We start from the raw sequence: 55,545 nt of genomic DNA, 5'->3' as shown, positions 1-55,545 counted from the left end.
AAATTACTGGACTGTTGCCCCCTAATTTGGTGGGGCAATCATTTATGAGCTCAATGGCATGTCTTTTCATTTAAAAGTTGCAAGACAAGAGAATGATGATTCCTCCCTTCAACTGAATGCACTGAAAATGAATGCTGAATAAAAAATGCTAAATGCATCATAATTTTCATCTCAAGAGGTGTGCCTTCAGTTTGCCTCCTTCCTCCTTTCCTAGACATGCATTTGTTTTGGCCCCATTGAAATGTTGTTTAAAGTGGTGCAAAGAAAAAAAAGGATCAGAGCTGAGCTTCTTGCTATATCCATAGGAAGAGGCCATGAAGACTCTTGCAAATGACAGATGTGTCCCTAACATGTAGCTCTATCTCCAAGTGGTTCTGAAAACCAGCAGAGCAAGGATATTTCCCTAGGCACAGCAGACAAAGCAAGTGGGGTCAGATCAGTTTCCTTTTATATAGTAGTTTGTCCTTGACCTTGAATCTCAGGCTAGGTAACACCCAAACACATATAAGCAACCCTGGAATCAGGCTTGGAGGGCATATGGTAATTGAAGGGCTCTAGAGACTCTATTATGGCAAACATGACTCATGAGACTACAATATTAAAATTTTTCATGAACAAATTCAGAATAAATCAGCAAGAACTTTAGATCACACATTTGAAAAACTTGAAAGTTTCCTCTAACACTAAAAAGTAAGGGAAAATGGAGAACCAAATTAAACCAGGACAGCCCTATGTGAATAACTATTATAAGGAATCCATAGCCAAGTTGTGGTTCACAACTTTAATCTCAGTTTAAAGGGAGGCACACACTTTAATGGCAACACTTAGTAGACAGAGGCAGGCACATAAGAATTACAGTGATTTAAATTTATAAGCCACTTGCAAAAGGCAGGCCGAAATTCAAAGTGAATGTCCTTCATGTCTAAAAATAGATATACTTAAACATTGAATTACATATAAAAAAAAGGGGAATATGTGTACATTTATCCATACATACTGACAAATATTTAGTTTCAAACTTTCAAAATAACTTTAATTGAAAGATAATTCTTTTTGTTTTTTGTTTTGTTTGTTTGTTTGTTTGTTTGTTTTTCGAGACAGGGTTTCTCTGTTTAGCTTTGTGCCTTTCCTGGAACTCACTCTGTAGCCCAGGCTGGCCACAAACTCACGGAGATCTGCCTGGCTCTGCCTCCCAAGTCCTGGGATCAAAGGCATGTGCCACCACCACGCGGCGAAAGGTAATTCTTGCCAAAACCATTTTGTCCCAGGAAATTTATAACCTGCCAAAAAAGGAACACTCAACCCCCTAGAATTAGGATGGGACATTTGCTTTCATCTTTCCGGGATAATAAAAGCTCAACTAAGGGGTCCAGAGACCACTTCACAAGTAAACATCTGAAAAGAAAAGAAAGGTGTGGGGGGGGGGAAATTATCAAGAGACATGTCCCAAGAAAAAGAGTATTGGCCAAATGGTACCTCCCCCTCCAATGGACCCCCCAGAAATCTTGTCATATGAGACTGACCAAAATTTGAAGTGAAAAACTTAATCATAAGACTGCCAAGTACAACCAAGCAGGACTTTGTGGAAAACTTGGATGAAATAGCTTCATTGTTGTAAATAGTTTTACTGTGTTAGAGTTGAAATATATATATAAAATAAATATATTATAATATATGTTTTAGGATATTTGATCACACTGTGAAGATTGAGTTATTTACTGGAAAAAGGTGTTTGTAGTTGTGGTGTGGCTCAGCCCTAGCACACACCTTTAATCCAAGAGCTTTCTATTTATTATAAACAGGATTAAATAAAAGCAAATTTCCACAGGTCAAGAGGTGGAGCAAGCAACTAGGAGACAGGAAATAACCAGAGAGAGTAAGAGGGAGTCAGGAAGATGGATAGAGATATGCACAGGAAGTAGCAGAGAGGGACATTCAGTTTGGAGTCTTTTTGGTTTGAGATGGCATAGAAGAAATGTGCTCTTTCTGGATATCCACAGCTGGATGCTGTGGGATGTTCTGTATGGCAAATGTGTTAATAAATAAAACACTGATTGGCCAATAGCCAAACAGGAAGTATAGGCGGGACTAACAGAGAGGAGAATTGAGGAACAGGAAGGGAAAGAGAAGACTGCCTGCAGCTGCCACCAGGACAAGGAAAATGTAAGGTACCAGTAAGCCATGAGCCATGTGGCAAAGTATAGATTAATAGAAATGGGCTGAATATAAGAGTAAGAGATAGACAATGATAGGCCAGAACTAATGGCCAAGCAGTTTAAATAATATAAGCATCTGTTTGTTTATTTTATAAGTGGGCTAAGGGACTGCCAGGGCTTGGCGGGACACAGAGAGAAAACTCTCCAGCTACAGATGGGTGCTTTCTCTGCCTCTCTAAGCTAACAGGTTTTTATCCCAGCATCTGATTCCTAAGTTTTATTGATAGAATAATAGAGACTTAGTTTAAAAACAATACACAAGATTGAATGTTTTATGCAGCTTTGGTTCCCTTCCCCTGTATATTGATTGGATATTTTGAAGTACAAGACACTGACAGCTATAATGAGAGGGGAAAAGGAAGGCAGGGAGCTTCAAGAGAGACACATGGTCAGATTTCATTCATGGCAGTACATGGCAGTTTGCACCAGTATCTGGCTGGACTTTGACCAGCCCACACGGCTCTTTCTTATTTGGCCTTCTTTCAGTTCTAGGGTCATCTCAAAACTCTGATTACCACAAGTCAAAGAGGACTATCACCCTCGTAGTGCTGATGCCTACCTCTTTATGGTGTCCAGGTACTGGAATTACATCCTTTCCTTCATCTGGTGTGTCCAATATTTTGGGAACCTTGTTACCTTGATAAGATTGTAATATGTCCATATGCCCTTACAGTCTCAGATCACTCTCAGAAATGTATAGCCTGGCATTCTTTCTAAAACCAGGTTGTTATTCATTATTCTGTGCTTTTTCCATCATACTGGAGAAATGGTACCATAATGTGTCCACCCAGGTACACAATCATCCTCAAAACTGAGCCAAAATCTGCTTGTGAAAAGCAATCTCTCAAGTCAAAGTACTGTTTTACATGGTGTGGAGTAACTTAGAGAGGCTCAGCTTGACCTGAACACATGAAACACAGTTTTGTTTTGTTTTTTAACAAAACCCAAAAATACCAATATCTCACTCTGAGTACTGAAGGCCTGAGGTCTCGGGGCCAAATACAATGTTACTATAAAGACCTAGAAACTTTGAGTGGTTAACTGTGACACCTATGATAGGATGAAATATCCTTTGCTTATATAAGCAAGAGTAGTGTAGCTGGCTCTGGAGGAAGATCAATCCCCGTTTTTTCTGAGGAACCACTGTACTAATGTCCATAGTGAATGTACACATTTGCACTCCTCCCAGCAATAGTGAAGTATTTTTCTTGTTCTACAACCTTGCCAGAATGAGCTGCATTTTATTGAGCTTAGCTATTCTGACAGATATAAGAAGAAATCTCAAATAGTTTCTGATTTTCATTTCCCTGATGGCTAACAATGCTGACCATTTCTTTAGGTCTTTCTCAGCCATTTGAATTTCCTCTTTTGAGACTTCTCTGTTTAGATATGTACTCCATTTTTTAAATTGGGTTATTTGGTTTTTTGATATCAAGCTTCTTGAGTTATTTATGTATTTTGGATAGTAGCCCTCTTTCAGATGGGAGTTGGTAAAAATCTCTTCCCTTTCTGTAGGATGCAACTGGTAGTTTCTTATTTGGTAAAGTTATATTGCTTTTCTAACACTCATGTATATCATGTGGAAGCCAAATAGTAGGAATCATTTCCTTTCTTGGTAAGGGTGGATGCATCTGGACTTTGAAACCAAGAATCATGATACTATATTCAAATTTATTATTACTTGTCAATAAGATATTATTGATATATCAGATATCAGTTGTGAATATGAGAAGTTGCAGAGCCTTCTAATTTCAGAATATATTCTAGTCTTGTTGAAATTCGGCAAAGAGATTACAAACACACAAATAAATTGGCATTACTGCTCTAAACTTTAGAACGATGCCCAAACAAGATTTTAAAAAAACACATTACAGCTTTAAACACTTTTCCTCACCTTCATAACTGCACAGCACAGTTCATGGGAAGGGATCATTTCAAAAAATTTCCCAGTGGTGCTTTTCTCTGTTATGTCACAGGTGCAGCAGCCTCACAAATCTGGTCACCCACAACCACACACACAATCTCTCTCCTCTGAAAAGGTTACCAGCACTGGGGAAAGCTGTTTACAAACCAGGAGTCTGCTGGGATGTAAATCACAATTCCCAGAGCCACACAAAGGCTTCAGAGAAAACAAATTTCTGAAAAACAACCACTCTTGGCAGCCCTTTTAAACCACACTGGGGGAGTGCTGGGAACAAATGCCTGGCACCTAGGGGTGGGGGAGAAGTACCTGCAGGTAGGAAGGACTTGGGAAAAAGGGCAAAGCAGAGAGCACCAGCATAAAGGTTAGGAGGGAGGTGCCTGGAAGAGATTGGGTAAAAGTGCAGAGAAGCAGAGGCGCTCTGTGGAAGCCTCCAGCATTACCCAGTACTGATAAGCAGATGTAGTGCGCCTAGGCAGAACAGAGAGATGGGGCGGGGCCAGTGGAGATGGTGTGAACAATGAACAGGGCCGGGGCTATAGTAGGACCGAGAGAGGGGGCGTGGTCTGCAAGGAACAGGGTGGAACTTAGCAGAGGAAGTCCGTACTAGGAAGGGACCCAGGGAACCAGACCCAGCTCAAACCTTTACCATGCTTGTCACAGATGGCTCCCTGGTGGCTGCCATCTGGGCAGCACTCCATCCTAGGACTCTGCTGCTGACTGCTGTCACCTTCCTGTTCCTGACCAACTACCTAAAAAACAGGCGCCCCAAAACCACCCTCCAGGGCCCTGGCGCCTGCCCTTTGTGGGCAATTTGTTCCAGTTGGATTTGGAGCAGACGCATCTGGTGATACAGCAGGTAAGAAAGGGCTAGGGTGCCTGGCTGTGCCCTGACCCAATCCTGAGCTGCAGGAACAGGATCCTGGCACTGGGGCTGGAGGACACAGTGGTAGGCTGATGCTGGCCCTAGGCTAACTCAGCCAGTAGAGTGGTTTCTAATCTGTGCCTTCATTTATGACACACGATGTTTTGATGCCAAAAGTTGATTTTCTTATCTGTATATGAAAGATCTCCGTTGTTAACCCATTGTGATTTGACAACATACTACCTATGATTTCATTTCTTCTAAGTATGTTAAGTAGATGGATGATAGAATAGTCACCTTGTTAAATAAATGCTGCTGCTTTAAGAATGTATAAGTACCCCCTTCACTTAATTTGTAAGCTCTCATCCAGGAATAAAAAAAAAAAATAAAAAAAAAAACTGCTCTCTTGATCAGAATTTTCTGTAACATCAGTTCTCTCTTATTGACACTAGTTTGGTCTTTGTGCATCCTTGCTGACTGTTCACCTAATGACTTTATCAACTACACAAGTGCAGAAAAAGATGCAATCAAGTCTCCAGCTCCACTGGGAGTCTGGTTGGCCTCCTGCTCTCTTCCTCTCCTTCTCTCTCAGCTGCAATTTGTGTGTGTGTGTGTGTGTGTGTGTGTGTGTGGTGTGTCCTACACATTTAAGATCAGTAGATGTTTTGCTGCACTGACCATCCTCCTTTGCAATGTCCCTTTTTATCTGTAGCAATGTCCTTGCCTAGACAGGGTATGATTCAGGTTTTTAAAGTAATTATTCCTATGTTTTGGTTCCTTATTTATATGTCTACCTCTTACCATTAGCTGGGGAGACTAGATCATTTTGTGTATTTATTGTATATAAGGATATTTACTCCTTATTTTTATTGCTTTCTGTTTGGATTTCTGTTACTTTACTCTTCCATTTTCCCTTCCCTCTGTGTTTCTTGGGCACGTTCCCAGTAGATGCCTTTATCTTCTCTCTCTTTACACCTATTTTACCGTCCTCTCAGCCAGTGTTCTGTGTTATTCAACACTCACATGCCACTCATGGACTTTGCTAACACTACTTCCATGTGTAGTGAAGCTGATACAAGGCTACAAACATAGAGGAGCCTTCTCCCTCTCGGACACACTGCTCAGGTGTTGTCCCCACACTGAGACCCACATCCACACTGACCTGCTCGTCAGTGTCCAGTGCTGCTGGAACTCAAAGGCAGAGGAGTCTGTTGTCTTTGCCCCTTACTCCTCCTCCATTACTGTCTTTTTTCTGACCTTTCAAGTTCAGTTACCTTTCTGATCTCAAGCACTTTCTTTCTCCATTCCTTCAGAGGGCTGTAACAGAAGGAAACTTCTTCACTGTGCCCTCCTCAGAATACCTTTCCCCTCCATTCCCATACTGTCTTTCCGATGGTAGGATACTAGTTTGAAGATCTACTCCACTTAACATTTTTAGATGTTTTCCCACTACATTCTTTTCTTTGTGGCTCCCCCATAAGTGGTAAGTTATTTTTTCTCTGCTTTCAAGATATTTTCTGTTAGTTTCTATATTGATTGTGGTGATTTTGCTTAATTAAGCTTGGTTTCTTCATGGCAGGCTTGTATTTTGTCAGACTAGGTAGTTTCAACCGTTCTTCAAGATTTTTCTCATCTACACTTTCTCTTTCCTGATTTTCGGGAAGAGATGGACATTGAGGCACAGCTATAACATATCTGGTGCTTGTCTGGTGCTGGATCTTGCTGTTTACTATCTGCTTTCTCTGCACGGCCCAAGCTGGTTCTCACATTTGTTTCTTTGCCAAGATCTTCTATCAGATCTCCACTTACACCATTGCAGCGTTCTATCCTTGTTTATTTTATTTCTTTGTTGAGACATGTCGATATTTGAAAAAAATTATGGCAGTTGATTTTTAAAATCTTTCATAATTCTGAATTCCAAAGTGTGTCATCTCAGTAGACTTGAGATGTTCCAGTTTTAAGGTAATTTACTTGCAGAGGTATCCTGTTGGGGATCTGAATACTGCCCTTTTTGAGTGGTGATTGAAAAGTAATTTTGGTTATAAGGGTCTCTTGCATGAATCTGGTGACCTCAGTCTGTGATCCCCACACTCACAGAAATTCACCCCAAAGCCTCATCAGCATAGTCCAGTGAGAATAAGGACAGCTGCAGACCTCAGGGATCCATCAGAGTAAGGTGGTCACGCCTCACCACAGGGCATAAAAGTCAGAGATATCTTCTTCATCTTTTCTATGAGGAAGAGACATCTGTGTTACCATAAGAGAAGGGGAGAAGATCAGATTTCACTACAGGCTCTGCTGCAGACTCTTTGTAACAGTGCAGCTGTGGATCTCACGATTCTGCTCAGAGACTCAGCCCAGATGTGATGCAAAGGTAGTGTGAGTAGCAAGGCTCCACTATGAACTGCACTACTGAGTCCATGGTAGGTTAGAGACGTTAATGTGGTTTTTATGGTGTTAAACTCACAACACACAGAGGCAAAAAGGCAGAGATCTTGTCAGGCTGGTCTGCATTTTTCATGGCTTTGGAAAAAAAAATACTGAATTTCAATTTAAAGTTTACTCTCTGTCAACTGCTGTTTAATTAGTATGATCAAGAAATTATTTTACTTGATCCTGAGTTAATTAAAAATATTGAGATATACCTTCCTTTTGCTGCTAATTAGATGTGACTACAGGCTTAGGTGAAATGCTAGTGTCACACAATGTTCCTGATGACCCCCTGGGGCTCTTCTTCCCATTTGAGTCATTTTTTTATCCATTTACTTTGTCCTTTATGTGAGTTTACATTTTGATATTTCATGTATAAACAAGTGGACTAAAATGGTACAATTTACTTGTAATTATTTGGATTCTTGCATTGGGAAACAATCATCACAGTTGAAGGCCTTCCTTCTGGTTCGAATGCTCCTTTTCCTTTAGGTTCCGTCACAGGCACTCTTGTGAGCTGCCTTCTGGTAGTATTTCCACACTCCACTGAGCAAACTGGTGAGAAGAACAGGATCTAACTTTCCATGTTGGTCCCTGAGGTAATGGCAATGAAAGCCTAAACCCAACATCATTTGACTCTACACTTATTCTCTGGACTTTTTACTCTTTTAACCTCTCAAGATGGAGTTAAATCTAGAGGCTAGATATATAAGAACAAAAACTGATTTGTACCAGAGGCTCACTGAGATGTCCAGTTGCTTTTGGATTACTGCTTTGATTTTCCAGTAGTTTCATTTATATGTATGTATTCTGGTTCATAAAGACGAGGAATTGAAAACAAGACTTTAAGACCTATGATCCAGAAGGCACAAATATAACACCACACTCCTCCATCTTGCCTCCCACCTTACTTTTAATGAGAGCTAATTTTTCCAGGAGCCTGACCTGCTCCTGTTCTTCATGTACTTACCAACATTCCCTTGTTCGGTAATTATAGGCACCATGATGATAAAAGTGATGTTATCTACATTGCATTGTGATAAAACTTGGCATTGATCTTTGAAGGGGAGATATTACAATCAGGTAGAAAGATCTGAGTTCCGTCCCAGAACTACATTTAAAAAGCCCAGTGTAGTAGCCTGGATTTGTAATCTCAAGACTAGGGAGGATCAGACAAGTAAATCTCCCAAGGTCATGGACTAGCCAGCATAGCTTTCTTGGGCAATGATAGACCTTGACTCAAAAGACCAAAAACAAAACAAAAAACATCTCTCCCCTTAGAGAGATGCTAGGATTGAACTCTGGTCTCCATATCATCACATACATATGGACACAAATGAACAAACACAAAAATGCAAGAAACATGTTTAACTTTGAGGAGGCAGAGTTTATGGGTTTCTTGTCCCATTAGGAACACATACAACACACCCACACCACACACACACACACCACACACACACACACACACTCAATGCCAGTGCTTTAAGAATGCAGGTTAAAAACTTCTTACCTACTCTTAAGGAAAATTAATTGTAGAATTTTTTTTTTCAATTTTCTTTCTGGATGACTCTGTTTTGTTTTTCTTAAGTTTAAGAATTTTGAATTAGTGAGTTTTCTCAAGTTGTTCCTTCAATATCCAATGTCTTGTCTCACTAATCTTGTAATGAAATTTCTCTTTTTTTAAACATTCCCTTGCTGATCCTTGTTTCTTACACTACAATGGGAGATTTCATCCCTTATTAATGTTCTGTCCTATTGCTTTCCTTAAATATTTTATTTCATATTTTAATCCATTGTTCTTCATTTTTCTGTTATTAGTTCTATATTTAATCTTGTTTTAGCCTTCTGGACTAGCTTCTATTTTTAAATTATTGTATTTTTTTATGTATTTTGAACTTTGTCTGTGCATTTCATGCCTGCCTAGTGCCACAGATGCCAGCAGAGGGTGTTAGATACCTGGAATGGGAGTTACAACAGCTGTGAGCAGTCATGTGAGAGCTGGAATAGACCCAGATTATCTTGAAGAGCAACCTTCCAACTAAACATCTCTTCAGCTATGGCCTACCTCCCTTTTATCCTCTTTTAAAATTATTGGCTTAACATTAAAAAACCATGTCCTGTCTTCTGACATATCCTGAGACATCATCTGGGTCATTTAATTCACATGAAATAATTGGAGACTGAATTAACACATTTGGAATCATAAGGTAGAAATACGAGTCAATTGACTTCCTGATCTTTACTTAGTTGGTAACAACATAAATTTATTGATTAATCTGTGAAGTATTATATATATATATATATATATATATATATATATATATATATATGCAAAGAGTTGAAGTCATTCACTCAGAACTTAGCTCTGGATACTTCTTAAGTTCAAGTACAAAATCTAAGTGGTACATGTTGTCAGTGAGGAGTCATTTAGATTAACCAAATTTGAAGAGTTTCCAGCACCTCTTCATTGAGTTTTCACCAAAATGAATTAGAAATTTATTGAATAATCATACAACTATTACTGATAGCTCTTAAACTCAAATACATTCACTTATTGGTTCTGCATTTATGACAAGACAGGGCAGACTGACTGTGGTTAAATAAGATTATTAAGGTTATGGATAAGTAACAAAGAGAAAACTGAGTCTAGGCTGTCTTCAATGTCGGTGCAAGATTCTCAGATGAGACCAAATCATGACATATGATTTGACACTGTTCCCACAGATTCAGGTCTAAAGTGGTAGGGCAACAATGCATGGAGATGGGTAGAGACAAGATACTGAAGGGACTGAATCCTTCTCTTTGACACTACTGTTGCATTAGACAGACACAGGTAGACAAAAAGCAGAGCTTGGGTCTACATAGTTCTGACTCTTGAGCACACAGGTGAGTAATATATTTCAAACAACAATGTTATACATTATGCATTTCTTGGGCACTCTCTTCTCTCCAAACTACTTCTTGGTCTCATGGCTGCTCTGCAGTCTATCTCCCATGGAACTCTAAGGCTCTATGGATTCTCAACATTAATGTATTTGTCTTCAATCTTTATAATGCCTGACAACTTCTTCCTCCAGGCAAAAGCTAGGTTTAGCTAGATAACTCTGCTTACAACTTATTTGCTTTCCAGGAATGGTGACCTAACTACAGTGATGATTATAAATAATTGGCTAAAGCACAAAATATGCTGAATACTCACACAGTTTGTATGGCTGTCTGGACTGGTAGGCTCTTGTGTTGGCTCTCACCATGGTTTGTATTTCCAAGCTTTGAACACAGAGCTATTCATTTGTCAAGGTACATGGGCGGCTGGGTGCCTGGAATAAACAGAGTGCTTCTCACAGTGCTATTCTCATTACAACCCACAGAACAATTTGAGGGAGATTTTTTTTTTTTCTCTTTCATAACTCGGGGTCTAATACTTGGAAGAGAGCAGCTGTCCCAGGATCCACAGTCAGTTGACCATACAGCCTACATGTTTTCATCATCCAGATATTCAGAGATGTCTCCACTTCTAGAAATCAAGCCTTTATTACATTTTCCATATCTACTAATGAATAAACAGAGATATTCTCTTCCCTACACAGATACTGTAATTTTCACTCAGGCTTCCATGATTTCTACAACAGATTGTAGGTAGACAGTTCGACTCTGAGGACTAATGCTTTTCATTTTCTACATTCACTAGATTCCAGGTTAGAGAGCTTGCTTTCTTAGACACTTCTAGGGAAACTTGATGCTCATTCAGTTTTTACCGGTGAATGCATGAATGAAAGTATAAGAAGAAATTTAAAATTCTAAAGAGATTGGAAGTTGGTGAGGTGGAGATGAAGAAACTGTACTGAAATATTCCTGTTACATCAAGGTACTTTTTCCACCCAGATGGGCATGGACTCCTCTTAGTTTTAGTCTTATTGTTTACATCTCATGTCTAACAGATGCTGTTGTAGACAGCATCATCCTACAGATAAGCAGACATTTGATTTTCTAAGAAGTCCTTGCAAGCTATACAAAATATGCGCAGAACTTCCTCAGCATTTGTAAGGTCACATGAGTCTTTTTCTCTGCCTTTATTGGACTTTAGAATGGTTGAATGGAGACCTTGTTTATTTGTTGACACTTATATACTTATACCTTCTTTTAGGAGTACATGACAGATGCCCACCCAATTCATACTGTCCTGCACCAATGATTTTTATAAGATACATTCCATTTGAATTTGAATTTGAACTTAGTTCAGAGACAAGAAAACCTTATTAGAAACACTTCCATAGACCAAGGTGCACCCCTCCATTCATATTAACATAGAGATCTCTCAACACATGTCCCATTAGACCCACACATGCCTGCCATCCCTTGATACACTGACACATCAGACTTAACTATGGCTATTGAAATGTTTTTCAGTTTGTGAAGAAGTATGGAAACCTAATTAGCCTGGATTTTGGTAACATCCCCTCAGTGGTCATAACTGGACTGCCCTTAATCAAAGAAGCTTTCACTCAAATGGAACAAAACTTTTTGAAACGTCCCATTACACCACTCAGAGAACGTGTCTTTAAAAACAATGGTAAGTTTACTGCAGCATTGTTGGCTTTAGTGGGTTATTTTTTAAAAAACCCTGAATGTTGATGGAAAATGGAACACATTAGGAGAGGTTCGAGGGAGAGTGTAGGGTGGGAGTGGAAAAAGGGTATGATCAACAAGTACTACATATATGAAACTGTTAAAAATAAAAAATGCATATATTGTTTCTAGTACAGCATGAGGTGTGGATATGATTTGTTAAAAGCACCTCTATGTCTGTAATTTTACAACATTCTTGTAAATAAAATCCTTCATGAAATGTTATCTTCAAAGTCAGCTAGATGCAACATTACCTAAATAAAAGCAACTATCAAAGGATTACAGTGTATCTCTGCAAGAGAGACTTGGAGAAGAGACATGTCCTGCAGAAGAACTCTAGATGTATGGATAGGAAGTAACAGCATTTACCACAGCCAGACATGCTGACTTCACTTCCCTTTCCTACTCCAACACTCTGTCCAAAAAAAAATGGATATGAACAGCTTCTTCCTGGGGCTGCTCATCTTGATTATGGCTCCTTTAACTACATCATTAAAGGCATGCCACACAGGGATCTCTAGCGTTCCAAACAGTGTGAGAATAGACTAGCATGATACATAAGCTAATCATTAAATCAACTTATCTGTCTGAAAGTTGAAAACAGATTCCAACTCTATTAACCTCTAAAAACTTCATTTTTAGCCATTTCTAATTGTTCCTTGAAACAATCAGCCATTAATTGTACATCTTTGACTACATTATCTATTGGGAGAAGCAGAATCATTGGCGTAATTGATTAAGACTGACCAGAATAGATAAAAATTCTTCTCATTGTGTGATACATAATTCATCTAACAAAAAGTCTGAATCAATTAGCTATTTTGATTAAAAACTGTCATTCTACAATAGTAAAGCACTTATCAAAGACATCCAAGGTGCTTAGGATTCAGGAAAAGTTTTTGAAATAATGGTATTCATTTAGTAGTTTGAAAAAAATATACTATACAGATCGAATATCCTTGATGAGACAAGAAAGCAGAGATCTTGAAGAATTGAAAGGTTTTCAGTGTGGCAAGTATAGTATCTGAAGGACATATTCAAGTGGACATAAAACTGTTAAGGTTGGCAAGAAAGAGCCCAGCTCTTGGGTTTCTATCAAAACATCAAGAGAAACTCTTAAGTAGTTTGGGTGGGAGAAAAAAAATCAAATATTACACATTTTCAGGCACACTTAGGATGCCAGGCAGAGAACATAAGAACGATAGCAAAGATATTACCATTGTAAGTTATGAAAGAAGGAGTCTGAACACTCAAGATGACAAAAATGACAGTAGGTTAGACTGGGATGGTGCGTACAGGCTCATGGACTGAAGTCATTCAAGAGAGAAGCCATTATGACATTTGACTTCGATGCCAGGAAAATGGGGTTCTCAGGACACTGCAGGAGCTGTGAGTAATGCAAAGATGACAATGACAGAAGACAGGTCAATGATTAGTGATGTTGACTTCCATTTGAGAGTTTCAGGAATCTAATAATGACATCTGTCATACATGTGGTGAGTGTAAGTTCTGCAACTGGCAATGTTTATAATCAGGAGTGTGATTCAGGAGTGTGTGCCTTCTGGGACAAAGTACAGTTTGACTATCAGAAGGGGTTATTTAAATGATAGGAGTTCACTAGATTTCCTGAAATAAAGTTTAGTATAGAAGAGAGGTTTTAGACCTAGTCTTAAAAAACTCCAATATTTCAAGATTTGATAGTTAAAATAAGACAATAAAAATTATAGGAAATTTCTGGCAAAGAATAAGTAATGTAACTGAAAGTTCCAGAATGAAAAGGAGAGTTTCAGGAAATAAATGACTGAGTTGATGAAAGTATACATGAGATGGAAACCAGGACCTTTCTTTAAAGAATTGAACATTGTGCTGAAAGGTAATATCTGGACAGGAGTTTGGCATTATATGTGCACTGAGACATGCTGGATGCTAATCACACCAGCATGTCCCTCCTCTGCTGCACCTCTGCATTTGTGTATGTATGTGTGTGTGATGAACATTCATCCTTCTTAACTTCTTGAGTCATTTTGTCATCTTTTTAAGTTTGTCTTTGCTAGAACCTCTTCTATAATGTCTTTGTTGCTTTGTTAGCAGTGTGTGCCTTGTCCTATCCATGAGGGCATTCCTGGTACTCATTCTGACATAAATGGACATATTTCTACTAATCAACTTGGGGCTTTAGAACCAAGGAAACTTGAACACCTGACTGCTCACATACTTGTTGTCTTTCAAAGATTACTTTAAATTTATTATCATACTCAGTGTTTTACCAACTGAAATGGACATTTTGCTAATTGGTAATAAACCTGTAGAGGTTCTGTCAGTACAAAATTATATAATACATAAGAAGTACTTACTAAACTAGGTACTGTTGCAAGTCACCAGAATATGTTAGTCACTTACATTGTGATTGTCTGTGGACAGCTATCAATTCACTTATTGGCCTTTCTTCTTCACTGTGCACATGTCTTAGTACTTTTCTAGTACTTTTAACCAGAATCACAGTGCTATAATGCTGAATCTTTTCTTTCCAGGATTGATCATGTCCAATGGCCAGACATGGAAGGAGCAAAGAAGGTTTGCACTAATGACACTCAAGAACTTTGGATTGGGGAAGAAGAACTTAGAGCAGCTTATACAGGAGGAGGCCCTCCATCTTGCAGATGCCATAGGAGAGGAGGAAGGTGAGCCCTTTACAGGGCAGTGCAGGAGGCTGTAGCCCTTTCATTCATTGAACAGATTCTTATTAATTGCCTAAATTCTAGTCTTTGGTCTATACTATGCTAAGCACTGAGGACTGAACAGTGAACATCTAGCCATGCCCTTGTCCCATGAGTTATACAGCTAAGCAAAAAAATGGGTCATTAAGCAAATTGTTGAACTTAAAGCTTGGTTCTCTGTGTGACTTCACAGATGTTGACAAAGGCCTTGAATCATGCCAGATCCCCTGTAGAGGGCTGTAGCTAAACCTTTTCACTTGATGTTCATATTTTATGTCACAGAGTGTAGAATCTTATTAAAAAAAAAAAGAGGGGGGGAAGAAAGGAGGGAAAGAAGGAAGGAACGTAGGAAGGAAGGTAGGAAGGAAATAGGAAAGAAAGAAGGAAGAAAGAAAGAGAAAGGAAGGAAGGAAGGAAGGAAGGAAGGAAGGAAGGAAGGAAGGTAGGAAGGAAGACCAAAGGAAGGAAATAAACCAATATCTTTGAAAGATACATGACCTCTCCCCACCTCAGGACAGCCTTTTGACCCTCACTTCATGATCAACAATGCAGTGTCCAATATCATTTGCTCCATCACCTTCGGGAGCGTTTTGGGTATGAGGACAGTCAGTTTCAGGAGCTGCTGAGATTATTAGATGAAGCCACATGTTTGGAAGCATCAAGGATGTGCCTGGTAAGCTCTTTGTCTTGCATATTTTGGAAAGAATATTGGATTGGGACTGATCAATAAGCAGATACATTCTTCTTTTCATTTGCGAAACTTTTTGAAGCTAATATATAACATCTTAAAAGTTGAGTTTGATACAAACCTATTGGTAATATAAGAACTTAGCATATACACAGCATTTCTAACAATTATATGAACTATTTCAATAATTACATTGGAACATATACATGTACATGGGAATTTCCTTTTTGTAAACAAATAACAATGTTATCATTGACTATGATTATCTCCTTCTATGTCTCTCTTTTGCTACCTCAGTATCACTTTCTGAGTATACTTTCTAGCTCATCAACTTGTTTTAAGATTCTTCTTTATATGCAGTACAGTGTCTGAATGTGTTGTCATTTTCTCTGTGGTTATGTATCTGAGTTGTCCCTAGTTTTAGTATAATATTCATGAATATTCTGGTGCCAATGTTCAAGACAACACATCCACTCATCTGGGTCTTCATTTAGTGAAATTTTTTAAAAGTTATTTGTTATATTTTTAATATTATAATACAATATTACCATCTCTTCCTTCTCTTTCTTTCCTCCAAATACTTTCAAGTAGCCCTCCTTTCTCTCTTCAAATCTGCAGCCTCAATTTTTCATTAACTATTGATTCTTATGTACATTTTCAAATATATATATATATGCGTGTGTGTATGTGTATAAGATATATATATATGAGATATATATATATATGAGATATATATATATATATGATATATATATATATATATATATATCCCTAAATAGTCTGTGTAATGTGACTTTCATATATGTTTTCAAGGATGATGAATTGGTATTGGATAACCAATTGATGGACTCTTCCTGGGGAAGACATTTTCTATCATTCTCAGCATTCCTTAGTTGCCTGTAGTTCTTTGTGTGGGTTTGGGTCTCATAGGTATGCTTGTTGCTATTGTCCTTTGTTCAGCTCAAAAATACTTTTTATTTCTTTTGTATCTGGTAAGAGCTCATGTGTGGTGTAGAATATGTTCCATTTTAGATAAGGTTCTATGTGTATGTTTCTGTTGGAAGGAATTCCTCTAGCTGTCTCTTAAGACAGTTTTATCTACAGTGTATTTGATCCTTTCTCCCTTTGATTTTCAATGTGAAGGAGCTATCTAGAGATCAGAGCAGCTTACTGAAATCACCCTGTATTACCTCAGCATTCCTCTGGCATTTTATCTTCACTATTGTTGATTCTGTGAATTTGGTAGCCCTGAATTTGATTTGAGTCTTGTTTAGTTGTAATTGTCCTGATTGTTCTCTTTATGAATTTATAGTGCCTTTTTAAAAGTCACTTTCAACTAGTTTGGACTTGAAATCTACTTTCTCAGATACCAGAATAGTTAGAACTGTATGTTCTTTAATTTTCTTTTGCTTGATTATAGCTTATTTTCTCTCTAATAACTCTCAGGCTGTGGGTGCACTTGCCTGTAAGATGTGTTTCTTAGAAACAATATGTTATTCTATGTTTCTTCATCTATGTCCCCCATGCCCAGTGTGTGTGTGTGTGTGTGTGTGTGTGTGTGTGTGTGTGTGTGTGTTAGAGCCATTGATATTAAAGGTTGTTGTTGAGAAATCCCCACTTACTACGATAATTTTGACTGTTGTTTTTCTAGTTGCTTGAATTAGTGTTCATTGTTTGTTTTCTACTCTACTGCTCTTAGATTGGCTTGTTAGTTGTGCTAATTATAACAAATTTCTTAATATCTCTCATTAGTTGGCCATTTTGTGTAATTTATTGTTTCCTGTGCTCATGAGTGACATTGCTTTTGTTCCTCTTCTGTGTGAAATACTGCTTTCATCACCTACCCCTTGCTGGCATAGTGTGATTGGGTACACAAGGCTTCCAGAGAAAATGGATCTGAAGTACAGTTACTGGTCCCCCACAAGTTCCCTTTCCCTCTAAGACCTCCTGTTTCTATGCATCCACTTCTCCATGATGCACCGAAAAGTAGATTTATTCTACCTTATCCTATGCCCACAAGCATTTTCTCCTCAAGTTCAGGGATGCCCTCACTAAAAACTGATAAGCTGGTTAGTATGTGTTATAGGTAAGAAAAGAATTTGATCTGTTGCTCTTATTGTCTACAATATATCATGTTCCTTGTTTTAATGGTGGTAGTTCCAAGCCCAGCAGCTCCTTTGCTTTCCTCCTAGTCAGCAGAGCCTAGGAAGTCAATAAAGTTCAGTGAGTGCCAAGCCAACTTCTAGCTCATGTACTGGGGGAAAATGACAGAAGGAACAAAAAGGCAGTAAAGAGTGATAATAAATATTCTTGATATAACAAATTATATGAGGCACTTTGATAGACACTGCAAAAGTACATGTCCATTAATTGTCACAGTGGCCCTCTACATATAAAATAATGCCATATGATGTGTGAAACCTGGTTCTGCTGGGGATATCTTTCTGAATGCTGTGAAATATGTTGCTCTGATTGATAAATAGAATGCTGATTGGCCAGTAGCCAGGCAGGAAGTATAGTGTAGGTGGAATAATCAGAGTGGAGAATTCTGGGAAGTGGAAGGCTGAGTCAGGAGACAATGCCAGCCGTCACCATGAGAAGCAGCATATAAAGATACTGGTAAGCCACAAGCCATGTGGCAATGTACAAATTTATAAAAATGGGTTAATTTAAGATGTAAGAACTAGACAGCAAGAAGCTTGAGCCATTAGGCCAAACAGTTTAAATAATATAAGCGCTGTGTGTTTATTTGGGTACTAGCGGCCGACCAAAGGAGCTGAATGGAAAACTTTAGCTACAAGGTACAAAGGTATGCAAGCAAATATAGACAGTAATCCATCAGACCTCTGTGAAATGCTTTGTGTGTCATACACACAGACAGAGTGACACTCCACTGGTAAAGAGTATAATGCTAACATTACTTAATGTTAATAATATTAAATACTGATATAATTTAATGTTATTAATAATATCAAATATGTGAATACTTTTATATTTTTAATAATATTGCTAATAGCAATAGGTATTGACATACTTTGGTATATTATTATTATAGTTATCAAATCCTGAGGTAGCAGAAGGAACAACCACACATTTGCCTCATTTTAAGTATTGTTAATTTTTCACTGTGCTATGCAATCTGTTTCCCACTAAATATTATTGAAACTTAATTCACCATCAATTTTACTGAAGTAAAGATTTCCATCTCAACCTATGAAAATTGAATTGTGTTGGGAACACCAACATACACAGCTACCCACACAATACATATTAGTGGTAATTTCTGTGAGGGAAAATAAATCCTGACAAAGAATTAGAAAGAAGCCTATCTCTGTAATCAAGTAGGAGAGCTCTGAAGACGTGACTTTTGAGCATTACTGTCATGAAATGAAGGACAGGGATCATACTAGTTTCAGAGATACTTTCTAGTCACAATGAATACCAACTGCTTAGACCCGAAAAAGAAATTCACTCAATATGATCATAGATGCAACCCTGGCTGGACAGTGTAGAGAAACAAGGATAATGAAGAAGATTTGGAGGGTTGCTTCTCTGTAGGGCTTACAGTACAAGACGCTATTCTGATTTTGAGTGTGGTGGATTGTTTTCAAGGACTGTCATTCAAGGAGTGAAGTCATGTAATAAAATTGGTAAATGTTTGTAACACAAATCTTAATGGGTCTTATTAATAAAAACAAACCTGGTGCCAGTTATTGGGGTGAATGCTGGAAGATCAGAGAAACAGAACCAGCCACAGCTAACCTCACCTTGCAAATTCCTCAGCTGATCTTCTTTCCTCAAACTAGAAGCCTCTGTATCCTCATCTGAATGAATCTCAGCTGAACTACTGCTCAAAAGCCTAAAAGCTTAACCAGCTCTAGTTCCTGGTTTTCATGGCTTATATGCCTTTCTGCTTCCTGCCATCATTTCCTGGAATTAAAGGCTCTTGTTACCACGCCTAGCTGTTTCCAGTATGGCTTTGAACTCACAGAAGTCCAGACAGATCTCTGCCTCTGGAATGCTAGGATTAAAGGCATGTGTGCCATCATTTTCTGGCTTCTATAGCTAGTGGCTGTTTCTGTTCTCTGACCCCAGATAAGTTTATTAGGGTGCACAATATTTTGGGGAACACAATATCACCACAAATGTTCCTTCTATTTGAAAAAATGATCTGAGAAGGTATGAATAGTGGAATCACAAAAATAACTGAATAGAATGCCAGAATTCAGATAGGCAAGGTGATGGTATAGGACCAGGGCGCAAGGGCAGGGCTGGTGGAAAGTGGACTGGTGCTTCATATGTTTTGCAGGACATAGCTGAAACACCTGTGTATGCAGCGGTGACAGGAAAACCAGAAACCAAGATGGCCAGAAATTGAACTAAAAGTAACCAAGATGGCCAAAAATTGAACTAAAAGTAACAGAGGGAAGGACAAGATTGTTTAGAAATGTAGAAAATATTCCACTGTGTCTCCAAGACTTTCTTATTTTTCTTTATAAGCTCTACAATGTCTTTCCATCCATAATGAAATATCTTCCTGGATCACATCAAACAGTTTTCAGAAACTGGGAAAAGCTGAAATTATTTGTTTCCCGTATGATGGACAGTCACCGGAAAGATTGGAATCCTGTTGAGCCAAGAGACTTCATTGACTCTTTCCTTACAGAAATGGCAAAGGTGAGGAAGATGCTGCCTGGGTCTTTTTAGAAAAAAAAATGATGGTTTAGTAGTTTCCAATTGATGTTGCATCATGTTGCCATATATTTAATGGTATGACTTTGCACTAATTCAGTGCTGGATGAATCTCTATGTTTGTTGGCCAGCTGAGCTTCTTCTGAAGATTATAGAGATCCTATCACCACAATGCTCCAACTTCTCAGAGGGCACTGATATTCCTTGCCATGGCTCTTTCTTCCATCTTCAATATTAAGCTTGTAGAATCTTTCCTATCCCATCATCTGTTTCCATCTTTATATCCCCTCTTTCTAGTTCTTATGCCCAAGTCCCCTCTAATAAGAATTATTCAGGCTAATATTCTTCTCTCAAATTAATCACATCTGCAAAATCTATTTTAGCTTAGCAAGTACTATGCACAGGTTATAAAATGAAGATCTGGACATCTTGGTAGGTTAATGATTAACATGCTATGAGAATATAAATTATGAATAGTATTTTAGAAACACATAGTAGCATTATTCCTGAAATGTTATTAGAAGTGAAGGTTTCAGAGGCCAGAGTGCTAACCATTATACCATGGAACTAGCACAGTTTTAAAAATTCTACTACAGAACTCCTACAGATGATAAACAGCTATAGTGAAGTGGATGGACACAAAATTAACTGAAAAAAAAATCAGTAACCCTCAGACATATAGATGATCAGGGAAAGAATACCTTTCACAACAGCTACAAATAATATAAAATATCTTGGGATAACTATAGCCAAGTGAAAAAACTCTATGAAAAGAACTTCTGTCTTTGAAGAAGGAAATTGAGGAAGATATCAGAAGATGGAAAGATCTCCCATGCTCATAGACCAGTAGGGTTAACATAGGAAAAATGACCATCCTACCAAAAGCAGTCTACAGATTCAATGCAATCCCCATCAAACTTCCAACACAATTCTTTACAGACATTGAGAGAACAATACTCAACCTCATATGGAAAAACAGAAAACCCAGGGTAGCTAAAACAATCCTCTACAATAAAAGAACTTCTGGAGATATCACTATCCCTGATTTCAAGCTCTACTATAGAGTTATAGTAAGAGAAACCACATGATTATTGACATAAAAAGAAAGGTTGATCAATGAAGTCAAGTCAAAGACCCAGACACAAATCTGCACACCTGTGGACACCTGATTTTTTTTTACAAATAAGCCAGAATAATACAACGGAAAAAAAGAAAAAGAAAGCATTTTCCATAAATGGTACATGTCCAACTGGATGTCAGCATGTAGAAGAATGCAAATAGATCAATATCTGTCACCCTGCACAAAACTCAAGTCCATTTGAATCAAAGACTTCAACATAAAACTATATACACTGGACTTAATAGAAGAGAAAGTAGGGAATAACCTTGAACACATTGGCACAGGAGACAACGTCCTGAACAGAATATGAATACTGCAGACACTAAGATCAACAATTAATAAATGGGAGCTCATGAAACTGAAAAGTTTGTGTAAGGCAAAGGATACCATCAATAGGACAAAATGCAACCTACAGAATGGGGAAAGATTTTACCAATTTCACATCCGACAAAGGGCTAATTTCAAAAATATATAGAATTCAAAAAGTTAGATGTCAACAAACCAAGTAATACAATTTTTGAAGTAGAGTACAGATCTCAACAGAGGAATCACAAATTGGCAAGAAACACTTAGAGAAATGTTCCGCATCCTTAGTCATCAAGGATATGCTAATCAAAATGATTCCAGGATTCCATTTTGCAGCTGTCAAAATGGCTAAGATCAAAAACAAAAGTGACAGCTCATGTTGGGGAGGATGGGGAGCAAGAGGAACATTCCTCTATTGCTGGTGGGAGTGAAAACTTGCACATCCATTTTGGAAATCAATATGGCAGTTTCTCAGAAATTTGCCAATCAGTCAACCTTAAGATCTGATCATGATTTGCTAGGTTCCTGACTACGAGTATAGCAGGATATCATTAAGAATCATTTCATGACTCTCAGGTATATACCCAAAGGAAGACCAATCTTACCACAAGGACACTTGTTCAAATATGTTCATACTAGCTTTATTTGTGATAGCCAGAAAGTGCAAACAACAAGATGTCCCTCAACCAAAGAAGGGAGAAAGAACATGTAGTACATTTACACAATGAAGTATTAATCAGCTGTTAAAAAAATAACATCGTGAAATTTGCAGGCAAATGGAACAGGGAAAAAAAATCATTCTGAGTGAGGTAACCCAGACCCAGAAGACAAAGATGCTCTGTACTCACTCATAAGTGAATATAAGTAAAGGATAATCATGCTGCAGTCCACGAGCCTAGAGAGACTAAAAAGCAAGGAGGACTCAAGGGAAGCATGACTCCCTGGTAAGGGAAAATAGAATATATGTCATGGGTAGACAGGGCAGGTGGGGATGAGAACAAGAGAGATAAGGTAGGGGGAGGATGGGGGAAGAGAGTGTGGGAGAGACAAATGGAACTGGGAGCCATCTTAGGGATGAGCTAAAAACCTAGTTCAATGGAAACTCAACAGAACCTATGAGGGTGACCCTAGCTAAAATGCCTAGCAATGGAGAATAAGTATCCTGAATGGGCCATCTCCTGTAACCAGGCAAGATTTACAGTGGATGAGACACCAACCCTTGACACAAAAACCCCAACCTATGAATTGTCCTGCCTGTAAGATATTCTGGAGTAAAGGTGGTACAGAAATTGTAGATGTGGCTAACCAGTGACAGGTCCCACTTGAGACCCATGCCAGGAGAGGGAGCCCATCTGTTACACTGCCTAGAGGGCCAGGAACCAGAGGCTGGATAACCCAGAGACCTAGGATAGAATCAAACACAACCAGAAAAAAAAAATCAATGAAATGATTCCTAATGATATTCTGCTATACTTGCAGACAGGAGCCTAGCAAAGTCATCATCAGAGAGGCTTCATCCAGCAATTGATGGAAGCAGATGCAGGACCCACAGCCAAGCATTAGGCAGAGTTCAAGAATCCTGCAGAAGAGGGAGAAGAAGATTCCAGAGGACTCAAGAAAACCCACAGAATCAACTAACCTGGGCTTGTAGAACCTCAAAGACACTTAAAAACAGGGAGCCTTCATGGATCTGACCTAGGCCCTCTACATGCATGTTATGGTTAGTGTAGCTTGGTCTTCTTATGGGATTCCTAACAGTGGGAGTGAGTACTATATCTGACTCTCTTGCCTCCATTTTGGATCCCTTTCCTTCTACTGGCTTGACTTGTGCAGCTTTAATATGAGGGGAGGTGCCTAGTTTTATTACAACTTGATATGCCATTTGCAGCCATTTGCATGTATGAGTTGCCTCTGAATCATTGTGACTTTACTCACAGAAGCAACTTAAGAGATTAAAAATGTATTTTGTTTCACAATTTCAGAGGCTATTGATTCATTATGACAGAGAAGAAATGGCAGAGCAGCTTAGCTCATGGTAGCAGAGGGGTGTGCTGAAGCCTGCACATCATTGTGTACCAGGAAGAAGAAACAAAGACAGAGTCCAGGACCTTGGTATAACATGGAATCTGTCACCTCCTAATTCTCCTGAACCTCTGTATTAGTCACAGTAACTAGGAACCAGCATTCAAAACGTGAACCTGAAGGGGATTATTTACATTCAGTTTATAACACTAATTGTATTGTTATAACCTCAGTAGGCCTCTGGGGAATCCACATCACAGCATCTTCATAGAATCTTTGACTCACTGGATTCCTGGTTTCTCCTCTAACAAAATGTAAAATGATACATGCCTTTCTACCCTCTCTCTTATTTCATCTTCCTGGCATAATATCAATAGAAGTAAAATTATATCCCTAGAGAAGGAAGCAAATTATTTACCATCTGGAGTTTAGGTGTGAGACCATCAACATTAAGAGCAACATTAACAAATTGATGATTCCAGAGAAAGTTAGTAAAGATAATATTACCTTCTAAAGGACAACAGGTAGGACCTGAGAGGGTTTGATAATAAAAGACTAATACAGGAAACCAGCGAGCATGATGATTTCATTTTATTCTTTCTGTAGTGAACAAAAGTTGTGAAAATTCACTGTATTCCTATTTCATGTCACAGAATTTATCATGCTTAAGAAGTGTGTTGTATTATTCAAGATTTTTTAGAGGAACAAAACTGATAGAATATATAATAATATATGTGTGTATATATATTCTTTCTCTTGTTGACAGGCATTGTTAAATTAGCTGTATCACAGCCTATAAGACATTCTAATATGTATGTATGTGTGTGTGTGATTATACACACACACACACACACACACACACACACACACACACACACATATATATACATATATTGGACTTATTAGAGTAACAAAGTATGTGGTCCAGCTAGTCCAACAGTGGCTTTCTACCAGCAGAAACTATGAGAATCCAGTAGTTCAGTTCACAAGGCTGGATGTCTCAGGTAGTCTTCATTGTATTCAAGAATCCTAAAGAAGTAGGCTCTAAGGCCAGTGAAAGCATTGACTTGCCAGTGAGTGTAAGGACAAGTAGGTGAAGAGTAAACACTATCTTCTTCCATGTCCCCTATATGCCACCAGAAGGTGTAGCTGATTTAAGGTGGACCTTCCCACCCATATCAAAATACCTAGTTAAATAGAGGTCTCCCCACTTTAAACGATTTAACTAAGAAAAATCCCTCACAGGTATACCTAACCACTTGGGTTTCAGTTAATTCCAGATATAGTCAAGGTGACACCAAGAACAACCATCACAAGTGTTATTCTCTTGTTATAAAACTGAAGTGGAGAAATGTAAAGTGAACACTCCAGGCCATGCCGTGACTTAGTAATGTAAATGATACATGAAACCAAGTGCTCCTTTGTATCCAATTATTTACCATTTTACTATAAGCTTCTTCAAAATTATAATCATAAGAAAACAATTGTCTTTGCTTTTACCCACTCATGTGCTTTTGATCAACCTCTCACTTGAAGGAGAACAATACTACCCAAAGAGGTCAAAGGGAATGTCCTTCTGAAAGATTCCTTCTGTATTTGTTTCCCAGTTTCAAGATTCTGTTCTTGAGATAATCATAAATCCTCTAACTAAAAATAAAATACAATAAATACACACTGTCTTTTCCAGTACCCAGACAAAACTACAAGTTTTAATGAAGAAAACCTCATCTGCAGCACTCTGGACCTCTTCTTTGCTGGAACAGAGACAACATCCACGACACTGCGCTGGGCTCTGCTCTACATGTCTGTAGACTCAGAAGTTCAAGGTCAGCATATGCTGAATGTGCCTGGACAAGACACAGTGGTGCTTCTGGAAGTCATTGCTTAGATGTGGCCAAAAGCTAAATAGATTAGAAGCTAGAATAGAATACATGGAACAGCTGTGAGGAGAAGTGTCCTTAGAAAGGGTCTTTGTATATTCTTTCAGGATTCTGATAATTCACAGGTACAGACTTTATACTTTATACTCTATGCTTTGAAGAATGTTTAATTCTTGGGGAATATAAAGAAATCAGTAATGAGGTTCATTGGGTACCAGCCCCTCGGACCACTTCAGGGTCCAGAAAAATGCTACAGCAAGCGAGGGAAACCTAAGAAACTGAGGGTGAATGGATCAAGTCACATACTCATTCTTCTTAGCATGTCTCTTTATTGTTCTGCCTATTCATCTAATTTTCTTGTCCTAATTCTAAATCCTTCCTAGCTTCTTCTCTAGCCTAAAAAACTCTTCTTTCACAGGAGGCTTGAAGCAATTGAAAAAATTACAAGAGTTACTTGTCATTGGTCAAAAGCACATTCCTAGGGTGAGTGATGAGGACAGAGCCATTTATCATGACAACACAGGTCTCCAAGGTTACAGGAGTAAGACTGTGACTAGATGGGGGGTGCACAGTGCCCAATGACAACTTTGAAACACAGGTCTATTGTCAGCAGATTTGGCAAGTGAAGAATTGGTCTGATTTTCTTAGGGTGCTTTATATGGATAACCATGGTTGGACACCTGCAACTCCGACCTTGTGCATAGCTGTAAAGTTTTAAACTTATGATGTATTTACAAAAAGTCTTTAGGGTGTTTTGAACTTGCTCTGAGGTACAGATGAGATAATTGTGTACAGTTAGTCTCAGCAAAAGAACAAAGCAGGCTTTTATGTGTCTACAGTCCTTGTGGGACAATAAATCTACGTATGAAGCATAGCCTGGTATATTTTCTATGTATCAATTTTATACAGCTAAATGAGAAGTCATCTTTCTGACCATCCATGAATATGTGTGCCCAACAGATGGAATATATACATGAGATAAACAAACAAGCATTGGGAGAACAGCCATAGCTATTCTTAGGGAAGAACAAAAATGGCATATGAGAGAAATTACAGACAGGAGCAACTGGTCATTAACAGTCAGTAACTCCATGGCCTTGCCAGATGTCATTCCCCATCAGAGAGTCTGGTGGGTTGGCCTCCTGAACACTAGTTGTCACCTGCTATATACTCCCATGGACTCCTGCTACCAGCAGCTTTCAATAAATCAGCTGCCAATGAAGTTGGTTACAACAAAAAGTGGCACAGTCTAATGAATATTCATTCAGTCCCTCCTTTCTTTTCAACATTGACTTCCTATTTTGCCCAGAATACCATCCAGATGCCTCACTCAGATACCTGTCCTCCTGTGATGTTACCTCTTTCTGTCCAGGCTCCACCATACACACTCTGCATGTTGCCTCCATGCATTACATTTTCTCCATTGTCATTGTCCTTATTCTTGCCTGTAAGAATGGTATCGGGCTTTCTCCCTAACAAGAATGTTCCATCCCATTTATTTATTTATTTATTTATTTATTTATTTATTTATTTAGATTTCAGAAGACTCTTCTCAGATACTGCCTCCTAAGATGGTATAAATTCTGCTAAGCACTGACTACCCGGCAAATTGCTGCCATGCTCTCCCCTGAGATATGACCCAGTGTGTACCATTATGGGGTTTTACACGTTGTTTATGCCTCCCCAGGGACTCTCATCCCTTCCCATCCCATTATTTTTATTCCTCCAGATTATAGAAGAGTTAGTTTATCAGGTGGGATACAAGAATATTTTCATGTCAGAAAAATTCCAAATTCTGTTGAGAGTTTGTGAGTGAGGCATAAAGTCACTGTAGCACATTCAAGACAACTATTTTTGCCAAAGATGAAGAGTAGTGATCACATTGTTTTTCAGGTAGTAAAGATAAATCTGTCATTCCTTGGGCTCCATACACTTTTTGATACAGGATCTTTCTCTGACCTGGAACTCACCAAGTATGCAAGACAGTCTGACCAGTGAGTCACAGGAATCTGTCTGTCTATGTCTCCCCAGTAAGCTGGGATTAGAAGTGCATGTCACCATGCCTGGACTGTTTACATGAATTCTGGGGATCAAACTCAGACTCTCATATTTGCATGGCTATAAATTTACTGACTGAGCTTTTTCCATAACCAATCTTTCTCTTTCTTGATGCAAAATGTACACATTAGTTTCTATATGTATTTATATGTATCTTACCTACATTGCTATTGTTGTGATAAAAAAACAATAGTCAAAACTAACTTATATATGTGAGAGTCTATTTTTACTGACAGAGTCTATAACTATGCAGAAAGTATGGCAGTGGGTATCCTGAGCAAGAACTGAGACATCATATCTCAACTTCAAAAACAAAGCAAAGAGAAAACCTGAAGTAGAACAAGTAGAGAAATCCTCAAAACCATCCCCAGTGACATAATTCCTCCAGCAAGGCTCTGCCTCATAAAGGTTCCATGGCTTCCCCAATAGTACCATCACCTAGGACTAAGTAATATAAAACTAGAGCCTATACAGTACATTTAATCTTCTTCATTTGGGCATTTGCTCCTATAGGGTCATGGCTGTTAGGATGAAAAATGCATTTAGTCTAACTTTGAAAGTCCCCATAATCTTTAACAGCCTCAATACTGTTCAGAAATCCAAAGTCTGTTCTAAGACTCAAGTCAATCTCTTAACTGTGACTCATTGTAAAACTCTAAAACATATTTATATATGTCTACCATAAAGTGGCCGAGAATATATATATTCCCATTCCGACAGTGAAGAATTGATGTATAGTGAGGAAATATTGAAACAAAGAAAGACTAAAACCCAACAGGTCAAATACCAAATCCTGTAAGTCCATGGCTGATGTCTGAAAATTTAGTTTCATGGGACTGAAGGAGCTCTACCCATTTAACTTTGTTGCCTACATCATAAATCTCTTTCTAGGGCTAGTTACACCCCCTGTATGCAGCCTCCTTTGAAGGTATCTCATGGGTCTACCATCTCCAATGCTTTAGGAGCTCTACTGCAACCCAGCCTTCACTTTAAAATCTCCATGCAATAACCCTTAATGGCCTTCTAATCATGACTCTACTGTTAGATGTTACCTTTCCTCGGTAGCTCTCTCTGAAACTCCAAAGAAAGAATCTTTATGCCCTCCTTCACTCTTGCATCTCCCATACCTCCAAATCATGAGGATGGCACTGACAAGTTCAGCTGCCAGTTTGTGATGGCCCCTTAGTCCTTTGGATCACATCTAAAGTAGCTTTTGTTTTGTAGAGGCAGGAGAATTGCTTCCTTAGACCTTCTCTTTCCACAAGTTGGAAGCTTAACTAGGTGGGGTCTTAATATCAGGGAATCCTTTCTATTTTTTCAGTGAAGAGCCGTAGGCCTCTCCTTAATAAAGTAAATTCTTTAACAATGACAGGATCTTGTCTACTATGGGCTTTGGGGAAAACATTAAGCTTCTTAGTGCTCTTTTTCTTTCCAAAGTATATATTTTTAATTTCATTCCGAACAACTTGCTGTTTTTAGTCACAGAATTAAGAATAACCTGTAATAGCAGTGTCACAGAGTCAGTGTTATGCTTTCTTTAAAATTTCTATGCAAAAACATTATCCCACTGTTTGTTGTTGTTGTTGTTTTTTTAATTTAGTCCCAGGAAAGATCTTGGACAAGGGCAAAAGGACAACCAGTGGCCTACAACTGAGTTGGTAATAAGATCTTACTTCCATCTGAAAACTCATGATCGAGGCCGACAATACTGCCTTTCAGGCTGCTACTAGAATGGCCCATTAAGCTCTGTTTAGAGCAGTGAATCACCCTAACCCAGTATTTCAATATTTTCCATATTTCTCAAAAATAAGTAAAATATAATGAAGCCTAACATGCTCAGGTTCTTCCCAGCAGCAACCCCATTTCTTTGTACCAATTTCTGTATTAGTTACTATACTATAAATAGATCAAATTCCATGACAAAAAGAAACTTATGGAAAATAAGAGTTTCTTTGCTTTATGGTTCCAAGAAGAGACTCCATAAATTTGGAGGAGGCATGTCAGCAGATAAACAGAGCAATCACATGTCAACTACACACAGGAAGCAGAAAGAAAGCTGGAAATGAGGCAAGGCTGCTAACTTTCAAATTGGACCCTAGTGACATATTTCTTCTAGTAAGGCTGCACCTCCTAAAGCTTCCATAACCTCAACAGGCATTGCCAACAACCTGCATCAAGTGTTCAGATAAATGAGCCTACAGGAAATATTTTTATTAAAGATTCTATACAACATGAACCTTGGGTTGCAATTGAAAATGCATGTCTAGCTGAGTATTTAAGTTTTAAAAACTTTGAATGCTATTGAGGTTCAGATTTGACTTCTGTAGCAGAGGCTCCAGAATATCACCAGACTTACATGACAGATATTGCACTCACATTCATTTTGTAATATTCCAGAAGTCAAGAGATAGGACCAAACAGAGAATTCATGGACCGTGAGTAGATAAAGCATGGCATACATGAACTACAGAGGTAATTCAGTCATGAGGAAAGAAAGTTTTGATAACCACTGTAGCATAGATGAGCTTTCTGGACACAGTGCTAAGTTAAGTAACTGATTACAAAATTGTGAAAACTTTCCTATCCAATTCAAATGAGTTATCTAGAACAGTATATTTCCTAAACACAAAAAGTTGAATGGAGGATGGTAACCTGAGTGTATTTGATAAACATTAAGTTTCAGTTTCAGAAGAAAATCTCTTGGCAGTTACATACACGATAATATGAATATACTTAGTAATTATTGGTCTGTACATTTAAACATTGTGCTGTGAATATCTGTGGTTGGTGGAACACACATTTAACCATAATACTTGAGAGTCTAAGGCAGGACTAATACAAGTTTGAGGTTATTTTATACAAGGGAAAACCCTACCTCAAAATCAAAGCATGGCTAATGTGATAATTTTTTGTTCTATGTATATTCCTGTTTAAGCATTTATGGACTGTAGTGCACTGATAGACATTTATTTCTCTCGCAGAAGAAACATCTAAACTAGACCCTGTAATGCTTTTATTATTCCAAATCCTTTCAACTTCTTGCTGAGTTAAACTCAGAATGAGGATTAAACTCAGACTGAGGATCAACACTCTCTAAGGTGGCTCCCATGAGGACTGCCTTGGTATCCACAGGAAAGGGAGAGGGAAAGGAAGCAGAGAGCCATCTTTACAGAGCTTGTCCCAGGATAAAGCTTCATATCTATTTGCATTTTTTACAGACAGAACTTAGTCACATGATCACATTTATTCCAAAAGGAATCTAGGAAATTAAGTTTTTAGCTGGACAACAGTACAATCTCTATTAGTATAGAAAGTGGAAATTATAGCTGTTTAAATTATTTCTTATGGTATATAAATTCATGTAATTATCAAAACATTCTTAAACAATGGCCTATTTACTCTTAGTAGTCAGATGAGGAAACTAAGCCTTGAAAAATGTGAGCAGCTTTAGCAACAACCATGTTCCTAAGAGTTTGTAATGTACCTTCCCCTCTGATACATTTCCTTAAGAAGTCAATCTACAGACACTAGTGAGTGAAAGTTTGTATCCTCCCTAGAAATTCATTTCTTGAAATTTAATTACAAGTAGAATGGTGTTAGGAGGTGTTTACCTTTGTGAAGCGCTATAGTGCCTTTAAAAGAGATAGGGACAGGCCAGTTGGATTAATCAGCTGCAATTAAAAAGCTACTTCCTGCAATCCTGAATACCTGAGTTCGATCCCGGGCTACTAGAGGGCACAGGAAGACAATTGACATCTACAAGTTGTCCTCTGGACTCCACTATTGCACTCCGAACACGTGCAAATACACACAAATAGAAAAATAGAATAGTTTTTAAATTTTATTTTTAAAAACAGGAAACAAAGAGATTCCTCTCTCCTTATGACACTAGGACACTAGCAGAGCTTTGCCAACTATGAGACAGAAAGTTCATCTTTACAAAAGAAATCTCTTGATTGTAGATTTTTGAGACTCTCAGACTCTGAAAACCAAACTTTTATTTTTTTATAGACCACTAGGTGAAAGGAACTAATTTACAAAAGCATGAATAGGCCCTGTTATGAGCTTAGCCATGCTGATACCAGCTATTCAGTTTAGGGAAAGTCGAAAGCGATGGTTACATCGTAAGCACAGGAAAGTCAGAGTAAACAGTTTTCTAAAGCAGTCCTTTGAGTAGTTGAGGAACATGGTATTTCTTTGTAAACAAAACATGGGTTGAAATGTAAGGGGATAACATCATGGAGACAACTGTCTTCAAAAGAAAGCACCAAACTTTAAAACTAACAGAGCCCACCACCCCGTCCCCCTGTTTTCTTCCAGAAAAAGTGCAGGCTGAGATAGACAGAGTGATTGGCCATGAGAAGCAGCCAAGCACAGCTGACCGAGAGTCCATGCCCTACACCAATGCTGTCATCCACGAGGTGCAGAGGATGGGCAACATCATCCCCTTGAATGTTCCCAGGGAAGTAACAGCAGATAGCACACTTGCTGGATTCCACCTGCCAAAGGTAACTTTGCACTCTCAGAGTCCATCCTTGGCATCATCTGAGGAATCTAAACATAAAAAGTAACATGTATTTCTGTCCCCAAGAAATCATTTAAACTGGGAGGAAGATATTGTTCAAAAAAATTGCTTTCCTGCAATGTGTCTAAGTGATGTTTATGTGTATAGAGGGGAGTATAAAAAGGAAGAATCCTTGGTGAAATCTGCTTTGATTTCAGCAAATAAAGTAAAAGTTGGCTTTATTAGCTGAAGGATATCCTAGCATTTTCCGATGTTAATGTGGTCTCACAGGAGTCAGTAATTCTTTGTCGTATCTGTGCTCATAGGTGATTTCCAGGTCTTGCTTACTATCCATAGTTGAGATTTTTCTATCCCATGAAGAAAACCAGTCCAAAGTGAGACATTAATTATAAGAAAGGGAGAGATAAAAGGGGGGGTTTGTCAAGCAACCCTGTGCTGAGGATGCTTATGATGTCAAAATGTCTTAATTCCCTTTTCATAACAATTCATCCCCACTTTATGCATTAGAAAGTTGTAGTGATATACTGTGTACTCTAATAAACTTGCCTGGAGATCTGAGGACAGAGCCAGCCACTAGATTAGACATAGAGCCCAGACAGTGGTGGTACACACCTTTAATCACAGTACTGGGAAGCACACATGGCTTTAATCACAGGAAGTGACATGGCTGGGCAGAGAAAGGTTTATAAGGCATGAGGAAACAAGAACTAAAGCAGTTCAGTTGAGACCCTTTCCAGGTGAGGTTAGCTGTGGCTTTCTCTGCTTTTCTGATCTTTCAGCTTTCACTTCAATATCTGCCTCTGGGTTTTTATTAAAAGACCATCTAAGATTCGAACAACAGAAAGTAGAGATTCTGGAAATTAAGTTTACCTAAGATCTCTCCACTACAACATACAGCCCCAGAAGAGTTGGGATCCAGACCTATTCTGGCTCTTGTACTGACTGTTGGGGACTTGCTACATTAGACGTTGAAAAATCTTACACTTTTCTTCACTGATCCCTCTTATATTCCCTCTGATCACAGACAAAATGCACAACCCAGCTTAAGATCTCCTCAGGATTTCTGCGGAGAGCTTTCCTGACCACATTACTCTCCTGTTCAAGGCACGATTCTTTCTGTTCACTAAAGCAAAGTCAGACATTTCTTGGCAGTGACAAAATAAATGCCCCAGGTTCAGCATGGCAGCAAGGAGGTGGTTTAGCAGATTGGTCCTCATGATTATGGCCAGGAAAAGAAAGAAAGCCTGCAGAAGGCTAACTTCCCACCCCATTTATTCCATCCAATTCTTCAACGTGAGGGATGGTGCCACATAGAAAAAGTTGACTGCCATTAATTAATGATCTCTAGAAATGTCCTCATGGCTGCTCTCAGTGGTGTTCTTTTCTAATCTCTTAGACAATTATCAATGACCAGAATCCAGAATCAAGATTAACTGCCAGAGGTAGCCTCTGTGGCTCTGTAATACTTAGTCATAGATACTCAGAATGTATTGTTATCCAGGAAAGTCTTCAGAGCTGGGACCAGAAGACTCTACCCTAAAAACACAGATACAACCATTCATTTAAACCCAGACGCAGGCTTTGTCATCACATGTTGTAGTAGGAAGAACCTGGGTTGATGGTTATTCACCCCCATGTCCATTTATCTTCCCATAAATGGTCAGGTGTGGTTTCCCTGGGCACATGCTGCCCTCTTCCCAAAGACCTGCATTATGTGATAAAGTACAGACTAACAGCACTGTAATATCCTAAGGACACAATTCATCATTGATATGGACTAAGGACAGGATTTTTTGAAGAGCTAAGAGTGTGAGAAATAATGGGAGCTTGGGAACCTCTATCCCTTGTATGAGTCTGTTCCATACATCAAGCCTTGACTCTTTGCTGTCTTCTTTAGGGAACTATGGTCCTGACCAATTTGACTGCTCTGCACAGGGACCCCAAAGAGTGGGCCACTCCAGACATCTTCAACCCAGAACACTTTTTGGAGAATGGTCTGTTTAAGAAGAGAGAATCCTTTCTGCCATTCTCAATGGGTGAGTTATGTGGAAACAAGTCAGATTTCTGTCTCATCCTTTCCCATCTTCTCCCTAGAGACCCCTACTCTAATTTAAATATCTCCACAAGACCCATCCAGTGTAGCTGTAAAGTGCTATTGTTTGCAGCCCTGTGTTCTCAGGATACAGCCTTGCTTCAGATCACTTCTGTCTCACAAATTTGTTCTTGCCTCTGATTATAATTTTGGTTTCCTTTGTCCTGTTTTCCACTAGAGACCCAAACCCTGCCTCCTTCACAAGGAAATCTGAATACATGCCATCTTTTCAAAGTTTTTTAGTGTCCAAATTATTTTTAAGTGATAGACTCTCAAAGGTTAGTATATCAGATTTGTAATGAGATGAGAAGGAGTCATGGGAAGGTGGCTACCTTCTCATTGCAATGGGAATATCAAACAAAATTTGGAACTGTCATTTACAAAGCTGGATTGGGTTCTATCCTATAGAAGAACTCCTTGAACAAGTAAGTCTTTTGTCTTTTATTATTTTAAACATGCTTTAAAATTCTAGTTAGATACATCTATGTAGTTCAAACTGATGGTCAGGGAAAGATGTAGTGATGAAGCTCTCTTGTGTTTTCTACCCAGTCGATTATAACTGAATACTTGTAGTCTTAAAATTGTTGAACTAGCAACAAAATGCCCGAGTTATTACAGTTATTTCCTTCTATGAACTGCACGTGTATTTTCAAATAATTCTGCAGTTCCTTAGTTCCATAAATACGTACTGAGCATATATTCCTTGTCCAACACACACCTGAGAGCAGGAAAGTAGTGGGAAAGAAGACGAAGCAGAGCTGCCTCTTGTAGCACGTGTCCCACTGCAGCCTTTAAAGCTGGAATCAGTGAGCACTGCAGAGATAATGATACAAACCTAGACAAATGTGCTGCAGCTAGAGCTCGGGAGATTTTCTCACACTAAAACTTGTGTTTTCTAACACTGTCTGCAGAAGGTGACTAAATGATACCCAGAAGCCACAATGTGGAATTCTGGGCTTCACTGATGGTGTCTGGCTGGACCTGGTTCTGTTCTCTTTACCTTACCCTGTGCTTCTGGGTCAAATTTGTTGACCTTTCACAATTCACTTTAATAGAGATGCTCACAAAATAAAGGACATCTCTCCTGTCTTCCTGTTCACAAAAAAAAAAAAAAAAAATTAAAAAGAACTGAATTACAGCTCAAAGTCTCAGCTACATGTTTCATATATTCTATTTATTCTTAGTTACTGAATCAGATCCTGAGAGTCTGGAAATATGACTCTTTTGTAAGTGCTTTATGTGTTGTTTCCTAGGACTGCAGTGAAAGGAATGTAGGTAGATCCCCATGGCTTCCACAGGAAGTTGATCTTCTAGGCCAAGTGAAGGGTGCATATATGCATCTTCACATTGCTAAATCTTTGACCCTTGGGGGTTTCATGTATTATCCAGTTTAAAATGTTCTCCTATACATACCAGTTGTAAAATAAAAACAGTAGCACACAGAGTCTCACTGATACTTTGCTACTGAGAATCATTTTATTCTCTCTTAATTAGAGGTTTGTTAGCAGACAAATTATCTCAGACAATCATCAAGGTAATGTAGTTGTTGGTAATCCAATAGGAAAGGGACCTTAGTATCTGTTTAGTCAGATAAGCAAACTCCAGTTAAGAGGAGAGATTTTTCTTATGTAAAACGGTGAGCACAAGGAACTGGCAGAGCCGAGCAGGCTTAAGTTTTCAGTCCTATTTCAGTTCTTTCTCTATTGCATGTGCATGGCAACTGACCGCCCCATTTATAGACCCTTCCACTTTAGGATTCCCTGAGTCCATGGCCTATGTATTAGTTAGAATCCTGCTGTATATAAAAGTATCCAAAACTATATTATTTTCAAAGAGCATATTATCCTCAGAGGTTTCCAGGTCAGATCAATGGCTTAGCTACTCTTGGTTAACCTGACAAACATATTATCCTGGGCTTCCATGTAGTGTGGCTTAAGATCCCAAGAAACAAAGCAGGAGCTCATGGGCCTGGTAAGATCCAGGCTGGGACTGTCACCCCATGACTTCTGGTGACCTATAAAATCTATAAGACTAGCCCCAGTTATAGGGGAGGGAAAATCTTACAGTCTTTGGAATAGATGTAAAATTCCAGTAAAAATAAAAAGAAACCAAGGCAAGAAGGCAGTCAGATGTTCTGCTTTCAGCATTTCTTTCTGGTAGAGGTACATGAAATTCAGTTACCTGGAGATGCCCAGTGAGGACCAGAAGAGGCAAACCTGAAAAAAAAAAAAAAAACAAAAAAAAACCCTGGGTTGACAAAGCAGCAGTCTGCATTTTCTACCACAGCCCTGTCTTTGGCATATAGCTGCTTTTCTTCATCATTTCTAGAACTTTCTAAAGACAACATTCCTGTAACTGTTATATTAGGCAGTTTCTCTTCTCTTGGAAAAGATAACCAGCTATACAATTATTATTTCTATGTTATCACAGAAGATAGAAAACTAATTTATAATTTGACACTTTCTGCTGATTTATGTCTGCCCATGTTAAGGTCAACAAATTAATAGATAGCTTCCTATTCATTAGTATAATTAATATAATTATATAGATGTAAATTATATTAATGTAGTATTAAATAAGAGTATTTTTTAATTTAGAAATGGTGTCATAGAACATAAGGGCAGGATTAATGAAGATCATTGGCTATAGCCTAGGTCAACCCTCTTATTTCACTCAATAGGTCATTTTTCTGGTTTTTGGTGGAAGGGAAAGGGTCCAAGCAGCCTTTAGCCCAGACTGTGTCTGTCAGCTTTCCCTCACTGAAACATTATCTGAGATGAACAATTTCTCAGGAGGAAGCTTGGTTTGGCTCATGGTTTCAGAGGTCTCAGTCTGTGGTCATGTGACCTGTGCCTGAGGTGACACAGAGCATTTGTTGAATGTGTGTGGTGAAGAACATGGCTACCTCATAGGGACCAGGAATCAAGGAAAGGATATCTCCAGATTACAGATATCCCATCAGAAGCACAGCTCAAATGACCTACCTTAGGTACACACCTACTTAATATTCCACCACTTCCCAATAGTGCCACAGTTGGCAACCAAGTCTATAGGTAAAATCATTGTCAACAATGAGCAGAAAGTAAACTACATATATTCAGGTTTCATGACCTAGCTGAACACTGTCACAACATTCAAGTTTCCCAGCTAAGTGACTGCTATCTCCAAGGAAGGACTAGATATGAGCACAGGCAGTGCATCTTTGAAGAGATGTACTCTTCGGTGATACTATGAGAGACAAGTTAGTAAATCCTACCTACAGATTATGTACTCCCCTGGATGGAGGGTGGTGACCATAAAGGAGTAGGTTTTCCCTTCCCAAATTATTATTCCAATAATTCCAATCTTCCTCAGTCATTGAAATTCCCTATCTTAGTTTGCTGTTTGTTACTGTGATAAAAACCATGAGCAAAAGTAACTTGAAGAGGAAATAATTCATTTAGCTTGTACTTCCTGATCACATTCCATCACTGACAAAACCAAGGTAGGTCCTCAAGGCAGGAACCTGGAGACAGAAACTGAAGCACAAGCATGGACAGGTTAGTTTTATTGGCTTTTCCCCACGGATAACTCAGCCTGCTGTCTTATACCACCTAGGACCATGTGCTCAAGAGTGGAACTTTCTATAGTGAACTGGGCCCTTAGTAGAGATAAATAAGGAATGAGAGAGGGTGGAAAATGGAAAAATGGGAGAAGTGAAGTGGATAACTACTGGCTTTCCAGTTCAAAGACCTGAAAGCCTTGAGATAAGACAAACTTACGATGCAGCCTGTGCCTGTGTAACCAAAAGTCTCTGCAGAGGTGGAGAGAGCTGGAATGTGATGGTCATGAGCAGACACAACAATACAGTCACAGGGGTTCAGGAAGAGTCAGGCCTGCCAAGTAGCTAGTGCCAGCCTTCTGGATGTTATCCGCCATGCTCAGAACAGGTCTCTCTTCTCACTTCAATGTCCCACATGCTAGGCATCTCTGAAATGACCTCATAGACAGACCTTGATGTTCTGGGCATCTCTCAGTGAAGATGGTCACTGACTTGGTTACTGTTCTATTGTCGTGAAGACACAGGCCGACTCTAATAAAAGAAAGCACTTAATTGGAGGCTTGCTTATACTTTCAAAGGATTAGTCCATGATCATGATTGCGCAAAGCAGACAGGCATGGCACTGGAGCAGCATCTGAGAGCTTTACATGCTGATGCACAGGCAGAGAAGCACAGAGACAAAGAGACAGAGAGACAGAGACAGAGAGAGTGATGGGGCTGGTATGGTTTTTGAAACCTCAAAGCCCACTTCCAGTGATACACCTCCTCCAAAAAGTCCACACCTCCAAATTCTTCTCAAGAGAGTTTCACTCCCTGGTGACTAAGCATTCAAATATATGAGGTTATAGGGGACATTCTTAATCCAGGTTATAGAGGACACACTAGTCAAGTTTACCTATCACTCAGGCCAAGGTTTAAATCACATGCTCCATGTTGAACAACTAATTCACACCTGCCCACCCATGCTCAGAGAGAGGGAAGAGGCTGTTTCATATAACTGCCAAAGGAGGAAAGCTTAGCTTTATGACAAGGAGTGGTTTAGTCACAGTCACATAGGAGGTTGCAGACAGGTCAGGTTAATAACCCTGAGTCCTAATGTTGCATGTCATGGTATGTGGATCATTACAGCAGAATCTCAGGAGTTCAATGGGTTGTTAGCCATGCTATTTATGGCAGGCAACAGGAGGAGCATGTGGAGAATATACATGAATGAAACATGATGGCAAAAAACCACAGATGTTACATAAGATACTGTTACATAAGATACTGGCATCATCATCATCAACATCATAACACATTTATATTTTCTGTGAACCTTTTTGGGTCTGCTTTTATTTTATTAATAATAGTTCTGTCTAAATACTAGTCTAAGCATCTTTGTTATAGTCTTTATAGATTTCTTTTTCCTGACTTTTTCTTAAACTTTTTTTCATTCTAAAAGAATTTTTTTGGAAGAAAAAAAGCACTTAGTGGTGGGGGAGACAGCTCACTTGCTTGCCTTGGAAGTGCTTGCCTTGGAAGCAAAGAAAATAATTTGATCTCCAGAAATCACAGAAAAATTTGGAGCATGGTACCATGTGCTTATAATCCTAGCACTTGAAATGAAGGGTCTCTTGGGACTTATTGCCAGACCTACAGGGTACATAGGACCCTCTATAAATATGGGGGTGGGGATGGCACTTGAGGATCAACACCCATGGCTGTCCTCTGACATCCACACACAATGAGCACACATATGAACAAACACATCCACACAAACATGGGCTTAAAGATGAATTAGGTACTGTGTGGTGTCTTGCAGTGCTGTTAGGATATTTGAGAAGGATGTTCACTGAGGAAGAGAACAGTGGAATGCTAGGGTTGTCCTGCATCATCAGAGATCAACCATGTGAACTCAGATATTCAATAGAAAGACTGACATGTAGATTGTAGATAGGCTGGATATAGACACAAGTATATATGTTGATACATGATACACACACATACAACATGTGCATGTGTATATGGCATGAGGTGATGTAGAGCAGTGGCTCCCAGAGTTGTGAGAATGCCTCCTGCCCAGGTCTTAACTTCTACATATTATTCAATGCAAGGGCCAGGATACCTGGGAAAATAGCAGTTTCCTGGACTGGCAAAGTAAAAACACATATCTAAGGTATATTGTTATGCCAAAGGTCAGGATCTACCACCTTGAATGGGACTTTAATGGCCAAATCAGGAAGATGTTAGACATAATCAGCTGGACACAAAGTGCAGGATCAGCTCAGCATTTACAGCATAAAGTTGGGGACACCAGTCCCTTGATGAACCAAAGTCAGCTGAGAAAGTGACTCATCTTTGGCTTTTGTCCTACAGGAAAGAGATCTTGCCTGGGAGAACAATTGGCCAGAACTGAGCTGTTCATTTTCTTCACTGTTCTCATGCAAAAGTTTACTTTCAAGCCCCCAGTCAATGAGAAACTGAGCCTGAAGTTCAGAATGGGCCTGACCCTTTCCCCAGTCAGCTACCGCCTCTGTGCTGTCCCCAGACTGTGATGCTGGAAAAGGAAAGAGAAAAGAAAAGAAAAGAAAAGAGAATGGCTTGCACTTTAAACCCACTGATGTGTACACAGACAGGAGGACACGGGATGAAGGCAACTGAGGAAAGATGGGAGGAATTGGAGAGAGGAAATTAAATCAGATTCCTAGACTGCTGAACTCCCAAGTTGACACTGCTTATAGGATTTAGGAGTTCATGAAAGTTGCTAAAGTAATAATGACTATTTCCATTTTTGAATTATATGTAAAATGACATGATGTATTAAAATGCTATTTAAGTCATAACTCAAATCACAAGGGTGTGCCTTCAAGTCTCTTCCTTTCTCCTGTTGTACACATGGATTTACTCCTGGACTTTTGAAAGGGTTCATTTGGAAATGGTACCAAAAGAACATAAAAGTTAGAACTGGGCTTCTGGGAGCAGTTACAGAAATAAGACTTGAAGTCTCTCTTGTTTGGAAGGTCTGTAGCTGCCTTATCTTGCTCTGCCTCTGAGTGGTCCTCCTGGAAGTCAGGTAGAAAGGGATGATTCTCTCATCTCACACAGATGAAGAAAACACCATTGAAACAGTTTCTGTGATTTATATATTATAGCTGGATCTTACACTCCGATTCAGGGCCAGAGAGCATGTAGTTACCAATAAGCAAACCATAGAAGCAAGTTTGGGGAGATAATAGGAAATATTTTCTGTCTTCAGATACATGAGTCAATCTGGGGACCTTGGGGTTGTTGGGAGTTCTCTATCTGTTGGTTTTTGATGCTGTTGATCTGGGTGCAAAAACCATGGCTCTCATCTTAAAGGGAATAAGAAATAGTTTATTCTGGATCCATTTTGAGGGACCATGGCCTAGGAACACAGGTTTAGGTTATCACAAAGTCCATGTTCCATCAAAGAAGCAGTTGCATCAAGTTTTATGCTTTTACAAAACAAAAATGTCATGTATCAAGACACATCTAAAATACTCTAGAGGTGCATCAGAGAAGTGATTACAACAAGATGGGAGAGGTTTCTCTATAGGCCTTATATGTGTCCTGATGACATTCTCCCCTTTTAATTTGGTGGAAGACAGAGGATCTGAAAAGTCCATAAATTCCAAATATTTTTATCTATTCATCTCAGGATGTGAAGTCCCACACAAAATTTAGCAAGGAATGGCTGGATGTTCCTGAGGGTTAAAGCTGGTCCAAGATAAGGTAATTAGCCTTAGACCTGTAACATTCCCACCTCTCTCAAAAATACTGAACTTCTAACCAATCAGTCTTTGCAGATACAGCTTATTTTTAGGAGTTTTTATTGACAGTGCAAATGCTAGGAAGTTAAATGACAGGTCACTGGGGCTACCCCCATCACATTGATGGTGTCTATCTTGATATGGTGTCCATGTGATGACATTATACCTCTCCCTTGGTCTCATTTGTCTAGTAAGTTTGGGGCCTGGTTTTCCTGATAAGATTTCAGGATATCCATATGCCCCTACAGTACCAGTTCAGCCCAATGAATTAACAGGGTGACATTCTTTCTACAAATAGCAAACCACTCATCAGTTTGTGCTGTTTGGGTAGTGACAGTCAGATGGTGCTGCTCATGCAAGTCCACAGTCATCCTCCAGCTTCAAAATAGAGTCAAAAGCTGCTTGTGAAATGAAGTCTTTCTAGGCAACAACAACAACAAAACCATTATTTTACAAGGTATGGAGTATGAGATCAGAACATAACCTAATCACAACACACTAAATATAGTTAATATAAAAATTTTAGGAGCATCAGCCTGATGCCAGAAAGTAATGGAACACAGGACCAAGTATCATGTAACTGAAATGAACCAGAACCTTTGGAAGACATTTTCGGTGACTCCTAATGGAAATTTCTACCCATAAAACATCTCCTATGGGACTGAGCTAAGCCCTCTGCATGGAGAGACAGTTGTGTAGTTTGATCTGCTTGGGGGCCCCTGGCGGTAGGGTCAGAATCCATCCCTGATGCATGAGTGAGTTTCTTGGAGCCTACTACCTATGATGGAACACCTCCTGCAGCTTGAGGCAGGAGGAAGGGCTTGGACTTGCCTCTACTAGATGTGCCTCCCCATGGGAGACCTTGCCTTCTTGTGGCAGGGAATAGGCTGGGGGGCAAGAGGAGGGAATGGGGAGGTGTGTAAAATGAATGAGAAAATTTATTAATTAAAAAAAGGACAAAAAATCTCTCCTTTTTCTAAGTTCATTGGATATTCTATAAAGAATAAGTCTTTTTCCCATTCAAGAATTATACAAACATTTTGTGAATGTAATATATAGCCATCATTCCTCACTTATATTTGGACAATATAGTTAGTACCTTTCTGCTCTTCTCTTCTACCTGACACCTAGTGTACAAAGTTGTCTCAAGAAGTGAATCTTCTCACCACCAACCTCCTAGAAAGTGATGTAGACCAACCATGCTGCAGTGAGTATTTAAAATAAGGCAAGACTTTGAAGGTCTTAGAATAAAGAAGGCAATGTGTCTTACTAGGTGTGGATGGGTTGCTTGTACAAGGCAGCAGTCTAGGAAACCACAGGCCTGAGATGAAGCTAGCCTAGTAATACTGTTTCAAAGAAGGCTTCCTGAGAGGAGAAGTCGAGTAGTTGGGGCAAGGTGCTCCAGAGGTCTTCTCCTAGTAGCCAGCCTTTGTCTCCTTGAGTGCATTCAAGCCTGAAGGGTCAACTTATGATCTGAGCACCAATAGAACAAGATGAGGAATCTTATCATAGCATGCTCAAAGAATCTCACATCTCCGTCACACAAAAACAGTGCAGTATCTTTTGGAAGTAGAACTGCAGTCACTCCTCCCAGACTTTCACAGACTTCTTCCAACATGCAGCTTTAATTCTCTATGTGCCTCTAAATCCTGGCACTCTAGAGATGCTACAAAGCACATGGAAGTCTCTCACCTGGTGAAAGGATCCATGCCTCTACTCTATACCTACCCTACCTACTCTACACATGAATTGGAAGATAAAAAGTTCCCTCCTGGCATTAAAGTAGTTAGGAGAGGCATAACCACAAGGAAGCCAGCACCTTCCCAGACTCATTAAAAGCTGGCTGATCCCCCTGATACATGAGGGCTAATATTTACTCCAGAACATTTTTTTGGATGGTAGGTCCCACACAGACAGGCTAAGATTAACCACACAAATTGCAAAGAAGGTCCATCAAGTTTACAGGATATTACAGTCTTTGTCACTACTGAGGGAGGTCAAGAAACATGGAAGAATTCAGTTCTCCATCAATAAGAGGGGTTAGCCCAAAAGGCTTCTCCTTTTCATTGCTCATGAGGGGAGGATGGATAAGGGAAAATCTTCAGAGGGTGCTCTGGAGTGGAAGACAATGTGTTACTGAACTTGTGGGCCACTACCTGTGCTCCAAGCCAGGCCTCACCACCCTACCTAAATAAGCCAATAAAAGAGCTAAGTTAAAGGTGGGAAACATAAAAGGACCATTTATTAAATTTGGTCATATTGGGAAGAGAAACAAAGAGATCCAGAAACCCCCCTGAGTCATCCTCAGGGTCCTGTAATGAGATGAAAGTTTAACTAGAGAGCCAAGTATATGTAAACACAAGCAGTCTCAGTCAAGGTGTAGTGCCAATCTTCATTTTTGCCAAGTCTATTATAGAAGGAGATATGGAAAAATGTTCCAATATATGTTTATACCGACAGGAAAAAAGACACCCCTAGACTGAATCAATTTGTCACAAGCTTTAAAAAGGAAATGCATGCTGTTTTACTGCACTGGCTTAATCTCAAACTGGAGGATAAACAGTGCCCTCTAATGGAAAATATCAATTATAGTATTATCTGTCTGAAGCGTGGATGGCACTCACTCATTAAGGTTTCAGATTGTGTTCCTCCACTTGCAAATAGGCTGACTGTGAGTTTAGAGTTTCAAAAGTTGGTCCTCGGCCCCACACTAGTCAGTGATGATCTCAAGTTATACCTGGATAAAAGAAAATACTTCTATCATTTTGTTCCTCCTTGATTGTGAGTGCCAAATACCACATACTCTTGACCCTATAACATTTAGAAACCACAGAAGGTGATCTGTCAAAATCAATTGTTCTATCTCTAAAACACTCTAAAAAAACAGAAATGCTTTCTATCTCTTGTCAACCCCTGTTCCCAGTGCATAACCAGGCAGATGATACTATCCATCTAGACAAACCTATATTGGTTATAGAAGGACAAATAAACAAGGAAAAACTGTAAGTGTAGCTAAAGAAAGCATGATATAAATTGTAATTGGTCTCTGGACTTGTAATATTCTAACCACTCCAAATTCACTGACAACCTTATCAGATGATCAGCCTTGTAGACAGTTCAATAAAAGGTTTGGTTCACCTATGCTCTGTGACTCAGTCCAATAAACACATTGATTGGACAAGCTGGGCATTGGTAGATCAGTACTTTGTTCTTTCATTGCTGTCCTATCTGAGGTGAATGGTCATTTGTCTACATCTTCCCAGGGAAAAAAAATGTAATATCTTTATTATACTGTGCTTAAATGAAAAATGGATATACAGTTATCTTTATTGCATCCTGAATTTTATTCCTCTAGGTGTATGCCCAGGAGTAGAATAGCTAGATTATACCTAAGTTCTATTTTTAGTTTTTTAAGGATCTTCTATATTTGTGTCCGTGGATTAATTATTTACATTCATTATCACCAACAGTCATTAAAGTTTCTCTAACTGTGGTAACAAGAAGATCATCTAAAGGGTCAAATGTGCACTTACCACTAGATTGGGTATTAAACTATTGAAATAATTGTCCCCAAGGGATTGGCATTTCCCCAGAAAAGTAATTCTGGCAGAAGGAGAGGGATGAAGAGGAACTTACATCCTGACAACTTGTCAGACTACTTCGTAGGAGACACTGGTCCCCAGACAACTATTTTTAATGATGGGGGATTTTAAACCTTGGCCAGGCATTTCTTGTCTTCCACTTAAACCTCAACCTGATGATAGGAACCAAGATGGGTTTGGGCAATCAATAGACCTCTTTACTCTTCTTCCCAGCATTACCACATTGAATGAATCTCCTTTTTCTCTGTGTCTGTTCAATTGTCCTATTGAGGACAGGTGACCAAGTCTAGAGTCTTGAGGCTGACAGAGCCTGAGGCTCCAGTGCTAACAAACCCAGAAACAGTTCATTACCAGTATAGGTTGCTTTTGTTTTAGAGATGGTAGACATTCTGACTTGGGTAACATGGCATCTCAGTGGAGTTATCATTTGTATTTTCTGGGACTGAACAAGGTGAAAACTTTTTCATATGTTTATTAAGCATTTGTATTTCTTCTTTTGAGAAACATCTGTTTAGTTTATTTGTGAAATTTATTGGGTTGTTTGTTAGTACTTTATATAGTCTGATCATTAACCACCTGTTAAGAGAAGAATAGAGAAAGTCCTTATTTTTTCCCTATTCTATAGGCAGTCCCTTCACTGGTTACTTATCTCTTTTGTTGTACACTCCACTAGTATGTCTGGCAGTGATTAATATATTCAAAAGAAACACTCATGCCTCTCTCTTTGGATTTCAGATTATTGAAACCATGGACCTCAAGACATTGGAATTAACTGAGGAATCTCCTACTAGAGAAGACAAATGTGAAGCCCTGGGGTTTGGTCAGGGAACAAATTTACCTTCCAGAAAAGGATCTCATCTCCTGGAGAAAGATTTACAACTTTTCAGTTGAACTTGCTAAGAGACTTTAATCTGAGACAATGGTGGGTGGAACCACATCTTGGCTAGATGCTTAGCTAGCCATATCTCTTGCCTCATATTTAAATGTTAGCTTCATTTCAGGACCTCAATAATGGGTGTGGGATAAGAATTATCTAGATCTCTCTGCCCCAGTTTTAATTGTGACCAAATTAAATAAATCTCTTGTTTTCTGCCTTTTACATTTTTTTCTGTTTGTTTGGATTTGTTTGTTTGTTCTGGTTTCTTAAGACATGGTTTCTCTGCGTGACAGCCCTGACTGTCCTGGAACTGGATTTTTAGATCAGGCTGGCCTGAACTAACAAGAGATCCATCTGCTTCTGTCTTCCAAGTGCTAGAATTAAAGGTGTGTCTCACCACACCCAGCTTGCTTTTTACTATTAATCGGTTTGTTTAACTGGCTTATCCAGGACATGTAGCCAACTCTAGCATGTTAGTGCACATGTCATCCTTTGTCTGTAGCAGTGTGGATTTAAGTCTGTGTCCTCTATTCTATTCTATGGTCTATGTATATGTTTTGTGCCAATACAGCCAATACCATGTTTATTTGGTTACTATGGCTCAGTAGTATAATTGTACTATGGTATGTGCAACAAGTGCTCTTCTGTTCAGGATTGTTTTGACTTACTGGCCTTTTGTGCTTCCATAGAATTTTATGATTTTTCCCCTATATCTATATAGGTATTATTGGCACTGTCAAGGAGAGCACACAGATTGATTTTGGTAACACAACAAATTTCAAATACTGATTATTCTAGTCCATGAATATGAAGGGTCCTTCCATTGTCTAGCATCTTCTTTAATTTCTTTCTTCTTGGCTTTGCAACATCTTCACTCCATTCCTTGATGGGGTTATTCCTAGGAACAGGTCTGATTGTTTCTGATGTTAATTGTGGTTGGAATTATTTCCCTAAAGTTAGCACCAGCCTTCCTAGGTTAAGCAATTGCCTTTTGGGGACAAGCAACCCCTTAGGCTTTCTCCCTTCACAGGTTGGCTGCTTACTAGGTGGGATGTTGCTCTTGGGCACCCTTCCTTTGTTTCAGTGCAGAGCAACAAGCCTTTGTTTAAGATTGCTAACCTTCTTAACTATGACAGCCTCTTTCAGCACACACCTTGACTCTAACATTAAGCCTCTTAATGTTCTTTTGTTCTCCAAACTATGCTTTGTACTTATTTCTGGGCTACTTCATCCTTTTCACTGTAGACCTGGATAAGAGTAATCTTTAATAACCACAGACTCAACATCATGCTGTTTTGAAATCTCCTCTGTCATAGTAATGAATCCATTGCTTTTAAATTTAGCTTCATATAAGTTCTGATGACAAGGACAGATGGCAGCCAGACTCTTTGACAGAATATCATGCAAATGACCTCTAACCCATGTAGTTGTAGACCTTGCTTCCCTTTGAAACTTCATGAGCTGCACCCCCTATTGTATATTATACTCAGTACTTCTGTCTTCTGTGCTCCTACAAGAATAGCTAATTAGGCTCTGATTACAGTAATGAATCATTTTGCTAGTTGCAAGATCCAATTTCTTCCACATTTCTCTAAAAAGAAATGTATGTTCTTCTTATCAAAAAATTAGTTTCAGTATCAATGTAGTAACATTCCCTTGTTGTAACAGAACTACGTGACCAAAGACAACTTAAGAATTAAAGAGTTTATTTTGGCTGTGTTTCCAGAGGGAGACTCCGATATTGCAGGGAAGACATGACAGCAGGGACAAGAGCCAGAAACTGAGAAATTACAGTTCCATGAACATGAAGGAAGCAAAGGGAGCACACTGGAGTGAGCCAAGGCTATAAACACTCAAAGACCATCCCCAGAGACATTCTTTTCCTAGCAAACCTCTACCTCCTAAAGGTTTTATAACTTTCCCAATCACCACCATCAACCAGAGACCAAGTGTTCAAATATGTATGCCTATGAGGGATATTTCTCATTTAAACCACCACAGATACCAATAGTGCCCAAGTATTCTCAGTCTGCCATCCTCTGACAATACATCTGCTCTGCATGTTTCTTCATATGCCAGATGACTGAGAGTATCCTTGGGGACTCCTGATCTTCATGGAGTCCAAGAACGGAGTAGTAAGGGAGCCAAGAAAGCTGGGGAGTGGGCTCTGCCTTGCCCAACCATCCAGGTGTCTACACCATCTTACAACCCTCAATTCAGGTTGTCTCAGTGACTGTTACTGGTCAGGTTGGTGATGATAATCTCTGCTAAACAAATTTAGCCTTCAGCCTCTGGGTCCATCTGTGGAACTTAACATTCCCTGATCCCTCTGAATTGAAGTTTGGATGGACACCAGCATAGTCGGAAGTTTTCTCATTTAGAAATTCATCTATACCCCAGTAAGTCCTAACAAGCCCAGCTTGTCCAACCTTCCTCAGTTGGTCACATAAACAAGACTTCAGGAAAAGAAAGAAAAGGATATTTGTTTATTCAATGTAACACATTGTGAGGAGGATCCAAGAGGTCCAGTTTCCCCAGTTCCAAATCCACCTTTAGATTTCTAACATGAGGTTTGAATTAAATATGGGCCCAGAGATACACATAGCTAGGTAATGATGGGATCCCACTCATGGTCATTGTCTTAGCTCCAGTCTCTATTCTAAGGTGGCTTGACAAGTTGTCAGTACCAAGTGAAATCCCTTTCAGGGAGACAAACCCTTTCTCTGTTTGGCATTTAGCTCCTAGTCTTTTCCTTCCTCGAGAAGGTTCAGTTCCTTACCATGCAAAGTCTCAGTAGTTTGATAATGAAAAGAGGTGCCCAAATGTCTCCTGAATATCTTCATTCCTGCCAAGATGGTTACATTTCCCTACTCTTGGTTTTTCTCACTAAATCTTGTGGTGAAATAGGCCTCACCAACAAATATCACAAATAATACAAGCAAGAACACAGAGCACATTCAGTTAGTGTTAGAGTAATGAATTGGGTTTCCCTGATGCCTAAGGATGGTGAGCAATTCCCTAAATGTCTTTCAGTTATTTGAGATTTTTCTGTTAAGTAATTTTTGTTTAGATCTGTACCCCCTGTTTGTTTTCTAAAGACTTTTAAAAAAAAGGTGTGGAGTCAGATGGATGGGGGGGGGGGAAGGATCTGGGAGGAGACAGAGAGGGGGAACTGCCTCCAGAGTACATTGTATGAATTTTCAATATAAAAAGTGTAAATGTATTTAAAATTACTGAACTGTATCCTCTGAAGTGCTTAAGAAAGTTTATTTCATGCTTCATATATTTCATCAAGCACTTTAAAAAAAAGAGGTCATTTATAATACTTTAACATAAGCTAATACTTAAATAAACTTTGATTTTGTCAAATGTCTGAAAAAATTAATAGTACACAGAGTACTAAATAGTTTTTATTATTTTTAATATACTGAATGATGTGTGTGTATGTGTGTGTTTGTGTGAACCTGTGTATGTGAATAATTTCTAAGACTTGGGTGTCAGGGATCCAATCCAGGTGGACAAGCTTGGAAGCAAGCACCGATACCACTGAGCCAACCTCCCAGCCTCTAAATTCTCTTTTAAAGATAACCCTTTTCCCCAGCTGTCAGTCCCCTGTCTGTGAACTCCCACTAGCTCGGGTTAGCTGTCTCTGTGGTTTTCCCCATCATGATCTTGACTTGAACCCCCTTGCTCATAGGATCCCCCTTCCCTCTCTTCAATTGCTCTCCAGGAGCTCAGCCCAGTGCTTGACTGAGGATCATTGCATCTGCTTCCATCAGTTAGGTTCTATGATGACAATTAGGGTAGTCACTAATCTGATTACAGGGGACGGCCAGTTCAGGCACTCGCTCCACAGTTGCTAGGAGTCTTAGTTGGGGTTATCTTTGTGGGATCCTGGGAATTTCCCCAGCACCAGGTTTCTTTCTCCCTTACCCATAATGGCTCTCTGGATCAAGACATCTCTTTCATTGCTCTCCCTTTCCATCCCTCCCCCAACTCAGCCATCTTGATCCCCTCATATTCCCCTCCTCCACCCCCTCCCTTCTACTCTCCTCCAAGTTTACCCAGTAGATCTTGACTATTTCCCCTTCCTAGGGCTCTCCATGCCTGTCTCTCTTAGGGTCCTCCCTTTTACCTAGCTTCTCTGGGGTTGTAGATTGTATCCTGGTTATCCTTTGCTTTGCATCTATTATCCACTTATGAGTGAGTACATACTGTATTTGTCTTTCTGTGCATGGGTAACCTCACTCAGGATGATTTTTTACTAGTTCCAACCATTTGACTGCAAATTTCATGTTATTTTTTTTAATGCTGAGTAACACTTCATTGTGTAAATGCACCTCATTTTCTTTATCCATTCTTCAGATGAGGGGCATGTAGGTGGTTTCCAGGTTCTAACTAGTATGAATAATGCTGCTATGAACATAGTTGAACAAGTGTCCTTGTGGTATGATTGAATATATTTTGGGTATATGCCCAAAAGTGGTATTGCTGGGTCTTGAGATAGTTTGGTTACCAATGTTCTGATAAACTGCCATACTGGTTTCCAGAGTGGCTGTACAAATTTGCACTCCCACTAGCAGTGGAGAAGTGTTCCTCTTACTCCACATCTTCTCTAACATAAGCTGTCATCAGTGTTTTTGGTCTTAGCCTTTCTGACAAGTGTAACAGCTCAGTGTCTTTTGATTTGGGTTTCCCTGATGCCTAAGGATGGTGAGCAATTCCTTAAATGTCTTTCAGTTGTTTGAGATTTTTCTGTTAAGTAATTTTTGTTTAGATCTGTACCCCATTTTCTAATTAAATTATTTGGTATTTTGATGTCTAATTTCTTTTTGGAGTTCAGCCCTCTGTCAGATGTGGGGCTGGTGAAGACATTTCCCCGTTCTGTAGGCTGCCATTTTGGAACTGAACTAGGCCTCTGAAAGTAGGCGACAGTTGTGAGGCATGAACTGTTTGTGGGGCCCCTAGCAGTGGGACAGGAATTCATCCCAGGTGCATGAACTGGCTTTTTCAAGCCCATTCCCTATGGTGGGATACCTCGCTCAGCTTTGATGCAAGGGGGAGAGGCTAGGCCCTGACTCAACTTGGTGTGCCAGCCTCTGTTAACAACCCAAGGGAGGTCTTACCCCTCTGAGGAGTGGATGGGGGTTGGGATGGAGGGAGGTGGGGAGGAGGGAGAAAGGGAGAGAGGGAGGAACTGGAGATGGTATATAAAATGAAAAAAAAAACACTTTAATTAAAAAAAATCAGTAGCATGAAAAGTACTATAAAAATCCTAAAAAATAAACAGTACTTTTGTTATACTCAACCTAACTACAGATAATTCTTTTCTTTTAAGATTTATTTCTCTACAAGCCTTATCAATTTCTTTCTATATTCCAGACAAATAGTGAATGGCATTTATAGACACAGCCATTGTGCATTCAGTAGAAGCTTATCTAAAAAAATGAAAAGTAAACAGACTTTTTACATTTTGTTATGCTACATCTGTCAGCATTATACAGATTATATGTATGTATGTACGTGTATATATATATAATCCTGCTGATATTCCAAGAACATTTTCTGTTGCAAATACAAATATTCTTTTTAATAATACAATGAAACAGAGACACTAAAACCTAACACTGCCTTCTTGTGATACTAGTTTTATCTTGATAATTTTATAATTCGTACACCAAGTTAGATATTAAAATGTTGGCTCATAACTTTATTTACAACAATAATATATGATCAATTAACAATTACGTCATGTAGTGCAGGACAAAATACATGTCAGTACAGACAAAATATATGTCCATCTCATATAGAAAAAATTCCCAGAATTCATGTAAAGGGAGCTCTACACTCAGGCTGATTCTAAAATTAATCTTTCAAATTTACATATTAAGTTTGCCAAGCAGAAAGCATTTTAGCCATTACATTCCTTCCATTTCTTTTGCTTGGATAGAATACTCTGACCTTCCAACACATTGATTTAGAGAAGAAAGGGGTTTGTTTTGCCTTATACTTCCAGGGTATAGAGTTTGTCATAATGATGAGGGCATTGCACAGGGAGTGTGAGGCTCACCCACCAGGCAATGGGGAGGCAGCCAGACCATATTTAGTATTCACACAGGAAGCTGAGAGAGAGAACAGCAAATGGAGTCAAGCTAATCTAACTCAAATCCACCTGGAGTGACTTCTCCTAGTATAAGCATACACCTCCTAAAAGACTCTAAAGGATTTGTATGCAGACACGTAGAAACACACACACACACACACACACACACACACACACACACACACACACACACATTTTCAATCACCAAAAATCTCAAATTTAACAATATTTTCAAAAGTAAATGCAGAAATGAAGTGGCTAGAGTGTTTGGGTTTTTTTTGTTTGTTTGTTTGTTTTGTTTTGTTTTGTTTTGTTTTCAGGAACTCTGAGGGACGGTTGTTTTCACCCTAACTATCTTAGAAACCAACCTGAGCTTACAAAATCTAATCTGCTATAATTCAGGGGATACAAAAATAGAAAAAAAAAACCAGCATTATCTATGATTACACAAATGTCAATAGCAATTTCCTCAAAGTACTCATGAATGGATATTCCTATAAAGAACTTTCCTCAATGCATCTTCTGCAAGGCTGATTAACTGATTGAACTGTAATGACTATGCAGAGGTTGAAGTGCTGCAGGCCAGGGCCCAATACAGATTATCCTTACTAGTCACTAATAATTGGCTTTGTATATGACCAAATTGCAAACTTTGGGATATATTAATTGATCAGAGGACTGACTTCCACCAACCAAAAGACTGAGATCATCATCAGAGGGTAACAGCCTCTGGGCCTCTATCACAGATTTCTGAGGGGGTCCATCAATGTATTTGAAGAGTCCCATGGTTTATGACTTCCTTTGTCTATTATTATAACACATCATGAAATTGTTACCACATTGGAACATGGAATTTAGGGATAACTGAATCTGTGTTCCTGGACCAGTGTTGCTGGACCATGGTTACTCACACTTATGTCTAGAATAAATTAAATCCTACTCTTTCATGTGAAATTTGTGTTTTATGTCAACAGTTATGGTGCCCAAATGTGGAAACCTCCAAAATAAACCACTTTTCCTTGGATGAGACAGGCACCAATATGGATCCCCTCTATCCAAACTACCAGTATTATCTCTTCAGGTGGATTTTGGTGAATGCTTTCTGTGGCTCCAGTCTCACTTGATTTGGTCAACAGTCAAGAAAATTAACTATTTTCAGACTCATACCTCAACTATCATCCTCTGACTTGCCTCATCATACTTTATCTCCAAGGGGAGCAAACTTCCCTTTCAAAGAGAAGATACTTACAGCTTACTTCAAGATAAAAACAAAAGAAGAGGACAACCTACTCTATGCTTAAAAACCCAAAGGCTGCTTCCCACTGGGAAGCTGTCTCTCACCTCCATTTGGATGTCTTAGTCTCCTTTGAAGAGCTTTCTTTCTCTTAACTCTCATGCTTAAGCTTTCATTAAAAGTTTTTTTTTTTTTTTTTTAACTATACCACAAGTCAAAAATCCTGATAAGGCATAAGTTGGGTCCTGGAAAGTCTAGTGGAATTCTCCAGGTTGCTGTAGATGACAATGTACAGTTATGTATCTGTACCAACTACGATTTGTAGGTGCTCATACCAGAATCCGTCTTGAAGCATTATGAGTGATTTTGCCTGACCATCACTCAGCATATCCTTCTTGCTAAGCATGATGTGCAAGTTACCTTGGGTTCTCACTTAGTGTTGAAAAGTACCACTATTAGGATACCTGGCCACTCCTCCATTTACATGACCACATATGCACAGTTTAGTAGCCAAGTGAGGGGCCTTGTGTCCTACATAATCCATGTGCTGCATGATCACACAATCTGTGTATTCATGGCGTACGCCCATATATACAGTGCAGGGGAATCCATAAGAAGCAGGACACAGACCCCTCCCCTTCCTCCTCTTCCTTCTCCTTCTCCCTCCTGCTCCCCTCCCCCACCCACCTCTTTGCACCTGTCTTCCATAGCCTGGTCACTCTCTTTTGTCTCTCCCCTCTCCTAATAAAACTTTTGATAGTTTTTGTCATGCCTCATGACCTTTCTCGCACAGTAATTAATATTACCCTTGTTAAAACCAACAACCACTGGCACCAAAGATAGAAATCTAGACCCATCCAAACCCTATTCCTGAGTAGATGGAATAATATGTGACTTTTCTAGGGGACATCTTCATAAAGGTTATGTTCCCAGATGTCCTGAGCCACTCTGGCCTAAAAGAGAGAATCTTGAGACAAGATGGGGGCTGTGCTTTCTCAAATCACATTAGGGTGGTTATGTCTTCCCTAAACTACCCAAGGGACTTTCTGCTCCTTCCTTATTTTCATGTTTTCTATTTTATAGAAGGGTAATTGCTTAGACAAACGAGACTCTGCCTGCTTCCCCACCCCCATGATTTTCTGAGAAGGGACTGAGTCCTATAACTTTTAAGGCCAAAATAGGTGAAATTAAACACAATGTTTTGGTTTTTTTTTCTTAAGAAGATAAAACTCCAGCTGTCTTTAGACTTTATATTAGATGTGCATTAGGATCTTATCATGGTGGGGAACTTAACATATGTTCCCCAAATTATCAGTGGATGGAATCATTTTCTGATCAATAGGGACACTAGGGATGTCTAGAGGGAAAAGTAGCCACCTAAGCACTAGTGATGACCAAATGTCAGGTAAATATGGGACAGATCATCTTTATGTAGACCAGGATAAACTACAGGCAAGATTGGTACTAAGCAAGTAGCTGATAACCAGTCCAGGATGCTATACTTTCATATAGTTCCCCTTCTTTCCTTTAGATATGCAAGCAGGAGTGGGAAATGTAGCTTAGTCCTGCTACAAATTAAAAGAGAATTTTTTTTAACCTAAATAACATTAAGTGTGGTTGCTGTGGGATGGTCTGTATGTCAAATTGCTCTGATTGGTCAATAAATAAAACACTAATTGGCCAGTGGCCAGGCAGGAAGTAGGTGGGACAAGGAGAGAGGAGAATTCTGGGAAGCAGAAGGCTGAGGAGAGAGACACAGCCAGCTGCCACCATGACCAGCAGCATGTAAAGATGCCGGTAAGCCACCAGCCACGTGGCAAGGTATAGATTTATGGAAATGGATTAATTTAAGCTATAAGAACAGTTAGCAAGAAGCCTGCCATGACCATACAGTTTGTAAGCAATATAAGTCTCTGTGTTTATTTGGTTGGGTCTGAGCAGCTGTGGAATTGGCGGGTGACAAAGATTTGTCCTGACTGTGGGCCAGGCAGGAAAACTCTAGCTACAAATGGCGCCCAATGAGAGGGCAAGAGTTTCCACCTAAAACCTGAGAAAAGATCCTAAAACGGAGCTAAAAACAGCTTCTTAATTGTCTCTCTCAAATGAGCAGCAGCTGCTGGTTTGAGTTACTGGCGGGTTCCTGGCATGTGTGTTTGACCTGCAGTATGGCGGGAATGAGGCCTCTGCAAGTGGCACATTGAGCTGCATGGTGGATTTAGCCTTTGCTAGTACAAAACAAAAAGAGGTTTCTGGCTACACG

The 55,545-nt window shown here is 39.2% G+C and overlaps 1 protein-coding gene across 1 annotated transcript; it reads left to right on the top strand.

The window, feature by feature from the left end:
• The first annotated feature begins 4,725 nt into the window (after positions 1 to 4,725).
• LOC114681971 (cytochrome P450 2J6-like) lies at positions 4,726 to 40,530 on the top strand. The gene is given in 11 exon segments (XM_028855719.2): positions 4,726 to 4,905; positions 4,908 to 4,996; positions 11,840 to 12,002; positions 14,590 to 14,739; positions 15,289 to 15,357; positions 15,360 to 15,448; positions 19,964 to 20,140; positions 25,291 to 25,429; positions 31,862 to 32,049; positions 33,964 to 34,102; positions 40,055 to 40,530. Coding segments are annotated over 11 exon segments (1,500 nt in total). The 5' UTR covers positions 4,726 to 4,787; the 3' UTR covers positions 40,234 to 40,530.
• The last annotated feature ends 15,015 nt before the right edge of the window (positions 40,531 to 55,545 follow it).

The sequence above is a fragment of the Peromyscus leucopus genome, chromosome 2 (assembly GCF_004664715.2).
Source record: "Peromyscus leucopus breed LL Stock chromosome 2, UCI_PerLeu_2.1, whole genome shotgun sequence".
Taxonomy (NCBI): Eukaryota; Metazoa; Chordata; class Mammalia; order Rodentia; family Cricetidae; genus Peromyscus; species Peromyscus leucopus.
The sequence above is the reverse complement of the archived record's forward strand: the minus strand, read 5'-3'. Positions and strand labels throughout refer to the sequence as shown.